At 36.5% G+C, this 72,089-nt stretch overlaps 1 long non-coding RNA gene across 3 annotated transcripts; it reads left to right on the top strand.

Moving 5' to 3' along the window:
• Positions 1–28,655: 28,655 nt before the first annotated feature.
• On the top strand, positions 28,656–61,791 carry LOC118574232. 3 transcript variants are annotated; one of them, XR_004943707.1, is made up of 4 exons: positions 28,656–29,103; positions 57,243–57,437; positions 60,134–60,188; positions 61,000–61,791. It is a non-coding gene; the product is annotated as an uncharacterized LOC118574232 (long non-coding RNA). The 3 variants fall into 3 exon arrangements; XR_004943705.1 differs by lacking the exon at positions 61,000–61,791 and having other exon boundaries at positions 60,134–60,639; XR_004943706.1 differs by lacking the exons at positions 28,656–29,103; positions 61,000–61,791 and adding an exon at positions 44,742–44,774 and having other exon boundaries at positions 60,134–60,639.
• Positions 61,792–72,089: the final 10,298 nt, after the last annotated feature.

Below are 72,089 nucleotides of genomic sequence, written 5' to 3'. Positions count from 1 at the left end.
TCCACTGTTGACTTTGGATTATAAAAGACACTTTGGATTTTCTTTAAAGAGATTGAATTTTTGAAGTATTTGAATTTGTAAGACTGTAGGACTTTTAAGTTTGAAAATATTTTACATTGTGAGCCATCATGTGGATGCTGGCAATTGAACCCGTGTCCTTTGCCAGCATAAGTCTTATTTCTTTTGGGGAAGTATGTTTCACTATTGTATGGGTTGGACTCAGACACCTGGACCTCAACTTCCTACATAGCTGGCACTACAAGTTTTATCCATGTCTTTTCTCACTGAAGATTACTGCACTGATGATTCAATTTGACCATCCTCTGAATTTGACCTTTGTGCCGTATGTGCACTAAATCAGGGATTGGGGACCTAGGTATGTTTTTGTATTGTAATTTGCCTTCAAAATCATGAACATGGGACCCCTTTGGCCAACAACTCAATTAGATATAACCCAACACCAATACTGGAAGCTTCATTTGGTGATAAAGGATGTCCAGTTGGGGCTCTGTCTCTCCCAGTTTTTGGAGATTTCATTTCGATAGCCTTCACATTTGTATATATTTCATATTTGTATATATTTAGGGAGCTTCAATACTACCCACCAAATGGCCCTTAAGTTTAGTTCTATCTCCCTGTATTCCCTCCCGTGTCTTCTTCTCCTTTCCCCTCCCTGCTAGATTCTCCTATTCCACTCCCCCACATCCATCTTTAACCATGTGTTTCCTAACAATCTATCATCACTTACTCTATACCAAACCTCTGTGGTTCTACAGATTGTAGTTTGATTATCAGTGACTTAATAGCTAGTATCCACATATAATCAAATACACACCATATTTGTTTTTCTGGGTCTGGGATATCCCTATCAGGATGATTTTTTTTCTAGTTCTATCCATTGGCCTGCAAACTTCATGATGTCATTTTTAACAGCTGAATAGTAGTCCATTGTGCAAGTTTACCACATTTTCTTTATCCATTCTTTGGTTGAGGGGCATCTAGGTTGTTTCCAGGTTCTGGCTATTATGAATAGTGTTAGAATTCCTAGCCATTCTCTCCATGACTGAGCATGTGCTGGTAAGATGCTTAGTCATCCCAGGGCCTTACAGTCCTACATAATCCGTGTACTATGTGGTCATATAACTTGCTCACAGCTTGATCACATAATCTATGCACATGTGTGGCATAGCTACATAAACCCATATGCGCATGTGTGGGAATCGGGGGTTGGGGAGGGATCTATAAAAGCAGATTCCACATATCCCTACTCCTTCCTGCACAATCTTTCTATAGGCCTAAGCACATTGCTTCTGTTCCCTTCCCTTAATAAGCTCTTTTTTATTCTTTTTTTTTTTTTTTGAGATAGGGTTACTCTGTATAGTTTTGGTCCCTGTCCTGGAACTCACTCTGTAGCCCAGGCTGGCCTCGAACTCACAGAGATCCACCTGGCTCTGCCTCCCTAGTGCTTGGCTTAAAGACATGTGCCACCATATCTGCCCAGCCTTAATTAACTCTTATAGTGGGTTTTGTTTTACCTTATGGCTTTTCTCGCATGGTAAACAGTGCCGCTTAATGAATAACACTGTACCACTTAATAAATAACAAATAGAGCAGCCGTGAACATGGTTGAGCAAGTGTCTCTGTGGATGAAGCATCCTTTAGGTATATGCCAACAAGTGGTATAGCCGGACCTTGAGGTAAATCAATTTCCATTTTCCTGAGGAACCACCACACTAATTTCTATAGTGGTTGTACAAGTTTGCACATCCTCACCAACATTAGCTGTCACTTGTGTCATTGATCTTAAACATTCTGACTGGTGTAAGATGGAATGTAAGAGTAGTTTTGATTTGCATTTCCCTGAAGTCTAAGTGCCTGAGACTTGCTTTGGTGGGGGTGGGGGGGCGTGTTCAGAGCCCAAAGAGGATGTGTGGAGTTGGCAGGGGGTAGAGAAGGAGGAGATGGACATGGTCTGAGGGTGAATTGGGATGGCTGGCAGCAGTGTTTAATTGAAAAGAGACATATAGGGTTAAATGAGAGACAAGGCCATGTGACCTGGGGTGAGGCTTGAGATCAGGGGTTGAGAAAGCTAGCCTTGACCTTGACAACAGGCACCAGTCATATGTTAATGAAAGGGCCATAAGTTCCTCTTGCTAGAGATAAGAAGAATGGCTGCTTTATCAAGGAGGAACTTCCCTGAAGCCTCTAAAGGAATGGAGACCCATATCCAAATGGCTGACCTTGGGAAAAGGACTTCTTCTGGGGAGCAGACACCATACTACAATTTCTTAGTCTTACTATATGGGCCTCTTCCTCTAATAACACTCCCCAAAGGGAAGGTCCTGATTGTTAGCATTCAGGCATCTGTACTGGCCTGTCCTTAGGGTCCTGACAGGATGCTGTCCTGAGCTGCAGCCACTAAGAGTACCTCCTGTGTGCATTCACTACTGTTCCCTTATAAAAGCTGGGCCTTGCTTATAAGGGTTTTGTCCTTAATTACATCCTGGGATGCGGGCCAGCCTAAAAAGTGGGCAGGCCCTCTGTGCCCCCCCTTCTCTCTTTCCACCCTCTGCGTGGTCTCTCTGTCTCTCTTCGTCTGTCTGTCTGTCTGTCTGTCTCTCCCTCCCTCTCTCCCCCTCTCTCCCAATAAAGCTCTAGAAAGGTAACTATAGCTCGTGACTTTCCTCTAGCATGCTCCTCCACTGGGATGGCAACTGTGGGTGGTGGCCAGCCACCAGCAGCACCAATTTAACCAACATTTGGTGCTGTGACTCCACAGGCCTGTTCACGTCTGTCTCTTTCTTTCCTATTTTAATAGAAACTCTTGTTAGTGGATCTTGTTGTGTTCATGATATTTCCTCACAGGGTAAGAGCACTGCCAAATAACTAACATTCTGGTGCCGTCAGGAAAATGGATGCTTCTGGGCACTCTGCGCCTGGAAACCCAGGAACCGGAGACTCTGCTCCATACACGACAGACCACTGTCCATTCACCTGGCCTCACAAATTCACATGCAACACCACTACTGATTGGTGAGTCCCCAACCTTTCAGCCAGCGTAAACAGTTTCCTGAATCCATGAGAATGACCATTGAGCATCCAGTGCCCCACTGAGTATTCTTAAAACCGGGGGAACCCCCGGCCACGGTCTTTATTGGCTATGGTCGGCCCCTATCATGGGCCTAAATTTCCAGCCATCTCCCACATCTGCAGCTTGAGATATTCCTCGAAGTTGGACCATCACTGTTGGGTGTGTCCGAGCTGTGTGAAGGTGACATTTTTTTCTGGCTTGACAAAGCGGTAGACGCTGTTCCAGATTCCCGGGGAATCCTTGCTTCACACAGCGGGGGCCCCTGTTTTTCAGCTGAGTTGTTTAGCAGCCTGTGCCCGGGTTCTGTCCTTGGACTTGGGGATGCCTGGGGCCTTGGCTCTGGATCTCGTTTGTTTTTTTATTATTTTTATTTTTCTGCCTTTCTGCTGCAGACATGGGACATAAGGCTTCCAACCCGATCAGTCCTTCCTCTCCCTTAGGCTGTCTTCTTGAGGCTTTAAAACCTCTTACCTTAATGCCTTACTTAAAGATTCCTAAGCTTATCCCTCTCTGTACTAAGAAATGGCCCAGGTATGCTTTAGAAAATAATAAAAAATGGCCGCCGAGTGGCTCCTTAGATCGGATATTTTACAGGAGTTATCTAATTTCTGCCAGCAAACAGGCAAATGGAAAGAGAGTTGCCCTATGTTATTGGTTTCCTCTTTCTCAGTGCTAAGCCTTCTCTTCGGGATTCCTTCTCTCCTGCTCATGTGCTCCTAGCAATGCCTAAACTGGAAGATTCTCTGACTCCAGAATCTCTGACTCTAGATCCTGCTAACGAAAATTCACCTATCTGACCTCTGGCTCCCACCCCTACTCCTAGGGTGACTGTTCCTTCAGCTCCTCTTCCGGATTCTTCTTCCTCAGCAGCGGCCATTTCCAAAGGCCCTGCTCTGGCTCCAACTTTCACTCCACCTACTACACGCTCTCAAACTGCTAAAGCACCTGATTCCAGCCATCCAAACCCGTTCACTGTTCTCCCTTTGCGAGAGGTGGCTGGTGTGGATGGACTAATTAAGATCCATGTTCCATTTTCTCTCGCAGAACTTTCTCAGATAGAAGCTAAGCTGGGTTCTTATACCTCTAATTCTGCTTCATTTATTAAGCAGTTTCAATATATAACTCAATCCTATAGTCTCACCTTTCATGACATATTCATGATACTTTCTAATAATTTACTTCCTGAGGAGCACAGGTGAGTATGGGAACAGGCTAGAACTCATGCAGACGAAGTTCACCAGACTAAACCCTCACATCCTCCGGGAGCCGAGGCAGTTCCTGACCAAGAACCACACTGGGACTACAATACTCAGTGTGGATCTCTAGCCAGAGATAGGTTTATTACCTGTCTTCTGACAGGCCTCTGTAAGGCTGCCCTAAAACCAGTAAACTATGAAAAACTAAAAATGGTAATTCAGGATAAGGACAAAAATCCATATCACTTCTTAGAGAGGCTCACCAATGCTCTACTTCAGTTCACTAGCTTAGACCCAGAGAGCCCTGAGGGCAGGCAGCTCCTAATGACCCACTTTGTCTCACAGAGCTTCCCCGACATTAGGGATAAACTTAAATGTTTAGAGAAGGCTCTCTGACTTCACAGGCAGATGTGCTGGTGATAGCATTTAAGGTGTACCATGGGAGAGATGAAAAAGCCCCCCAAAACCCACTACCAGATGCTGGCAAACACTGCCCACCGGCTCCCCAAAGCCGTCTGGTCCCTGTTTCAAGTGCGGGAAGGAAGGCCATTGGGCCCAGGCTTGCACCACCGCCCCACGAAGGGCACCGACAAGGCCTTGTCCAAAATGTTGCCAAAAGGGTCACTGGTCAGCTGACTGTCCTAATGTCCCAAGCGACACAGGAATGCCAGACGAAGACCACCCTCCTGCTGACTTTGTAGGCTTGGCCTACAGTGACGACTGATGCTGCCCGGTTTCCGCCCCAGCCACTCCCATCTCACACAGGGAACCAAGGGTAATAATAAAAGTAAATGGGTGCCCCATCTCTTCCTTTTAGACACCAGAGCTACCTACTCTGTCCTGAGAGAGTTTTGGGGGCCTACTTCTCCTTCTCATCTCCCTGTTGTCAGGGTTGGGGGACAGCCTTATCTATCTCACCTGACACCACCATTTAACCGTATTTTCAGAGGCATCCCTCTCACACACACATTCTTAGTGGTGCCAAGCTGCCCTGTACCTTTAATGGGAAGGGATCTTCTAGCTAAGGTAGGAGCGTCCATTTCTTTTGCTCCACACATTTGCCTCATCCCAGACACACCAGCAGCTCCTCTTCTCCTAACCACTCGCTCTACCGACTCAAGGCTATAGGAATTGTCCACTGCCGGTCTCATCAGACCGATAATTCTATAAGCTCTAGGGGAAACAACCGAGCTGACCAGGCAGCCAGGACAGCAGCTCTCCAGGGCCAAGTCTTGCCTCACCCACCACAGGGAATCCACACAGTACACCCTACAACCTCACAGGGAACTCCTGACACTAGGCAAATTCTGTCCTACCTACACCAGCTCTTTCATCCTAATAATCTTGCACTGTCTCAATTTGTAAAGGCTCACCTGCAGCCCACCTCTGAGGACTTACAGTTCTTAAGAACTATTACTGCCTCTTGTGAGATCTGCCAAAAAACAGTTCCCAATACCAAGTACAGGAGTCAGCCTTTTCCCACCCACCAGGCTAGAGGTTCCCTTCCAGGGACTGACTGGCAGCTTGATTTTACCCATATGCCCACCATCAGGAAAGTTAAATATCTCCTCGTGATGGTGGATTCATTTTCAAATTGGGTGGAGGCATATCCGGCTTCTAATAAGCAGGCTCAGACAGTCACAGACCTCCTTCTCCGAGAAATTATTCCTCGGTTTGGGGTTCCTGCTTCTCTTCAGTCTGACAATGGCCCGGAGTTCACCTCTCAGATTTCTCAGACACTAGCTAAGGCTCTTAACATCCCTTGGCATTTTCATATCCCATACCATCCTCAATCCTCAGGAAAGGTGGAACGTACCAACCGGTCTTTAAAAACCATTCTTACTAAGATGTCACAGGAGCTTCACCTCGACTGGGTAAGATTATTGCCTCTAGCTCTTCTCAGGCTCAGGGCACTTCCTAAAAAGCCTCTTTCAACTTCTCCATTTCAACTAATGTATGGAAGGCCAGTTCTAACACCAGGTCTTTTATCCAACCCTCCAGCTGTTCCAGATAGCCTGTTAACTCCTCTCTTATGTTACCTAAGGTCTAGCCTATGGAGCTATGCAGACTGGTCATTACCCCAGCCGTGTGACAATCATTGTCCACCTCCAATCCACATTGGGGATCAGGTTCTTCTCTTTCCTCCAGGCCAGTGCCCTTCACCCCTTTCCCCTAAGTGGCAGGGACCCTTCAAGGTAATTTTTGTGACTCCAACAGCCGCTAAACTCGAGGGCTTTCCTCACTGGGTCCACCTGTCTCATCTAAAACCTTTTATCTCACCTCCATCCCAGAAAAATCTCTCCTCATATACAGTAAAACAAACAGGACCCTGTTCTCTCGAGCTCCAGAGGACACCAGGATCCACTGCCTTGTCACCAATTCCAGAGGAATAAGGTATCACCCCTTCCTTTCCCAACTAGGGCCACACAGAGCCGGAGGCAAAAGGGACCCTCAAAATATCCAGGCGGTAAGGATATAACAATCTATCACTGTTCAATACTCAACAACTTATCATCTGTGTATCCCAAGTGCTAAACTAACAAAACAAACAGGTGCCTTAAATAAACCACCTCGAATAAGGCTTGTCTCAGGTAAAAATTAAGCAGAGTACTAAAACACCATAATAATCATTAATTTTATCACAGCCACCTTTTTTAACATGTCTCCTCTGGACAGGCCAGATCTACCTCAGATAAATGTCAACTCCCAAAATAAAATAATAGTGATTCTTTTCTCTAAGCTTTTTTAAGTCACCAGTATCTTGTCAGACAGAAGGTTCCCAGCCACACCATGAAGGATGGACACAGCTGCAGGACTTCATCTCAGGACTTCAGGAGCCAGCCTCCCCATTTCCCCCAAGAGTCAACTGATGCCCACCTGAAGCAGTCTTTGAGAGAAACGGCACCCCATACCCACTCATCCACATTTTTTTTTATAGAAAAACAAGTCAGGGATGATATGAATTCACAACATGCCCCCATGGTTGGGCATGCCCGGCGGACCTAGACACTTTCGCCTAGTCATTTCCAGTTCAAAATAGCCATTTCCGGGTCAAAACATCTCACGTGACTAGGACCCTGTGGCTGTATGTGGTTGCATAAAGCACACAGCCATGTGATCTACGCACATGCGTGGAGTAGCAATATAAGTTTCTGTACGCATGCATGGCCCACCCTTTATAAGCTGGTGCCATTTTGCACTTTCCCTCTTGACCAGGCGTGTTTCCCACAGGCCCACTCACGTCTGTCTCTCTTTCCTATCTTAATAAAAACTCTTGTTAGTGGATTTGTCATGTTTCAGGATGTTTCCTTGCAGGATAAGAGCGCCAAATAACTAACAATAAGTGATTTTAAGTTTATGATCATTCTCTCTAGAGTGCTTATTAAATTTTCTCGAACATCATCATGAAATTTTTGAATGTTTCAATTTATTTTTGAATGATATAGTAGAATTTCATTCTCATTTGATATTTCATATTCAACCTTAGTAGATGCAAATAAGGTTAAAAATACATTCATTTATTATCTTTGACACAAGCAATAATGTCTGGAAAGCTGATAAATCTCATATTAATTTTGGAAACATTGTATACATTCTTGTTTTTAAAAACTAAGCAGAAATATGGCATTAAAGAACAAGTCATCATTAGCACACAGAAGAAACTTCTCCAGAATTTGCTAATAGATGGTGATAATTAATAGAAAGCATAGTATCTTTCTCAAGGGGTTGTGATCTTGGAACTTTTAGCTATTCATAGATGTTCTACAGGGGTTGAGAAAACTTCACCAAAGAACTATTTCCACTCATAAGTGCTGGATCAATTAAAGTAATAGTAAATTTTATAGGTTCACTGCTAAATTTAAGATGATTGTGTTGTGGCAGTATAATAATAAAATCAAGTTTAATGTTTCTAACCACTCATGCACTCCTATAAATCATTTCAGAGAAAGTATTTGCATTGACATCTTCATGTGGGTTACTTAGTTCTCTTCTTGAAAGTGTCATATGTTAAGGTTTGTTGAGAGAAGTATAGTAAGAAAAATGAGAAGCGTTTTTGCATCATCCAACACACTGCATGTCATTTGAAGATTAGAACATTTTCTGCAGTATTTCTCTAGAAGTGAACTTAGTCCATCAGATTATTAAGATTTCATAGATTATTTTTTGTAATATGCTTGTTTTAATTGAAACAATATTATTTTAAAGCTATCAACATTTTATGTGCCCTAGCTTATTTCCTTTGTAATTTGTTAGTGGGAATTGACATAATATTATATTTTAATGCTCTGATTTTTAAAAATGTGTGTGTATGTGTTTATGCATGTAAGTAAATGTTCCACGTATGTTGTGGAATAGAGTTCAACATTAAGTGTCTTTGCTCAAAAGCCATCTACCTTGGGTGTTTTTAATATGCTATTAACATGTGTGTGTTTATAATATGCCTGTATGAGTACAGGTGCATGACTGCCATGACTTAGGTACAGATGTTAAAAGACAGCTTTGGAATTCAGTCCTCTCCTATCATGTGTTTTGGGTATAAAACTCAGATCATCAGGTTCGTGAAGAAAGTATTGTTTTACCAACTCTACTTTAAAAAATATCTATCTATCTATCTATCTATCTATCTATCTATCTATCTATCTATTTTTGAGACATGGTCTTTCATTAGGAACTGAGGCTTGTCAATTTATTGTGAGACTTGAAGTAAACTCAAGAGGTCAACCCATTTCCACTTCCTCAGCCCTGGGAATACATTTGTGTACTGCAAAGCCTGCATTCTTATTAAGGGCTCAACACAGGTTCTTATGTTTAAGACAACCAATATGAAGTTAGCTTATAACTAAATTTAAAATTATAAAGCACCTTTAAAATACATCAGGTATAATCAGCATTATAATATCCTTTGTCCTATAAATTAAATGCTTTTGTTTCTTTGGTGTAGTCCCGCTTTATTCAAGTGTAATAACTTTTAAGATATAGAGCACAAGACACCTCTGATATTAACATAGACTGAATATACTTACCTATTTAAAATTAATAACAACTTAAATCACAGATGAAATCTCTACATTGTTGTTTTCTCCAACACACTTTGTTAACGATACAAATGTTTCTATTTTGTACATGTGTATCAATTTAGAAGTCTTGGAGTTTATTGTTATTTTTAATTCTTTTACTTAAACTTTTATATTAAGGTTAAGATTGATTTAATTACCATTAATTCAATTTGTTTAAGCATGTACTTTACCAGTAAGATTTGTATTCTCATGTGCTTTTGTGCTGATTTGAAGTTTATTTAGCTGGACTCCAAGGTCATAAAGGCTGTTGGCTGGGCTCCCTGATAGAGTGGGGCTGTTATTTAGACTTTTAGTTAGCTTTCACTGTTGGCTAGGCTCCCTGCTTAGGCGTGGCCCCTTCCACAGAGTTCAGCATCCTTAGCGGATGCTAACTTGCTTCCTCAGTCAGACAGTACAAATTAGAGGAACTCCATGTTTGCGTGAAGTTATTGGTGGCAATTCTGGCGACTAGTGCATGTGGGTCCAGAGTCACCTTGTAGTTCTGTGTACTAATCAGTGTGATACCCCTTCTAATGTTCCTTGCCTTCCCCAGTAGTATAGCTGTACCAATAACCAGCATGTCCTGTTTCCAAAGTGGAACATAATGAAAGTGAGCCCAGAACCTCTTGTTCCGATATGGAACATAATAAATACTAGGTGTCTTGTCCAATGCCTTGAATTGTTGTCATTGAACACTCACCTTGGTCTGTGTTTTTTGCTCAAAGAGCAACTAATTTCAATGCGGTCTTTTCCTACATGGTGCTTTACTGACAAAGGTAAGAGGGAGTAGAAACAAGTGCCATTTCTACTCTTAGAATTTATCATTCCTGTGAGGTTCTATGTCCTCATTCTATGTTCTGGAATACAAATAAAGACATTCTGCTCTATAAATAGTTAAATTTGTGTTTAATTCAAGGGACCACAACTGTGGGCCCTCTATTCCAGTCTTAGTGTATTTTCTCTGAACACAATTTGTTTTTGTTGTTGTTGTTGATGTTGTTGTTGTTTTTTTCCAGAGCTGAGGACTGAACCCAGGGCCTTGTGCTTGCTAGGCAAGAGCTCTACCACTGAGCTAAATCCCCAAGCCCTTGTTTTGTTTTTTAAATTTTATTTATTTATTATGTACATAGTGTTCTGCCTGCACATACACCTGCATGGCAGAAGAGGGCACCAAATCCCATTACAGATAGTTTGAGCCACCATGTGGTTGCTGGGAATTGAACTCAGGATCTCTGGAAGAGTAGCCAGTGCTCTTAACCTCTGAGCTGCCTCTCTAGCCCCATAATTTGATTCTGAATCTTTACATATGCAACAATTACTGTTTCCTGCATCTATCCTTCATGTGTTAATTCACCCATTTAATTTACTTGTACAAAACTCCATACATCTGCTCCATGTTATTTTATTATTTTCTTAATACAATTCCCCAAAGAAATGTTATTACTTATTTCAGTATTAATTCAAAATAATTTTTTTTTGTCCCCATAGTTCCATTGAGTTTCCTAAGTCATTTTGTGATTATGACATCTGATTTTGAGAATGGAAAGCATGTAATTCTGTTGGGATATGTGGAATGTCTGTGTAATTCCCTAAGAGAATATTAAATAGAAATGTTTTGAATCATGTAGATTTCAGAAAATATTCATGAACTTAATTATCTCTTAATAATAAGGTTGAGTATTAAAAATAGAATCTCTATAGAGTTTTATTATGAGCTGGAATGATGATTGCATTATTCAAGCAATTCTAATGAGGTGACCTAGAATGATTCAAAGGCCAAACTTCGAATCATTATTAGGTTATCTCACAACCATAAAGTATAACTGAGTTCTTACAAAATTTCTTTTTTAGCATATATTAATTTTTAACAAATGAAATAATGGGTTTCAGTTATGACATTTTCATACAAATATGCCATACACTTTGAAAACATGTTTTTCTAAGTCTATTTTACTTCATGTAAAATTGTCATCTCTGTTTTCATCCATTTTCTTGTAAATGATGTAATTTCACTGTTCTAAAGAATATGGTATCTATAAGCAATGAAGTTTTATTCATCCAAAATTGTGCTGTTATTCTAATGATAATTATTTATAGTGAGATACAGTGTTTGTGTACAGATATAACATGGCATAAGAACATGCCATTTGATCAAAATTAGTGCAAAGATCAATCAAGTCTATTTTCCGTAGTTAGTGTGTGTATCGGCATTTTACTAGTATTCTTTCCTCTGACTGATATGTAACACTTTAAAAGTTTAGCTAGTGCTATAAACCTGCAGGACTAATGAATAATAATCTCACCCCAATGTTGTTTCTAATTTCTTTTATGAAACATGCTTCTTGTTCCACATTTTTACTTGAGACTACCCTTTTAAGAGGAGAAACTGAAACATTACACTCCATAACATACCGTACTGCCATATATAAACAATAATAGATCCAGCTTTCACAGGAATGGCTTTTTCTGAAGCATAGCAAATTGTTCATAGCTTTTACTCATGTCAGAATTTATCTCTTAATTTACTGTTTTGAGTTTATACTCAGTAGTCACATTTGAGTGTGGGTGCAAATGGACTATTTGCTGTTTGGGAAATGACAACTATACACATGCCAAGTCACCATAATACTTGTAAGTAAGTTATAAAATAACATCCATTACATTGCATCAAGTAATTATGGAATAGGAGAGTGGTAATTTCTGTTTATAATGGAGGGGAGAGGTAAGGGAAAACATACAGCCTTAGTCTTTAAAAAGCCTTAAGATAGCATAAAAACCATGTTGCAGGACTTCTTTCTCTACTATAGACATTATAATTTCATCTGGCTACTGGATTCCAACAGTTTATCATACAGACATCCCCAAGTTCCAAATATTTCTTAATCATACACTCTCTTCCACTGGTGGTCATAAATCATGGCTGGTGAGACAATTTAAGGTAGGACAGGATTATGCAAATTTGGGCAGATATTCTTTATATCTTGTATACATTAAAATGTCTGTTGATATTACACTGGAAATGGACCACACATGTTTCTTTCTTTTGTATTCATAACCCTCCTCATTTCACACAGGCCTAGGTCATCTCTGACTACAGTTGTTATAATGTCTTTTATTCTGCCATCTTTAACATTTAAAAGTTTTCTCATCATTCAATCCTCCAGTTCAAACTAATTTGTTTATTGATTTTGTATTCTTAATTTGGTAAGGTATTACAAAAATTTGTACATGTTGTAGTTTGCCTTGCATTCTACTTGGCAGATACATTTGTTTGACTTATGCTAAAGGTACAGTTAATGAAATCAACTGAATTTCACTTATTACATATGAAAGTTTAGAAACATATGGGGTAGTAATTTATACATGTTTCTTGTTTACCATTTGTATCAATAAAATTTTAAACGACTTTTGTGCCAGTGATATGGCCAAATGGGTGAAGTCAGCGGCTTCCTTGAGTTCTAGCTGCATGACCCAGAGTGAAAGAAACCAACTCTTTAAAATTTCCTCTGACCTCCACATGCATGGTATGATAGTTTAGCTCATATTCATATGTACACATGAGCACCTAGGCACATATGAACACACATACACATACACACACACACACACACACACACCTCAACCAAATAATTTCAAGTTTTTTAAAATTATGTATATCCGTGTGTGTCTGTGCATGTGAGTGCAGCTATTCATAGTAGCTAGAAGAGATGTCATATCCCTTGGAGCTGGAGTTATAGGAGATTATGAACCTCCTTTCATGCGATCTAGGAACCAAACTCTAGTCCTCTGCAGGAACCATACACACTCTTAACTTCTGAGCCATCTCCTCACCCCTATAAGACAATTTTTAAAGAATGTTTACAATGGACTTACAATAGATAAGAGTTGTCATACTAACAAGTGGAGAATCTATGACAAAGCATTGGTAAATTATTGCAGGGTTTGAAGGAATACAATGGAGTGTTTTAACCTGTTTCTTAGGAAGATGGATACGATCATAGTAGACATGCTATAAAGTAGTGAATATTAAAATAACTAGGTAAATTGGAAAGCCTTATCTAGGAATACAGTATAGTGTTTTCATTTCAGAATGAAATAATCTAGAAGTGACTTCCATGAAAAAAATGCACACCACCTTCTACATGCACTTCAACTTAGTGCTAAAATATAAAATATATGTTAGCTAGGAAGACAACTCGGGCTATAAAGTGTTTTTCATACAAACATGAGGATCTGAGTTCATTCCTAAATACCTACATGAAAAAATAAGGGACCAGAACTAGTGTGCTCCTAAAACCAGTCCCAGAGCTGTGGAGGCAGAAAGGAAGAAGACTTGGCTCTTGATGGCCTGACAATCTAGCCATTTTAGTGAGCCCCATGTTTAGTGAGCGACAATGTCAAAAAATACAGTGGAGAAAAATGGTAAATAATACCCAAAATTGACCTCTGGTCTACACACCCACACTCAAACAGGCTTACACACTCCAGAAACACATGTAATACACAAAGAAGCACACACACACACACACACACAACTGTTTGAAAGCATTTTGAAGATGTTTACTCTCTGGTGATAAACTGCAACTTCTGCCAATAATTAGTACTGAAATGACAAAATCACAGTGTTGATACCTATATAAAATATATAACTAATTTCTCATAAAATTTTAATATAAAAATTGTCTGCCATCTAATAAAACCATTGGATAGAATTGATTTCTAATAGACTCAGGTTGCACAAGCAAAAAATACCTCCTATGCTTTAGAAATTATAGAAGGCTAGTTTTGAAACTTTTAAGAGTATCTTTAGTCAGTAAAATAGATTAAATATACAAACCAAGACTTTATACATGATTCATACATTCAACAAATATATTCATAATTAGTCCTTTCTAAAGTCAGAACTGAAGATGAAATAAAATCTGAAATTCTTTGAAAGTTTTGATAATTAGATTTCTTATGTACATGTGTTTAGGTACAATATACATTTACCATAATTTTTACTGTTAATGGTGGTTTATATAAATTCATAATTAAAATAGATATTGTAGTTGACTTCCTGTTACACCTAATTAGATGACCATTGCTTTATATTAGCTATATATTGAACAATCCTATTTGTTATTTTACTTTCCTGTTATTTACAGGCTGAATGATGTCTTTTCATTTCATTGAGTTCTTTGTATATTTTAAATCCTAGTCCTTTATTAGCTATGTGGCTTGCAAACATTTTTATTTTATTTTATATCTGTGGGTGTTTTGCATACATGCATATCTGTGCAGTGCCCTCAGAGTCCAGAAGATACCACCAGATCCCCTGGTATTAGAGTTACAGACAGCTGTGAGCTGCCATGTGGGTTCTGGAAACCAAACCCAAGTCCCCTGGAAGAGCAGCCAGTGCTCTTAAACTCTGAAAAACTTCTCCACCTAACTCCCCAGTTTATTGTTGTTTTTTTTCCATTGGACTGATTTTGTAACTTTGTCAAAATTCAGTTGGAGCTGGAGGGTACAAGACAGGCCTACAGAACAATCTACTCTAAAGGCTGTAATGGGATGATTATTTGAGTTCACAAGTTTGAGATTTGCCTAGACACATAGTGAGACCCCATTTCAAAATATTTCTCAGTTGTTCATCAATGTATAAGTCAGTTTTTAAGTTCTCTTATTTTCAACATCAATTGATGCCAATCTCAATTAATATCACAAAGTCTTGGTTACTGTTAGCATATACAGACAGTCTCATTGTTAAATGTCAGGTACTGTATTTTCTCCTACTTTACACTTACTTTTCTTCTTTGTCCTTTTATTTTTTAAAGTTTAAATTTTATTTGAATTATCAAAATCTATACAATGGTTTTGTTTTTTCTGTTGCTTTTTACATTTTTTTGTTTGTAAAATTGTCTATATTTTTGAGAGTTTTATACTTGTATACAGTGAAACACAGTCATATATAGCCTGTATTTGTCCCCTGCAACTGCTCCCATTTATCCCCAATGTAGGAATCTCCAAACTTCATGTCTTTTTCTATTTGTCTTTCCAAACTTCATATCTTAAAGCAATAGCCGTAAAATCCAGTTAATGTCTCCCACATGTGCCTGGGTATTGAGTCACCCACTGGAATTTGTGAATCCTATCATCAGTTGTCACATCCTTACAAAAGAATATGTCTCCTTTATCCATAAACTTTCAACTACCAATAGCTCCTAAGTTCAGGATGGGGCCTGGAGATCATTAACACCATCTAGGACAGAATTCTTACTCTTCTGCAGGTTCCACTGTGTAGATGTAACCATCTTGTTAGATAAGAAACACAGAGCCAATTGCAGAGTTAAAAACCACGAGGTCAGAGCAATAGCTGAGAGCTGAAAACCTTACCCTTCACTGCTGCTCTGTCTTTCCTCTCCACAAGAGACCTACTTCTGTGTGTTTTTTCTTTTTTTTTTTTTTATAGCCTTTCTGTTCTGCTTTCTCATTGGTTGTAAATCCAGCCATAGGACCTCCTCATCACTGCCTGTCTGTACAGACCTCCAGGTCTTCTATGGTTGGTATTGAGATTAAAGGCGTGTGTCTCCATGCTGGCTCTATCCTTGAACACACAGAGATCCGCCTAGCTCTGCCTCCCAAATGCTGGGATTAAAGGCGTGTACCACCACTGCCCAGCTTCTGCTATGGCTTGCTCTGATCCCAAGGCAACTTTATTAACATACAAATAAAATCACATTTCAAGATAAATAAGATATCACTATACCACTGGCTGTCATGAGTTCATGTGTCTGTCAGATACACCATGCCTGAAAGACAGTGTTTCCCAGCATTCATTCTCATCCTTCAGTTCTTTCATTCTTTTAACCTTCTCTTTTATGATCTTCCCCGAGCCTTGGTGGGGTGAGGTTAATATTAATGCCCTATTTATGACCACGAACCCATTCTCTTATTTTTAGCACTTTTACAGTTATACACACTCTCCACCAACTGCTGTGCACTGAAAAAAGGAAGCTTTCCCAGCTAAAACTGAGATCAGCCTAGGTCTATAGGTTTAAGCATAAATATTTTGGTGGCAATTTGACAACATAACCATTAAGTAAAATAACAATAGCAAGTACCTTAGGGTTTATGACCACCCTAAACATGGGCTTTTATCCAGGATTGCAGTACTGGGTCTGAAATCCTCTACTGTGAAACAGGCCTTAATTCCAATCAGAGAGTAGCTAGTTACTCAATAACAGCTTTGCTAATATTCCATCAGTGTGCATACTGTGCCTGGCAGGTCATTATTGCATCATGCTTAGTTCAGTCCTGGGTAAGACCATTGATGACATTTCTCCCCTAGCAGCTTATATTATAATTTCTGGTACCATGGCAGCTATTCAGTAGGGAAGAAGTTTCCCTGTTGGTATGGGATTTATTTCCCCATGTCCTGCAACCAAAATATGTGGTATCTTAGGCAAGAGGGTCTTACCAAAAGTTCTGGGAGATAACCAAGGACATTTACATTAGCCCACCCTGTTTTGGAGAGTTTGGGGGCCTCCCTCATCAGTAATTCATAGGGAACAATCTGATAATTTGCACTGAGATTTCCCTTTAATAACTATTGTATTTGAGGATGGTATCGAACCCAAATGTAGGGTAATTCTCTTCCAGTTCTGTTTATTTTAAAGTAGTATTTCAAAATTAGCACACTGACTTAAGGTTTCCACAAAGCTTTTTCATATATCCTTAAGTTCGGCTCATGGGCCTTCTAGCTCTTCCTTTCTCCCATCCCCCTATAGCATTCTCACTCAAACTTTTAAATCTCCCAATATTCCTTACTATGTTCCATTTTTTCCTGTATTATATATTTTTACTTTTCAATATTGTTTTTGCCTTTGGCTTATACCTTTCCTCATAAATATTGTGGTATCCCATTTACATCTACAAAAATCTTTAGTAGTGTTGATAGTAGTTTCATTAAGATACTCTATCATTCTTGTAAGTGTATATTTTTACATATGTGCATATTGACTATATACATTCTAACATTCTAAATCTAATCTGTATATGTCTCAAAATATATATCCAATACATATGCATACATACTTTTCATATCCATATATACACATACGTATTTGCATTGGTTTGTCTTGCTTAATGCCTGCAATAAGACAATATTTTAGTGCACTACATTGTGTTTCTCTCTTAGATTCCAAGCTCTCCTTCTTGTGGCGATATTTTATTTGTGCACCCCAATAAAGCTTATGTGGGGATCAGAGTACAGAGCCAGCTACTATATTAAACAGAGGTTAGGCAGTGGTAGGACATGCCATTAATCCTAGCATTCAGGGATGGGAGGTAGACATTCATCTGGGTCTCTGTGAGTTCAAGGCCATACTGGAAATAGAGCAAGGCATGATGGCACAGGCCTTTAATCCCAGCATTGGTTAACCATAGAGGTCTGGAAGTCTGTACAGACAGACCGGAAGTGATAGAGCTGGGTAGAAAGAGGAAGTGATGTAGCTGGGTAGAGAGAGGAAGTAAGATGGCAGGGCACAGAAAAGTATATAGGTGTGAGTATGCAGGAAGTAATTCTCTCTTGGGCTGAGGATTTCCTAGTGGTAAGAACTTGTGGCTTGGCTTGTTCTATTCCTGTGATCTCTCAGTCTTCACCCCAATATTTGGTTCTGTTTATTTTTTTAATTAATAAGACCATTTAGCAATTTGTCTTATACCTTCTCTACCAATAAACACTGGCAGACAATTCTTTCCACAATATTCTTTTTGGCTATCCTACAACTTCTCCCAAATGCATCCACCCAAACGTGTGTCCTTTATTTTTTTTTCAAACATCAAGATCAGTTTATCATGTCTACATGTTCTTGGATGTGTGTCCTCCTACTGGAAAATGGTTATCCTACTAGGGGCCTTAGTCTTAAAGATAACTGATTCTTCCTCTCCCAGCAGCTGTCAATTGCCTATATAGTTCCTTATCTAGCCATTGGACTTTATGCCCACCTCTTCTCTACATGCTGGGATCTGTTCTGACTTGAGATTTTTCAGGTATTATGTATGCTATCACAAACTGCTATGAGTTTGTATGTACAACTTCTCTTCTGTACCCTGAAAACACTATTTCCTTATATTTATCAAATGTTTCTCACTCTTTATATAAATCTTTATGCTTCATCTTCTCTGATGATTCATGAACCTTGAAGGGGAGGAATGCTATGTAGAGTTCACATGTACTCTGCACTTCCTTTTTCTCTGCATTGACAAGTTATATGTCTCTGTTTTAATCTCCATGCTCTGCAAGCAGAAGCTTCTCTGTTGAGGGAGAGGAGATGTACTAATCTGAGTGTAGTGATTAAGTCATTAAGAGTTTGCTTGATACTATGACCATTTGGCAGTTCAATAGATGCAATACCGGGTGTGTTTTTCATGTTGTGGAATTGAGCTTAAATCCAATCAGAAAGTGGTTGTTTACTTCTGTGGTGTTTGTTCCACTATTGCACCAGTAAACAGGTCTTTTTTAAAACTGTAGGTACTGCTTTATTTGAACTATACATGTATACATATATGTAAAATGATTCAATATATGTGTAATTTATATACATATATGTAGACAAATCTTAAAAGGTCTTATTAATAAAAAAAAAAAAACCTTGATGACAGGTACTGAGGTGAATGCCAAGAGATCAGAGAAACAGAACAAGACACATCAACCTCACCTTGCCAATTCCTCAGCTGATCTTGTTTCCTCAGACTGAAAGCCTCTGAATCCTCATCCAAATGGATCTCAGCTGAACTACTGCTAAAAGCCAAAAGCTTAAAAAGCCTCTAGTTCCTGGTCCTCATTCCTTATATACCTTTCTGTTTCCTGCCATCAATTTCTGGGATTAAAGGCATATGTCTTTCCCAAGCAAGACATGAGATCTCAAGTGCTGAGATTAAAGGTGTGTGCCACCATGCCTGACTATATCCAGTATGGCCTTGAACTCACAGAGATCCAGATGGATTTCTGCCTCAGATAGCGAGGATTAAAGGCATGTACTACCACTGCCTAACCTCTATGTATAATATAGTGTCTGTTCTGCTCTCTGAGCCCCAGATAAGTTTATTGGGGTGCACAATATATCAACCACATTCCCTTTTTTGTTTAAAATAAAAAATTATAACTAGTGTAAGAAAAAAGTATATACAATATATACAGTCAAGAATTACATTAACAATATCTAGTCCATTAACATTTGACAAATTCAAACAAAAATGTCCTTATTTTGGAGAGTTCAACACAAAATTTGTATACAATATAAAAAATTCAATCCAAGGTAAAATATTTAAAACAAGTAGTTTCTTTTTAAAAGTAGATTCAATAATCTACCTTTTATCTTATTATTTCTATATCTTCCCTTTTCCTTTCCAGAGTAGATTCAATTACCTACCTCTCATCTATATCCTCTGTTTTTTTTAAAAAAGAATCCTGACTCTAATCTCCTTTGTTTACCTTTTCCCTGACTATTAATAATTAACAACTTGTAACCAACCATCATAAACAATGACAATATCCATAACTCATTAAACAACCAAAAAACATTGAAAGACCAAAAACCACCCACCCCACCTCTTGGGAATGTGGGCATCATGTTCTTAAAATTACTTCCTACAGGTCTACACATGCACTCACAAGGGATAAATGCTAAATGGTTAGCTCTCTGAACGTGTTTTATTTACCTTTCACTGAAAGAGCTGCAATTTCATTTAAATATAACACTATTAACCTCAATTCTAATAGTTCCAGTGCACCTGCCCATGTGTGGTGGTTTGAATGCAATTACCACCCATAGGCTCCTAGCGTGTGGCACTATTAGGAGGTGTGGCCTTCCTGGAGTAGGTGTCACATTCTTAGAGGAAGAATGTCTCCATTCACTTCCTATTGCCTGTGGATTAAAATGTAGTACTCTCAGCTACCTCTCCAGTACAATGTCTGCCTAAACCTTGCCTTGATTCCTGCCATGGCAATAATGGGCTAAACCACTGAAACTGTAATCCAGCCCCAATTAAATAAATGTTTTCCTTCATAAGAGTTGCCATGGGTCATGGTGTCTCTTCACAGCAATAGAAACCCAAACTCAGACACCATCCTATTACATATTATTTTATTTAGGACTGAGAATTAAGGACTATAAAATGTTTCGTCACAGCAGTTGTCAGACATAAATATGCATGCAAATACATTTTCTAATAGTAAAAATACTCTAAAATAATAGCTATATAATGGAATTTTTCTACATTGCTTATTTATAGATATCTATAAACACTTTATAGTTTAATTTGCCTTTCTTCAAAACATTTTATACACTAGAAAACTGTGTATTTCTTTACTTTCTTTTATATAAACAACCTGAAGCAAGGGACAATTTTTTTTTCATAATTTTTCTCATAGGTGCAGTTGGTAAGGAAGCTTTGAACACTATACTTCAATTATTTCCTTTAAGTAACTCTATTTCATTGTATGTTATTATTTATTTCTGAAATATTGAAATATGCAATTGTCTTAAAAATCTAGGAAGTTCTTTTAAATGTAATTTTACTCAGAATATCTCAAACATACACTATGAATCTTCTATGGAGCTCTTCATTTCTGCATGACTAAATGAGCACGAATCATATTTGAATGAAATAAAATTGTAAATTTAGCTCTTGGGTTATTATTAACAGCTGTATAAATACATTCACTCTGCCTTGATATTAATTGTGATTTCCAATTACCTGGAATGCATACAGTAAGAATTGTAAGAACTGATAGTTGTGTGCATTTTCATGTATGTTCACAATTCATATTTACAAGACTACTCATAATGCTGGTTATATAACGCTCATGTGAATGTCTTTCAATTTGATAGGTAATTAGTATAAAGAATGACTCATGAAATATGCCTGCCTGTTATTCTTTATATGAAACAATGTGCTATATAAGCAAATACTAAATAGAATTTTTGTGACCATGAGCTCAGTGTTCTCTTCTAAATAATGTTGGAATTACAGTATATAAATTATATAATATAAATAAGTCAACTTTTAGCTTTGTTCTATTGTGCCTAATTTGTGTGGTTTGAGTAAGTCAGCATGAATCTACTTTTTCCTATATTTTATTTTCATTTAATCGCTATGTTGAACATCACAAGTTTTCATTGAATGGGAGGAAAATCATGAAGTTGGGTGGGTGTAACATGAGTTGGGTGGGTGGGTAAGGATATGGGTAAGAATTGGGAAGAGTTGATAGAGGGGAAAAACGTAAACAAAATATATTGTGTGAAAAAGATTAAATTTAAGAAAAATATTTCCTAACCTCTGACTCTCAGTAACACTTTTTTGTATCCCTCCTCTCCATTTGGACAGCCATCTCTGTATAATTTGGCACATAAATTTATTTACTTTAATTGGCAAATAATTCTATACATGTTAAGTTATAAAAGGTGATATTTTGATATATGTTTACATTGTAAAAAGAACAATTCAGGCTAATTTGATTATCATCATTTGCAATCAGTCATTAACTATAGTCATTAGATTGTGAGTAGAACAATGGAATTCACTTCTCACATCTGACTGAAACTTCATACTCCTTGACTAGTTTTTTCACTTTCTCGGTTGAAACCCTTTCCCATCACTGATAACCATCTTTTTATTTGTAATTGTGTGAGTTCAATTCCTTTTTGATTCGGTATATAGATTAGCTAGTACTGTGTTTCTCTGTCCCTTGCTTTTTCCCCTAAACATAATGTTCTCTAGAATCATTTTGTCAGAAGTGACATAATTTGTGCTTTCAAAGTTCAAAGAGATTTGTGTAGTTAGGTGAGAATTTTAATTCGTCCACCCACAGATGAACACCTAAGTTATTTCCGTATTTCATGACTGTGAAAAATGTTTCAACGAATATGGTAGTATTGATGTCTGTTCAATGCACAGATATTAATTCTTTTGTGTATATTCCCAATCATAAGAGTGTTGATTTATATGACAGACTTACTTTCAATTTTTCAGAAGCTTTTATACTGTTGTCTACAATGACTCTACTGATTCATCATCCTATCAAATGTACAAAATTTCCGTTACTTGAACATTCCCTAGACACTTGTTTTATTTAATATGTTTTAAGTTAAAATATAACCATACCCATAACATTTTCCCCCTTTTCCTTCATCCTTTAATATATCCTCTCTCTCCAGTCTCTCCCATGCCCCCGTCACTCTCTCAAATTGATAACCTCTTTTTCTTTGATTATTTCCACTTTGTAATGAATAACTAGTTAGACAGCTTGTCCCTGGATGAGGCTAATTCTCCCACTCTCAGCAGTTATTAGTTGTCTGTAATTCTTTGTCTATGGGGTGGGACTCCATCTGTATCAGCCTGTCTATTGATATTGATTAGGCAGCCATTTCTAAAACGCACAGTCTCATAGCCAACTTCTTGGTCCTCTAGCACTTAAAATCTTTGTGTCTCCTTCTCTGTAATTTTTCCTGAATCTTAGGTGCAGGATCTTTTTAACAGTAGCCAACAGATGCAAAGTGATATTTTATTGTACATTGTAGCAGGAATCTTAACAGGTCTTATTAATAAAATCAAACCTGAGGCCAGTTATTGGGGTCAATGCTGGAAGATTAGAGAAGCAGAACAAGCCACAGCTTCCTCACCTCGCCAGTTTCTCAGCTGGTCTTGTTTCCTCAGACTGAAAGCTTCTAAGTCCTCATCCAGAATGAATCTCAGCTGAACTGTGCTGCTCCGAAGCCTAAAAGCTTAACCAGCTATATCCTTCTAGTTTCTGGTCTTCACGCCTTATATAACTTTCTACTTTCTACCATCACTTCCTGGGATTAAAGGCTCACTTTCTGGGATTAAAGGCGTGTGTCACCATGCCTGGCTGTTTCCAATGTGGCCTTGAACTCACAGAGACCCATAGGGATTTCTGCCTCTGGAATACTAGGATTAAAGGCGTGTGCCACCACTGCCTAACTAACCTCTGTGTTTGATATTATGGCTGTTCTGTCTCTGACCCCAGATAAGTTTATTAGCATGCACAATATTTTGGGGAACACAATACCACTACAGTATATTTAATGTAAATTTCTTATTTTTGAAGATGTTGAAAGTTTTCACATACATCTGCTGGCAACTTTTTGTTCAAAATTCCCAAATCTTACATTGGAAAAAAAATAATCTCAGATCTTTATTTCCAAACTTGATCAACACTGAACTAGAGGTAGAAATATTCAAAGTACAGTTGAAGTTATTCATGCCAATATTTCCCTAAGATACTAAAATATTGATTTCAAATAAAAAGTAGCTATACTTTCATTCTACTTTCTATTTTTGTAGTTTTTTCATCAATTTCTGCTATAGAGGGTAAAAGAATGTTTTCACCTTCTTGAATAAATTTTGAATAAATGTCTTAATAAGCAACAAATTACACTGGTAAATAGATAACTATGATAAACCAAACTGGTAGATTTATAAAATTGAGAGAGAAGGTTTAGTATAGTCTGTACTTTTTTACCTTCTTAAATTTATACTTACTTAAAATAACTATGAATTTATATGTGTGTACACTTATTAATACGCTACATGTCCCTGCTAGGTTTTGTGAGCTTATCAATGTATTTTTGTTGTGGTGGAAAATGAATATGATTTTGTAGAGAATTTTCTATTTTAAGTTTTTTAAATGTTTATCTATAAGATATAATTTGTTTCATTCTATGTCATGTATGTATAGCTTTTTGCATTTTTAACAAATACATGTATACAATCGACATTGCAAGATATGTATTTATGACTGGGTGGTGGTGGCGCACGCCTTTAATCCCAGCACTTGGGAGGCAGAGGCAGGCGGATCTCTGTGAGTTCGAGGACAGCCTGGTCTACCAAGCGAGAACCAGGGAAGGCACAAAGCTACACAGAGAAACCCTGTCTCGAAAAACCGAAAAGAAAGATATGTATTTATGAAATATTATACTGAATCTGTACCTAAAAACTTGGGATTGGATTTTTTCTGTTACACTGAAACATCTAAATTTACTTGCAAGTTCCATCTGGCTTTTCCTATTTTCCAGAAGTGTTAGAAATTAAATTAAATTTAACCACACTCCTTTAAAAATTTATAGATTAACTTACATAAAACTTTAGATATATTAATCCAAATTAATGTATACAATAATCTGGTATCACATTTCCTGGTTTTCAATAGTGTCTCCCTCTAGTTCAAAGACATCTCGGTCTTTAAAAAAATAATAAATTATGCAAAGGCAAAAAAGAAGAAATTAAATTTAACTATACTCCTTTAAAGATTTAGACATTAAGTTATATGAAACTTAGACATATTAGTCCAAATTACTGTTATACAATTCAAGCCCAATATTTTTCCTACTTTGAAAGCAAGGTACTCAAAAGTGGAAAATAGTTTCAGAAGAAAATACTGTAAAACACACATGGGTACCACCACACACACTTAGAGGTATTTAATTTTCAAGTCTACTTTTTCATGTAAAATAAGGAAATAGACTGCAAATTAAAAGGAAGACAGTCTACTTTTATTATTTATGGTTGTATACAATATATATTTAGTTTTTAAAATTAAATGACAGTAGTAACCAATTTTGCATTATTATATATTCTTTCTTCTGTAGAATATTGCTAATGCTTCTATAATATGTTCCTTCATTCTTCATGATGTTATATTGGAACTGAATTTAACTAAAAATATGAATTTTTATTTAAAGTATCAAAGCTATAGCACCTTTGGCAACTTGCTTCTAAGTAAGAATAATCTTATGCTTAATTTCACCATAGTGGTAAGAGCACATGAAAGAGGGGAGAAAAGTCACATGACACAGGAAGTCAGAGAATGGTTAGAGAATCAGTCTTGACATTTTGTGTTTTTCTATTTCATAAACTGTTGGATCCTATGACAACTATTTTAATTCTTTCTAATTATAGGTTCTTGAATCACTTTACACCCATAGTTCTCATTCCTTCAGATTTCTACCATTGCCCCCATGGCTACATAGCAGAACAAGCTTCCAGCACATGAAGTCTAATGGCAGAAACTATCTTCAAACCTCAGCATCGTTTGAGCGAAATTTATTGGAATTCAGTACTTATTCCTGTCATGCCGCGGACTGGGTCTCAGCTGGACCACCAGACCGAGGGAGAACAGGGTGAAGGTACTCAGGATAAGTGGGATTCGGTGAGTGACAGACAGACACAGACACGAGAGTATGCTGTGGAGCTGCTGCAATTTTACTCAGACCAAGCAGTGAATTTTATACAGTTATTTGAGGAAACATGGCAATCGGCAAGTAGGGTGACAGACATAGAATCAACACAATTTTCTCAGAATGACTAACAGATCTCATGAGTACAGCCTTTATTTCCCCTTTTGTGGTTTCTCATCCAGACTGAGAACATTACGGCCCTAGCTGTAGCTTTCCTTCTACATAATCATTAAACATTTGTTCTGTATCAAAATTAAACCTACCCCACCATAGTTCTAACCATGGTCTTATATGTGTGAAAATATTTAACCTTTGCCTGTGGGTGAGAAGGCACCAGGGGGGTCGGTACCTAGCTAATCTTTCCCTGAACAGTCATTCTGTTTTCATACCATTATGATTCATCCATCAGTTCCCATGTTTATCATAAGCTCCCATGAAAGGTAATGGTTCTAAATAGTTATTATGTCTAGGAATAAAGTTAGGGGGTTGCCACCATCACCCCTTGATGAGAAACTCTATTCTTGTAGGAATGGCTAGTTCCTGTAACTGCTTCCTCGCAGCTGCTGTCGGCTGCGCATGTGGATTGCCTATGAGTGCCTGTACCTTTACTTTCACACACTCTTTGCTAGAGTCTTCGTCCTTCTGAATCATAAGTTCTTTTTGTTCTAAATCATTATGAATTTCCCTAAACTTTTGGGACCCTCTTGAACTGTTTGCCTAAGAGCTTAAGTCATAGGTGGGGGTATTGAAGCCACTTTTGAGGAATCATTACTCTCTTTATGGGACACATCAGGAACATTAAGAGTTAACTTCTTGGAATTAATACACAAGGAAACAGCAATAACCACAGCTGCAAAGAGAAGAAGGCAGAGTGCCAGCCAGCCTCTGCAAGCAGATCTGCGTGGTTCCGTGTAGCCTGGCACCATGAGTCGGGCAGATTGATGAGGGGTCGCCGGGGGCATAGACCCAAGGGCCTCGAGCCCCCCTTTCCCACGTAACTACCTCATCCAAGGCATTTGTCACGCGGGCAAGACCGCCATGGGCGTGGCACTGTCACACATCATGTATGCATTTATTAAAACTCTTCAATCATTCTATCTGATATATACAATTTACTTTTTCTTTGTACAACAATGTATTCTATGTATAGTGAATCTAAAACGCATACCACAAGTCCTAGACATTTACTTAGAATCTTATGAGACAGGATTGCAGATATAGTTGTCTGCACACACTGGACATACAAAAAGTACTATTTGAGATTTTATTTGGTTATTGAGAGTTTCCGTGATGAGTACTCTTCACAAACTGTTGACGACATACGACTACAGATGTTAACACTAGGATTAAAGAATCTATGGGGTAAATAGTTTAAAATTTTGAAGATGAGAATAAATTGCCCATAACTCATAAAATGAGCTCTATATCTGATCAATATGTATTTAATGACTTTTGAGTATCAGACAAACTGGAATTAGCAAGAGTTCTCTAGAGAATATAGCTAATAGAGTACATGGTGGGAGAGAAGAGGCTGGAGTTTCCAGATCTGCAACAAGGAAGCTGGAGAAGCATGTGATCTGATGCTGTAGTTCAGGTTTGAATGACTTCAGGCATGAGTCCCAGGAAAAGGCAACATTCGTTTAAATCTGGACAAAGATTCATGCATTCAACTGGTTAAATATGTCACACTGAATTATTTGAATCTCTTTTACTCACTCTGTTAATGTAAATATTAAACTTACACTGACATCCTCACAGCAACAGCCAAATGAATGTCTAATCAAATATCTGGGCATTTTATAGTCCAGTCAATTTGCCGTAAAATAATTCATGCTTACTAAAGCAAGACTGAAAAGGGAAAGTTGCAATTAGATTTATACACCACTGGAGATTAACCCCAAACTTAGAAGAGTTAATTTCCTTCTCTAATTTCATCTTAAAGCCATTTTGCACTGGTGTTGGTAGATGCTTATAAATCATTTCAACTTCTCCATATTATAGTGACGTTACCAGGGTCACACAACTTATTAACTACAAAATTGAAACTCAAAATCTTAAAAATTCAATATTGATTTTAAAGATGTGCTAAAATAAGTTCCCTTTTGTTAATATGAGTGTAAACCACGAGATCTGGGTATACTTCAAAATAAATTGCACCATAATGTTAGTGTTATGCTATTGATACATGCTTGTTTGAATTAGAAATATTTGCCTTGTCTTAAAATAGTCATTCTGAATCAGATGTTAAAGTATTTTGGATACTACTAAAGAGTGTGGTGATTTTGAGTGGATTTAAAACAAGCCCTGCTGCATCCTTTTATAAAGACTTCTGAACAAAGAAAATAAGCCTTATCACTGCCTGTGAAAGTAAAGGGCATGATAAAGAGGTGTTTATATAGGCCAGAGGCCAGAACGATGTGTTCATTTTCAAGCTATGGACAATAGAAAACATTTCTTTCAAGCTAACTCAGAAAAGCACTGTTTCTCCATATGTTAGCGTAAGTTAGTTACTATTCCTATAGCCCTTAGTGGTGTGTGTGTGTGCGTGTGTGTAGGGGTGTGTGTGTGTAGTCATGGCTAATCAACATGATTTTACAATTTTCATAGCTTCTAATTTCAAGTAGAATGTTTATCCAGAGGCGTTCACATTTTTAGAAAAGCTTTGCATATAATAACTGCAGATCTGCATAAGGGGACTTGAGGATACGATACTTTTTGGCATCAAAGAAGCTGGGTTAGATATTTACGAGTTCAGGCGCCAGGGCTGTGAGTTTGCAAATCTAGCAGCTGGAGTGTGTTTGTGGTAGCTGCTTTCCTATGCTAAGCTGATTTACTTGTTTAAGGTCTGACCTCATCATCCTGTCAGTATGGGTTCCCACCTACACTGTTAGCGGCAGCTATCTGCTTCAGCTAGGCTGGAAGTATTCACAGTGTATCACCGGCAGAGGGGGAGGGGAGAGAAAGCAAGAAAGACTGCTCTCTCTCAGCACTTGTGCTTTTGTTAGTTCTACACAAGAGGCAGAGAAAAAAGAGATAACAAAGGCTCCATTTCCTTTCTGTTAGAGAAGGCTTTTGTCTTTCCTCCGGCAACAATGTCAATGTCCCGCAAGAAAGAGTTTGATGTGAAACAGATCCTGAGGCTTCGCTGGAGATGGCTTAGTCATCCTTCCCAAGGATCGCCTAACACTGGAAACTGCCTTCAGCTGGAAGGATATGAGCATAGGGGGACCCTGCCCGGTTTAGGGCAGGTTGAAGAACCGCTCACGGGACAGAAACGGACTGAAGAAAGGCAATAGTCCTGTCCACCACAATATACTGACGCCAGTGCCAGGACCAGCCCCTACCCATCAAAGAGTCCTCCAGAACTGGCACCAACAAAACGTGATAGTACTTCTTCAAGCAAATGAAGATACTCCTAAAGCGGTTCCAGTGGAGAATTTGCTCAGAGAAGCTTGTGAGAAGCGCTCACGAGATTTGGAGATGATGGGTGATGACAATATAGAAGATTCTAGAGCACGGTAGGAATTTTTTGGTTATGTAAGTGAAAGCTTTAGCCTAGATTAACTTATTCTACAAGACTCTCATTTCCTGCTAAATGGAAGTGTTACAGTATCTGTGAGTTTGTGAGCAGCCAATCAGGGTCTTCAAGAAACCCCTGCCTCTAGTCTATGAAAGAACACTGTAATCACGAACTTGTTTTGATAATTAGTGGAAAGTTATTTTTCTTATGGTAGGTTTACTTCTTTTACATTCTCAATCCATTCAGAATTCTCTTTTGGTTTTAAGAGACATTTCTTTAAATGACTAACTTCAGTAGATATCTTATGCAGCTTAGATGTTCCAACAGTGAGGATTGTTTAGATAAGTGCATTAAATCAGAACTCTTGCTGATTTTGTGAACAGAGCTAACTTTGACAAAAATAAATCCAAGATGGAACTGCTGAGCATATCATTTACGGATTAGGACATAGTAATAGTTTACAAGAATATGTAAAATTCTTTAGCATTTGAGAGCCAGTCATTTCAAGTGGCATTACTTTCACAGCCAGTTTGTAAACATAGAAATGTTCATTAGGCAAGTAATAAAAAGCTGCTCGCATTCGCAGGATTTTAAAACAGGAAATGCCAAGTTGTTCAAGACATTAAAATGAGCTAAGAAAATGAAATGTGTATTTTGGAGTAGATTTTTTATGACATGTGATTTTATCCTAACTTGCTTTCATCAGTAAGGTTTGAATGCAAGAAATGTTTATTCTATCCTCTAGTATTGTCAAGTAAGTGTAAGTAAACCTAGTGCATTGCCCATTTTTTTGTATTGACATTACCAGTTTTGTATTGTTAATTTGGTTAAGTCATAATTGAGTTTTGAATTGAAATTCAGTTTTGGAAGTGATGCAGAATAAAGAACCTGCTTTGATGTGTTGAAAAATTACATACCAATCTACAATCAACCTATACTAAATTCCTTGGACATCTGATTCTTGACAGTGTGTTCCTGTTAAGGAATGGGATATTTTCCTCATCATGTGGGTTTATTTAGTATATTTAGAAAATGCTGTATTATTTCCATGAATTCAAATCAGAATATCAAAAGAAAATGATGTATATCAACATTATGATAGAGAAAAATCACATATGGAAAATGACAGCTATATAGGAACTTGGTCTTAATGAAATGAAATGTAAAAAATTGTGAAATGAGCCAGGCAGTGGTGGCGCACGCCTTTAATCCCAGCACTCGGGAGGCAGAGCCAGGCGGATCTCTGTGAATTCGAGGCCAGCCTGGTCTACAGAGCGAGATCCAGGAAAGGCACCAAAACTACACAGAGAAACCCTGTCTTGAAAAACCAAAAAAAAAAATGTGAAATGATTTTAGGCACAATATAGATCTTTTAAGATATCAAAGTGTTTGTTTGAGAGCATATGTATTTTTTCTTTACCCAAAGGAAACAATATAACTATTAAGATTGAAAACTGAATTTAGCACAACGGGAGGACTTTCAGAGTAATATGCAATTAGTGTTTATCCATTCAGAGCACTTTTCTGTGAGCTGTTCTCATACATTTTAACTGACAGTTTGAAGGTTAATGGATATATTTAACTCTGCTAAATACAAACTTTAAAAGTACACTGTCATTTCCTAAGAAAATTCTTGGGTATCTGGGAATAAAATGAAAAGAATAGAGATGAGTCTAATAAACTAAATGCTAGAAGAAAATTTCAGGTAGTTGTCCAGTCTACAGCATCACTAGATGATTTTACTTATGATTTTGACATTCCTTATGTTCCCCAGAATTTTTCTGATAATTAAATTTTCATAGTAAAGTTAGTATTTCTTAAAATAAACACAGGAAGTACTTATATGTGTGCCAAGACTATCAAGGCAGAAGGGGAGGACTAAACTGAGGAGCTTATTAGTTAAAACATTATATCTTAGTATCTTCTTACCGCCTATTATAAATTGCTATGTTTTATTTCAAGAGAGTTCAAAGGAAAGCTTTTGGATTTTTTTGCTCTTTTAATTCTCTCTTCTGTAGCAAGATAGCAGAACTGGAGGAAAAGACTGTGCTAAATTGGAAGCAGCCTGCCATATCCTTGATACAATTATTTTGACTAAAATGAAATAAAATAAAAACAGCAATCAGTATGGAAAAATCATTAAACTACTATGGGTGAACTCTGATATTACAGCAAAGAATGCTTCTATGACATTCCACTTTCTGTAAATATTATAAAAATTGAATCTATAATGAACTGATTTATAAGTGTCCAGTATAACAAAATAAGTCAAATTAATTCCCCAAAGATATTAAAGTCACTGTGCTAGTTTTATTAATATGTTTATATAATAAATTTAAAAATTCAAAAATAAGCCAGGTGGTGGTGGCTCATGCCTGTAATCCCAGCACTCGGGAGGCAGAGGCAGGTGGATCTCTGTGAGTACGAGGCCAGCCTGGTCTACAGAGTTAGTCCAGGACAGGCTCCAAAGCTACAGAGAAACCCTGTCTCGAAAAACCAAAAAAAAAAAAAAAAAAAAAAATTCAAAAATAAACCTACAAGCTAAAGAATAGCTGTCACATGTTTAATCACTATGAGGATGCATATATCAATATTCGACCATCAGAGTTCTGAATTCTTTTGTCATTTGATTTTGATAGTTATCTGCCAACTCTGCATCTTTACTTTTGCGTAAATACCTAGTTCAAGTACTTCTTTGTTTCAATCATAAAGTTCCAATGATAAACATTTTAATACATTATGACTGTGCTAAGCTATAGCCATAGTTAATTACTCCTAAATAAATAATTGTGTTAATGTCTAGGTGGAAATCTAGTGTTAACATTAATCCACATTATACTAAACAACAGTTATTGAATAAAGTGAATGTGACATGTTTGTGGTATCAACACACACATTTATGGTACCACCACACACCTTAGTAGAAAGCTTCCAGTTAAAGAACTATTTAGTTTAAAGACATCAAAAGGGATGGGGATCATGTCACTGTCCTGTTGGATTTACAAGGTTTTGAAAAACTGACAACTGTACAGATAAATTAATCTGAATATATTTCTAGTTTAGAAGTGTGAGATGAGACTCAAAATTTTGTCTTCACTGAACACTTTCTATTTTACAAGTGAAATTTGCCTTGAAAACCTGTAATTGTAATTGTAAATATCAATATAGAATAGGAAATGTGAATTGTATTAACAGAATTTTTCAATAAGTAAATCCACAAATATTGAATATCCATTGTGTTCATGAATTCTTCTAGGTGTTAGGAATAAAATGGAAACAAAAAATAACTCATTTTCATAACATATACATATTATGAACTTATATTCATAGACAGAAAAAGAGGGGATAAACAGCCAAAATATAAACTTTAAACGGCTATAAGTGGTCTTAAAGAAAATTAAAGGAGAAAGAGTAGAAAAGGAGGTTTTTCTTCAGATAGTGACAGGTTTTCTGAAGCAATGAGAGTTGGGCAGAAATTCAAGTGCAACGAAAGAAGCCAACCTTCTGATTATCAAATATGAGGCAAGTGAGAGGTCACTGCCCCTGTTCCACAGAAGAGCCCTTAACTACTATACATCATTTTTCTGTGCAAATCAGTACTACATGTCCACAGAAACCAATTGAATCAAGTACAAAACATCCTCAGATTAAATGGTGAACTAAAAATTTCGCATTGCATTGTTCATTGTGGTGTTTTCATGATCACGTTCATGGCCCTTGGACACTGAGGTGACTTCTCAGTCATCCTGTAATGATGGTGGCATTGTGCTGTCTAGGGAACTGGATACCCTGCTCCCATATAGTATGCTTCAAGCACAGAGGTATATGCCCTTTGTAGGAAACATAAACATGACAGTGTACAAGTATTTTGTTTTTTACATAAAATATTCACGTAGAGACAAATTCAGTATGGGCTTTAATTCTCTGTCCAAACCCATCTGTTATATGGACTCTGCTTAGAAAATAATGAAGCACAAGGAGAAACCTGAATTGAAAATGATGAAACTTATTCTAATATTCTTTCTAATACAATAAAGAGGCAGGTGTACAGTATTGGTAGGCAGGCTCCAAGAAAGTAAAACAGGGATTTCAATGACCCTATGCCTGAAATGTACTAGGTACATTGACATACCAGTGCATCTTCTAGTAGAGTGCTCAACAGAAACAGTGAGAGAAGAGATGTTTGGGCAGGTAATATTAATACGATAAAAGTAATGCTAAAATGAGATGGACTTAAAAATATCATTGTTATCTTTATTTCTACGTATGAAACATGTTTTAAGAAACCAGTTTTAGATATCCAAGTGAGAGTTATATCAAAAGGTGTAAAATATGTCTTTTAATTCCTCATTAGTGTAAGGTTTCTTTAAAATGAATGTAAGTTGCATGATAGGATGATGTGTGTATTAAACATCACCAGTACAACACTGATGGCTACAGTTAGGATATACAGGAAGCCTGATAAGTATCTAGGAGAAAAAAATAAATTTATCTTTCATTTGTTAAAAAACTATTTTATGGTATAAATTATACATTGTAATATGCATTAGAAACAAATTTTCTTATTAAGTAAACGACAATTTGAAAACTGAAGGGTTTGCAAACACAAATGGAGAAACAAAAAGAAAAAAAATGTACTTTTTTAAAACTGACAATCAAAATAATGTTTACCATTTCTCATTTCACAATGAATATTATCACAGTTTATTTTGAATGCTAGGTTCAGTACCTAAAAATATAATGCGATTGAATTGATCAGTCCAACTTTCTCCTACAATAGACCCTCTGATTTCCATAACAAAACTTGTGCTCTTGCATTTGTGTTCTCATACAAGCAAAATACAAATATATCTGTTATCTGGAGTAATATGCATAGTGCATGATTTTTCAAACATACACAAATGCATTGATTTTTTTATTTAAAAGCATGACTCTTTTTCTCTCTCATTCTTTCAAAGAAAACAATTTCATTGCAAAGTTCATATTCACATGGATAATTGGTATTGCTCTGGGAATTGTTTTTCTGGATATATTTTGTTGCATATTATTATGCAAAAATGTTGTGATTTTTCTAAGGAAGAAGGCCTGCATTATTTAACTTTACACTGCATTATTCAATAAAAACTGATTTCAAATTGAACAATTAGTAATAAACTACTTTTTTTTGGTTTTTTGAGACAGGGTTTCTCTGTATAGCTTTGCACCTTTCCTGGATCTCGCTCTGTAGCCCAGGCTGGCCTGAAACTCACTAAGATCCTCCTGCCTCTGCCTCCCGAGTGCTGGGATTAAAGCCATGCACCACCATCACCCGGCTCTACATTTTTTTTTTTTATAGAAGAGTTGAGGCTAAATTTTCTTAAATCTGATTTGAAACAAACTATACAGAAGTATATGAGTTGCCAAAGTGTTTTGCTGAATATAAAACATTTTAACACATAATTTAAATTTGATGAAGTAATCCCAGACATTTTAGAGATGGAACCCTGTTTCCAATTTTTTAAGTTTTTACCCATAATGTCTTTTCTGCAAAAATTACTGTGGTTCTCATGTTAAAGAGATTTACACTCTTTTGACCAATAGCTTCTTTCTAACAATTAAATCCTGTGGTCCTTATGTTAAATAGAGTTTCTAAGTCAACACTAGTGGATCACAAAATTATAAAAAGGGAGTATTTGCTATTTCTTAATTTGTTTGTATTCTTCCACAACCATTAAAATGATAATGCTGTTGATTCGCCTTTTCTAATGACTATGTCATATTTTGTGACAACAGGATAATATTGTAAAGATGATATTCTAGTGGATGTAACTGAAGCTCTAATAATGACAAGGAGTAGTTTCATCCAGATAAAATTATTCATGGTTTTCATTTAATGTGTATCTATTTGAGGGGTATAGAACTCATAGGATTACAGTTTCCTATAGAGAAAGTCACATTTTAATCACTAAGTATACCATGGAGACTAGTGACATAAGAAAAATTACATCTAACTTTAAAATGCATTTTCATTGTTGTCTACCACTTCTCCATTGGAAGAAAATATTGATACATATGAAACAATAATCATTATATAAAATCTTTACCTTCCAATGATAAACTGTAGCATGAATCTTAAAGGTACTTGTTAATGAAACTCAAACCCGAGGCCAGTTATTGGGGTGATTTCTGGAAGATCAGAGACACAGAACAAGCCACAGTTTCCTCACCTCACCAGTCCCTCAGCTGGTCTTGTTTCCTCAGACTGGAAGCTTCTGTGTCCTCATCCCAAAGGCTCTCAGCTGAACTGTGCTGCTCCAAAGCCTAACTAACTACATGCTTTTTCCCCTTCAGTTCCTGGTCCTCGCGCCTTATATACCCTTTTCTTTCTGCCCCCACTCCCTGGATTAAAGGCGTGGGTCACCAAGCTTAGCTGTTTCTAAAGTGGCCTTGAACTCAGAGATCTGGCTAGCTCTGCCTCCCAAGTGCTGGGATTAAAGGTGTGTACCACCACCACCCAACTTCCGTTATGGCTTACTCTTCCCATTTTCTAGCCACCATTTCTGGCTCTGTTCTAGTGGCTGTCTGTTCTCTGACCCCAGATGTTTATTTCGGGGAACACACAATATTTCAGGGAACACAATACCCACCACAATAAATGGATCATATTACCATTGAGTATATTTTATTTGTGTTCATTTTATTCAATTCAGATATTTTCAATAAAGAGAATGCCAAATACTTAGGCATAGTGGGAGAGAGATAATATTTTCTAATTGTATATTTAAAAAACAACTACTTAAGGCATGTAAGTTAGAAGTTAGATAATTTAAATCAAATTGTTTCTAGTTATCTAACTGTAAGGCTGGAAAAGCAATTGTTGACATTTTAAACAAAAAATTATATATGTGTGTGTTCTGGAAACAGTATAAAATATGAGTTTTTTAAGTCAACAAATAGACACAAATACTTTAGACAACATTATTATTTACATTGGAAGAGAGAAATACCAATAATCATGTTTATGCAACTTCTAGAAATGAATCCTTAATCTTCTAGTAATTCTCATTTTATTAACCTGTCCCATATTGGTCATAGTGACTTACCATTTGTTTACTTTCAAATGTTGTTATAAGAAATGTACCTCACATTCGTTTATCTTCCTATTTCTATTGAATCCTCAACAGCCAAATTTTAGTAGTACTTACAAACAATCACATTCTATAGGAATATTTAATGAAAAACAATTAAAAATGCAGGATTCTAATAAGGTAACTGCCAATTTAGCATATTTAAAATGTCATAACTTTTTAAGTTCTATAATACTTGGGAATACAAGTATTTATATTTATATTTATCACCCCTGAATCTCAAAGAGTAACATGCCAGGATTTGAAAACACTGAGAAAGTTCATGGTATGTTATACTTCTAAATTGTACCATTGTTAATGAATAAACTTACTTTGTTCTTATAAGTAAAAAGTTTTAAAATCTTTTATAAAATAAATAATCTTAGACCTGACTTAGAGACTAAAAGCCATGTGCTTTTAATCCCACTCTGAATGAAGATGAAACCAATAATAGAAAAATGAGATACACCATAAGACAATAGATAGCTCTAGTTCCTATCATAAAATTTAACTACATTGCTTAATTACAAATTTCTAGGTTAATAATTAGCTATCTTAAATCTCAGGTACTTCTTGTTTCAAGTTTATTAGTCCATTAGTATACAATGTGAAGTTTTAACAAGAAGAAGCAAATAATGCTCAAAATAGCAGGCCTGGTATGTTAGAATTCATCTCCTTGAAACTGAGATATGATTTAGATGCTAAAACTTAGTTTGTTGGCTCATTTTTTTATTTTCACATCTAAATTTTATTAGCAAGAATAATAGTGTAGTGCAAGAAATATGATTAAGTAAAGGGAGTTGAATAGAACTAATATTCATTTTATTTGGTAAAAATCTGAAGTTTTTTAATTATATATTTATTTTTATAAAGTTGGAAGTCTGACTCTGGAGTAAAAGAAACAAAAAAGGCACCGATATTGTAAAGCTAACCTTTAAAGCTCAACAGGAATATAAAGAATAAAGCACCCTTAGTAAGTCTCAATGGCTATAAAGACTGCAGCAAAGTAGCCTGAGACAGAACATACTACAATCAGCTGCTCCCTGGAGAAATTCGGGGATTTATAGTAACAATTACTCACTCATAGTATTTCTAAAGGAAAATTCATGACAAATAGTCCACAGTATTACTTAAGCCGTGTGCCACTTTGATATTTAATAGGCTTTATTAAGTTCTACTATAGAATAGCAAATAGTTACAGATCATGCCCTTAAGAAGTTTACGATGTAGTCTGAATGGTAAAAATTGGGGAGAGGAGATACACTTCCCCCATAAAAAACATTAAATGCATTTACAACAGCAGTAACTTGTTTTAGTGTAGGACAGCAAAGATGGAAGGAAGTCTAATGACTCACAATACAAACATGGAAAGGCTCAATTCCAGAAGAGAAACAAATTCAACAATGTGAACTTTTTTATTTGGTTTCCATTTTCTAGCATCAAAAACAAGATAACCAATAATGTATTATTATCACTAGGGTTCCACTCAACTCTCTGATGAGCAGTTTGGAAGATTTCTAATACAATCCTATATATGCTGCAAATATTTATTCTGCCAATCATATTCTGTCACAGTACTCAAAGATTTTCCTCACCTTCCCCAGGTCCCATAACAAACTTTCATAGATAGTGTATATCTAAGGATAAGCAATACTGCTGCACCGAATTTTGATCATTTTATTTCCACTGAGCTGCCCCTGATAATCTTACTCTAAACTATCATGATGTTTCTGAGCTTAAAAGGCCTTTAAAGAACTATACAGATATACAAAGTAAAACACAACTATAAAATGACCACAGCTAATTCAAGGGAAAAAAATCAAACTGTAAACACAATTTCCTAATGGCTGGATGCTCACCATTTTCCTTTCTTGATTTCTTGTTTGGCTCCTTCATTCTGAAGAATTATGTGCCTGCAGTTAGCATTATAGTTGAAATTAGAAAGTATCAAGATTAAGTTGTGTAGATGTATCCAGCTTGTTAAATAAGAAACACAGAACCGATTGCAGAGTTAAAAACCACAAGGTCAGAGCAAGAGCGGAAAACCTTACCCTTCACTGCTTCTGCGGTTCTTCCTCTCCGCAAGAGACCTACTTCTCTGCATCCTGTCTATTTAAAAACTTTCTGTTCTCCTCTCTCATTGGTTGTAAACCCAGCCACATGACCTCCTCGTCACTGCCTGTTTGTACAGACCTCCAGGTCTTCTATGGTTGGTATTGAGATTAAAGGCGTGTGTCTGCCATGCTGGCTGTGTCCTTGAACACACAGAGATCCGCCTAGCTCTGCCTCCCAAGTGCTGGGATTAAAGGCGTGCCCCACTACTGCTCGGCTTCTGCTCTGGCTTGCTCTGACCTCAAGGCAACTTTATTGACATACAAATAAAATCACATTTCAATACAAATAAAATATCACTATAAAGTTGCACAGAGAATCCTGTGGAATTAAGTATTTGAAGTAACTGTGCCATTTTAAAATGGAAAATTGTCATATCAAATATTCACATTAAAATACTTCACAAACCTTTAGAGAATGGATGTGGTTAAAGTATCTTGCTCACTATTTAGAAAAAGATACCTGTTCTAGGAAGTCAATTTCTAAGTAGGTATTAGTCTCTATAAGTTGTATATAACAAAAGAGGAGCTTTGCAGATTCTGCGGAATTTAAAAGTCAGGAGAATAAGGTCAATTGTTTGTTTGGCTTCTGCATGTTAGTAATATAGAGAGCAAAGAACTAAATGAGTTGCTATTTGCGATGTTTTTGACTATTGGGTTTAGTTTGGTTGCTTTGAATTTGAGACAAGTTTTTATTTCAAACAATATATTCCGATTATGGTTTCCCCTCTCCTGACTACTTCTGGTTCCTCCCCATCTCCTCTCCCATCCTGATCCACACCCTTTCTGTCACTGACAAACATGTCTAAGGAATAGAAATAAAATAAAATAAGAGAGAGCAAACAAATCAAAACAAGAACAAAAACAAGAATAATAACCAAAGTAAAGCATATGTAATGCTTATAGACATAGAGACACACATGTACACACACACAGGAATTCAATTAAAAATGTGTACAGAATGCACATTTAAGACGTGTGTGTGTGTGTGTGTGTGTGTGTGTGTGTGTATGTGTGTGTGTGTAAGATATATATGCACAAAGGACTTATATGGTAAATATTTTTTCAAGCCCTGAATTGACATTATTAGACAAAGAACCTTCAAAAGTTGTATTGAATTCATTTTTTGTTTTTGCCGTCTAGTAAGCATGGGGCCTGTCCTTACAAGTGGTTTGTTTCCCAAGTGAGACTCCTTTGGATAAAACTAACTTTTTATTTGCAAATGGATATCAATTGGAGATAGTGTCTAGGTTAGGGATGGGGGCATGTTTCCATGTCTCTTCTCAGCTCTAGGTCCCTCTTGAGGCAGAACCATGCAGTCCTTGTGCACAAGCCACAGTTTCTGTGAATTCATATGTCCATCAACTCTGTTGTGCCTAGGTGGTCTTGATTCCTTGGCATCATCTATAACTCTTACACTTTTTGTGCCTTTTCTTTTGCAGAATTTCCTGAGCCCTCAGGTAGGGATTTGATGGAGATATCCCTTTTAAAGGGCTGAGTATTCCGAGATCTTTGAAAATTTTCTGACTGTGGGTCTCTGTATTTGTTTTCACCCACTGCAGTAGGAAGCTTCTTTGATGATAACTGAATAATGAACAAATTTAAGAGCATAGCAGAATGTTATTAGGCGTCATTTTATTGCTATGCTCCTTTATCAAAGCAATAATATTTGGCGTTTCCTAGGTTCCTGGCCTTTCTAGTCTCTGATTCATGACCACCCAAACAGTGTTATGTAAGGGTTCCATCTCATTGAGTGAGCCTTAACTCAAATAAGATATTAGTTGGCTACTTCCACAGTCTTTGTGCACTATTACACCAATGTATATTGCATGTGTGTTACTCTTGTAAATCAAAGGGTTTTTTAGCTGAATGGAGAAGTGACTCAGCTGTTAAGGGCTAGGCTCACAAGTTTTTAAAATGTTCCTTTTATGAAGAATTCTATTTTGTTACAATTTGCTAGAATGCTATAGTGAACTGTAAAGAGGTCCTCAATTCTACTACTAGATATTACTCATGATATGAATGAGTTTTACCATCACCCACTCTCCATTGTATTGTTCTCCTCCAGTTAAACCTTAGTGGTTTACTTCAAGAAAGCAAGGTAAGAAGATACTACAGACCCCATGATGCACCTCTTACTGTTTTCCAATTGCTTCTACTTCTGGACAATTATGCAAAAATCCTTTAATATTTCTCATATTACAGTCAAGACGGGAGGTCCTTTACATAATAAATGAAAGAAACTACGTTAGATGTAATATTTTATTTTCCTTTTAAGGAGTAGTTGTGGCTGAAATATCTTTCAGTATTTTTTCATACAATATATTTTAGTCATTTTCTATCCCTTTCCCAACTCCTCCCAGATCCTCCCCATTTCTCTATGCTCCCAATTTTATGTTCTTTCTCTATCAAGCACGAAAAAAAATCATAACAATCAAAGAGCCAGTAAGACAAAAAACAAAACAAAATACAATAAACATAAATTGAGTCTATTTTTGTGCAGGCCAACTACTCCTGGGCATTATCCCTGCCCTGGAATGTGGTTGATATACACAGTGACACTTTATTGTAGAATACTTATTTTCCCTTTTTCCAGCAGGTATCAAGTGCAAATGCCTTGATGATCAGTGGTGGGAATTTGTGTCAACTACCCAGTCTCAGTGCTAGGACTCTGTCTTGCTTGAAACTGTGTAAGTCCTGTGCTTGCTGCCACAGTCTCTGTCAGTTCATAAGTGCACTAGTCTGGCTGCTTCAGGAAGACACCGTTTCTTTGGATCCATTCACCATATAGCTAGTTTTTACAATCTTCCCACCTCCTCTTCTACATAGATCCTTATTTGATGAATACATCCCCTTTAGTGCTGTTTGCTCTCACTCACTGTTATCTGCACAATGTCTCAGTTAGTTACCATCTATTGCAAGAAGAAGCTTCTCTAAAGAGGCTTGAGTGACACAGTAATATACAGGTATAGCAATAAGTCATAAGGATTCATTTTATTACTAAGTTCCTATAGCAGGATAATAGTAGTAAGATTTCCCCTAAGACCATGACCCATCTAGTCTGTTCTTGGCCTCATTAGCAGTCCTTTATTTGGGTTCCATAACATGGAGTGTCTCTAATACAATAAAGCAATGGCTGTTTATTCCAATCAAATTTGTATCATTATTGCATTTTGCAGGCAGGTTGTTGATGTAGGTCACAGAGTTTGTAGCTAGGTGGTACTAACAATCACTTTTCTCCTCTGGTAGTGCAGAAAGTATCTTCCAGAACCATGAATTCTGGTCAGTAGGCATGACGTTTCTAGTTGGGCACAGCTAAATATTTCCATACTGGACGACATACATAAGTGTTAGTCATCAGTAACAGGTATGTACCATCAGGTTATGCATGGTAGTCAATAGCGTTGACAATAGCCTATAATGATTGGGTGATATATAGGTTCCCTTTGGCCAACAGCTGAACAATATGTAGTAACCTATTTTTGGCATGGTGGGCTTTACTTGGTAGCATGAGATATCTAATTGGAGCATTGTATCCCCTCTTATGTGTTGACCCAATTTAAAATGTGTGTGTGTGTGTGTGTGTGTGTGTGTGTGTGTGTGTGTGTGTGTGTTAGGAATCATCTAAAATAGTTTGCTTTCATATGGCTTTTCAAAAGACCTTTAGTATTGTGTCCTTTCCTTTTATTCTCTCTTTTATCCTACCTTCCCATCCTGCTCTCCATTTAACCACCTTATTCTCCTTTCTCTTTTATCTCTTTGTGGGCCTATATTCTATTTCCCTTTTTTTAAAGTGCTCCTCCACCCTGCTGGTCCCTTAATAGTTACCTAAACTCTGTGGTTAAAAAACATTCATGCCTAAAGCTTGAAAGCTAACAACTGCAAATAAGAGAAAAAAGTAATATGTGTTTCTTGGGTCTGGGCTACCTCACTCAGGATGGTAGAGTATAGTTCCATCTATTGACCTACAAATTTCATAATTTCATTTTCTTAACATATGGATAATATCTCTGTATATAAATGTACCATATTTTCATTAGCTGTTCAACAGTTGATGGACATCTAGGCTGTTTCCAATTTCTAGCTATTATAAATAGAGCAGCAATGACCATGGATGACCAAGTACGTCTGTAGTAAGGTATAGAGTCCTTTGAGTATATGCACAAGAGTGATGTAGCTGGACCTTGATATCCCTGGGAGGCCTGCTCTTTCTTTTTTCACTTTTTCTTTTCTTTCCTCTTCTTTTCTTACTTCTATCTTTTTCTTTCTTTCTCTCTTTCTGTTTTGAAGGGAAATAGAGGAGTTTATCTGGGGAAGGAGAGGTGTTGGGGAGGGACTGGGAGGAATGGAGGGAGAGGGAAACCTACAGATGGGATGTAATATATGAGAGAATGAAAGTTAAAAAGATAAAACAAAACAAATTAAAAATAACTTGAAAGGGTGTACCTAAAATAGATATAACTGCTTGTAATTTTCATGAGACTAACAAATATTAAAATAATCAAGAATACAAAAATTTTATTCTGTGTATTTTGTATAGATATTGATGAATAGGAATGCTCATATGTGGTAATGGTTGGACATTCTAATAATTTTGTGTTTGGATTATTTCGATGCTATTATCTCAGTAATTTGCTACTCCTGAGGATTCTCAGCATTACATATCATCTACTGCATTCCATAAAGAGAAATAAAGAGAGCATAATAGTTTCTCCTAAATTCAGTGTCCTTTTCACTCTTTTCTTTTCTTTTCATTTTTGTTTGTTTGTTTGTGTCTTTTTATGTACTCTGGCTGTGCCTGTAGTGGAAATTTTACTATTTAGTCGATCTTACTAGGTAGATCAGGCTGGCCTTGAACCCACAAAGATTTGTCTGCCTCTGCCTTCTGAGTGGGATTAAAGGCATACACCACCACACCCAGCTCAATCATTTCTAATAAATGGCATATATATATATATATATATATATATATATATATATATAAACATTTACACACACACACACACATACACACACACACACACATATATATATATCTCCAGTTTTTGCCCAGAGAATATTGTTGTTTTAATGTCTCTTCTCTATACTAAAATAAATATATCTCTTTTGTGAATACATCACAGTTTTCTAATTTCTCCATAATCTTGTGTATTTGATATACCTAATATACAAATTTACATTTTATCGCTGCTAACAATAATATAAAACCTGATTTGTTGACTTTTGCAGCTTTCTCCATTGCTATGACACTCTTATATACACAATTTTTCACATCAAAAATTCACATTGTGTCAATGTGTTAATCAGATTCTGGTAGTGGCTAGAATCTTCATATCTGCTGTTATAGATGAAATAAATTTTTTTACTAAGTAGTTTATTATTCGGTCCTCTCTTGGCCTATTTCTATCAATCAAGTGGCATTTCATTACCATTTACTACTTAATTTTGGTTTCCATGATGCAGTTAGATGGTATGAGGGGAAAGCCATTGCAAGGTAAAATTTGCAGACATTTGGAGAGGAAAGACTTGGTATATACATATTTGAAGTTCAATTGCTTTAATTTTTCCAGGAACAATGGAAATAATTCTCAAATTTTAAAGTATAGATACACTGAAATATAGATAATTCTAGTAAATTAACAGACTTTTATTGTAACTGAAAATTATCTCAGGATATTTTCTAATATGTGAAACCAGTTAATTGAGATTCCATAAGTGCAGCTTACCTAATAACAAGAAATGAACAATGGTGAAGTGATCTTTACCTAAAAAATACTGAAATCATATACAATTATATGAGTACATCTTTAGTTTTCACAATGATCTGTCATTAAAAATGTCAAAATGGAAATTTGTTATGTTTAGCTTCTTAAATCAATATCTCAGAAATTCAAGACAGCATTACCATAGTCAATCCTGAGCTGACTTATAAATATATAATGTTGCTAAGCAGATCCAAGCCAGTTTTCCTCCCATCTTTTGATTTCTCACTTTGCTACTGGCTCCAAATGTAGAGATGAATGAGTAATTGTTATGGATAACAGACAAAGTGTGACATTGTAGTTAGGTGTTTGATTATTATATCCTTCTGAGGTCTTTGATGTGGTTGAAGACTAGATAGTTATAATTTTCTCAGTTATGATAAAAGATAAGTTTAGTTATAAAACCTTTGACTCACAAATATAAGATAGATAGGATATCTTCTTTAATATTATAACTGTAATTCTTGCTTGATAATTGTTTTGTTATATGTAATTGTACTATGTAAAAGTTAAAACCTTCCTTAAAAAAAGAGGGGGGGAGTGCTATGGATATTGCTCTGTGTAAATAAGTGTATGGATATCGCTCTGTGGCCAGGCAGGACAAGAGAGAAGAGAATTCTGGGAGGTGGAAGGCCGAGGCGGAGAGATGCTGCCAGCCACCGCCATGACAATGAAGATGTAAAGGTACAGGTAAGCCATGAACCAAGTGACAAAGTATAGATTAATAGAAATGTTGATAACAAGAAACCTGCCACGGCCATACAGTTTCTAAACAATGTAAGTTTCTATGTATTTACTTGGTTGGTTCTGAGTGTCTATGGGCTTGGCCGATGAGAGAGATTTGTCCTGACTGTGGGCCAGGCAGGAAAACTCTAACTATAAGACTCAGCTGAGGAAATGCCTCCTTGAGTTCCAGCTGTAATGTCTTTTCTCAATTAGTGATCAATGGGGGATGGCGTAGAGCATTGTGGGTGTTGCCATTCCTGGGCTGATAGTCCTGGGTTCTATAAGAAGGTGGACTGAGCTCATGGTAAGCAAGCCAGTAAGTAGCTCCCCTCCATAACCTCTGCATCAGCTCCTACCTCCAGGATTCTGCCCTGTTTCAGTTCCTGTCCTGACTTCCTCCTGTGATGAAGAGCAAGGCTGAAGCCAAGTATACCCTTTACTTCCCAACTTGCTTTTTGGTCATAGTGTTTCATCACAGTAATAGAAATCCTAATACAAATCGGTACCAGCATAGTGGGATGTTGCTGTGACAGACCTGAGCATGTTCCAGAGGTGGTTGTAGTTGTACCTTATGCTTGTAGCTGGACTTGGTAATGTACAAGTGTCACCCAGGTGGTACTGGTTTTGAAGGCATGAAGGGGTCATGTAGAGCAGCTGAGGGTTGGCACTGTGAAGATCCAGGAAAGGCAATTGGTGAAGTAGTAGCCTCAGTAGCAGTTGAAGGCCCAGGACTGAAGGAAGAAGTTAAGGATTGGCAACATGAAGAGAGCCTATGAGAGGCTTTTGGTGAAAGTGCAGCCCAGTTGCAGCAAGGGACCCCAGCATTTTGGAGATGCCAGATGACCACCAAGAACAGCTGCAGCAGTGGAGTGGAGCCAGCCTGAGCCTAGGAGACAAGCTGTGTTTGCTACAGATGGCAGAGCTGGAGAAGTTATCCAAGTGCTTTGCAGGAGGAATCCAGAAGATTGTGAGTGGATCCCAGATATTGGCCAGTTGAAATTTTGTTTTGCTTTGATTTGATTATGACTGTGCCCTGATTTTTTTTCTTTTGAAGTAAGAAAGTATTTCACTGGAGGCCACAGTTGAGAGACTTGAATTTTAAAAGACTTTGGATTTTTTCAGAGCTAGCTGTTTTAAAGTAACTGAAATTTTAAATGTACTTGAATTTGTAATGATTGTCGGACTGTTATTTAAGATCTTAGGGACAAATAAAAAAGGAAGGGTGTAACTTAATAGCGATCTGTTTGTGTGTCAAGTTGACAAGAGGTCAGTTGTACTTGGTGGTTTTGTGTGTCAACTTGATACAAACTAGAGTCATCAAAGGAAGGAGCCTCAGCCGAGGAAATGCCTCCTTGAGTTCCAGATGTAAGACATTTTCTCAAATAGTGATCAATGAGGGAGGGTAGAGCCCATGGTGAGTAGTGTCATCCCTGAGCTGATGGTCCTGGGTTCTATAAGAAAACAGGCTGAGCAAGCCATGGGAAGCAGCCAATAAGCAGCTCCCCTCCATGGCCTATGCATCAACTCCTGCCTCAGGGATCTTGTCCTGTTTGAGTTCCTGTGTTGACTTCCTGTGATGATGGACAGCAATGCTGAAGTATAAGCCAAATAAACCCTTTCCTCCCCAAGTTACTTTTTGTCATGGTGTTTTGTCACAACAATAGAAGACACACAATAAAAAGTATTATATCAAAATCAACCAGATATGGCCTTATTTTTGTTATTTTTTTATTAAGAAAATTTTTATTCATTTTACATACCAGTCAAAGATCCTCCTCTTCCCTCTTCCCACCCTTCCAGGCTCCCCCCTCAACCTACCCCCCATTCCATCCTACAAGAAGGTAAGGCCTCTCATGAGGAGTCAGCAGAGCCTGGTATATTTAGTAGAGGCAGGTGCAAGGATCTCCCCCTGCATCAAGGCTGTGAGAGGTGTCCCATCGTAGGTAGCGGGCTCCAAAAAGCCTGCTCATGCACAAGGGATTTATTTATTTATTTATTTATTTATTTGTTTATTTATTTATTTATGGTTTTTCAAGACAAGGTTTCTCTGTGTAGCTTTGCACCTTTCCTGGAACTCACTCTGTAGACCAGGCTGGCCTTGAACCCACAGAGATCCTCCTGGCTCTGCCTCCCAAGTGCTGGGATTAATGGCGTGCGCCACCACTGCCCAGCTGGATTTATTTTTATAAAAGATTCTAACCTGGGTACTAGGCTTACTAGAAGAATTCTGGTTTTGGCTTAGGGATCTGGTGTGGTTTAAGCATTTTGCCAGCATTTTACCAATGTAATTGCTTCAATAGATAGAGCTGGTCAAGGTTTGAAAGCCAGTGAGTTATGGGAAATTCTAATTTTCTGTCTCTATTATATCATCAAAATACATTACTAATTGAATTTTACAATGTGGTAATTAAAACAAATACCTTTGTTGAATTTATAATTTATTTATTGCCTTCCTATTTCATTGTTGAGAAAGTTTTATATTAAAATCTTACTGACATATGATTCTTGCTGTGGGATGTTCAAGTATGTCAAATGTGTTGCTCTGATTGGTTAAAATAAAACACTGATTGGCCAGTAGCCAGGCAGGAAGTATAGGTGGGACAAGCAGAGAAGAGAATTCTGGGAAGTGGAAGGTGGAGGCAGAGAGATACTGCCAGCCACCACCATGACAAGCGAGATGTAAGGTACTGGTAAGCCACGAGCCACTTGGCAATTTATAGACTAACAGAAATGGGTTAATTTAAAGTATTAGAACTAGATAGCAAGAAGCCTGCCACGGCCATACAGTTTGTAAGCAAAATAAGTTTCTGTGTATTTACTTGGTTGGGTATGAGCGTCTATGGGCCTGGTGGATGAGAGAGATTTGTCCTGACTGTGGGCAGGCAGAAAAACTCTAACTACAGACTCTAGTCAAAGGAATTCTCTTTGAGTAAAATAATATTTATTATTTCAATGATTCAGCAAAAAATAGTCTCCCTCACAATTAACTTGTACACTTAAGGTTTTATAATATTTATGACAACATGCTTTCCTTTTATATATGTTTATGTCAAGTGCACAATAAACTTTAGTGTTCTACTGTAAAAACTAATTTTCTCTATATACCCAGTAACTGACTCTTTTATTTGAAATACTAATTTGTGTTTAGAGCTTTCTTTTAAAATATTCATTCTGATTATAATTGTTCTTTCATGCATATTAATATTTTCAGATAACAGACAACCTATATAGTAAAAAGTAGAGAATATATTATGAAAATGGAATTTTTACATAAAAATCAGAATGTATCTTTATTTGGGTACACAGATGTACATGAGTATTAGTCATCCTAAAGGTAGGAACTCTTTCTCTTGCTAAAGGAACTTCCAAGGCTAGATATTACAATCCACCCCTCCTTTATAATCATTTTCTTGGAACTTTGTTATTGATTTTGTGGACTGAAGGACTATAATTGTAGATCAAACACCAAATTTTTGTTGATGCCAGAGGAGATAAAGGTAAGCAGACAATTTGAGAATCAGTTCTCTATGTACTTTAGTTCCCAATAGCACTTAAAGTAATATGATTCATTGAGAAGTGTGTGTATGTGAGCTTTTTGAATGCGGCTGTGCTGTGCTGTGAAATTGAAGTTTTTAAAGCACATTGTGTTTACAAAGAGACAAAAATGTTCACCTTAATACAGTTATTTTAAGAAATAGAAGTACAAATAAAATTTCAAGTTATTGCCTAAATTTATTCCTTACTGCTCATAGTAAGAAGAGTTTATTCTTTTAACTAGTGTATCAACTTGTCCTTAAAGCCAAACACTAGACATTCTATTGTTTTTCTCAATGTTCTTTTATCTTTAATTTTAAAGATAGTGAACATACAGTTCTCAATCATGACATAAGAAATAACCAATATATATCACACAGAAACAAGAAAAACAAATAGCGTTCTCCCAGGCAAAAAGATATTCTTGAGCAAAAATAGAAAATTGTCTTATATAAAGAAAATAATCTACTTTAAAAAGAATGTGTATATTGCAGTTTAAGAGTAAATATAAGACTGCTATGAATGAATAAATTTTAAATGCTATATAACACTAAAGAAAATGTTTTTAAAGTATTTAAGCATAGCAAAAATTAGAGAAAACATTTGTTTTTCTATTTTCATGATCTTATTTTGTGTAGTGATTTATTTTCAATCAAATGAAGAAACCACTACATTTTTTCTCACTACTGGGACCACATCTTTCTTGAGTTCTTGAGCCTTGTGCTCCTGGTGTCCTCGGTCTCCCCTGACCCTTTTAGTCATTGGCAGACTGTGAAAACATAGATTTGATCTTTGCTATCTATATTTGATAAATAAATTTGAGTTGTTTTATGGTCTGGAAAACATTTGAGTTTTTATCAGTTGAGAGAAAAAATATTAATCCTGATGCTTAATTTGTCAATGAGTGACAATTTCCTGGATACCTTTTTTTAAGATTTGTAATCAGATTTATTTTTTACTAAGAAAATTTTTTTATTCATTTTACATACTAACTACAGATTTCCCTCCTCCCACCCCTCCAGCATTCTCCCCAACCCACCCACCCCCATTCCCTCCTACAAGAAGGTATGCCCTCCCATGAGGAGTCAGCAGAGCCTGGTACATTCAGTAGAGGCAGGTCCAAGCCCCTCCCCCTTCCTCAAGGCTGAGCAAGATGTCCCACCATAGCTAGTGGGCTCCAGAAAGCCTGCTCATGCACCAGGGATGGATTCTGATTCTACTTCCAGCCCCCACCCTAAGCAAATCAAACCATGCAGCTGTCTTGCTATGCAGAGGCCTAGTCCAGTCCCGTGAAGGCTCTACAGGTGTTGGTCTCAATTTCATGAGTTCCCATTAGTTTTGTTTTGTTGTCTCTATAGGTTTTCCCATTGTGAGCTGGTTGTGGTGGCTCATGCCAGTCAGATTTGCTGAAGGAGGAAGAGGCAGAAGGATCATGAGTTCAAGACCAGCCTGGGCTGGATAATTTTTATTTATCTTTGCACTTTCCTTATTTACTCTTCTTTTTTATATTTTTATTGATATATATATATATATATATGTATATATATATATATATAATTATATATCACAATTTTCCCTCCCTCCATTCCTACCAGCTGCCCCTACTTCTCCTCTTCCCCAGATGAACTCCCCCTCTATTTCCTTTTCATAAAAGAGGCAACCTCCAAGAGATGACAGCCAAACAGGACAAAACAAGATACAATTAAGACAAGGTAAAAGCCTTCACATCCAGGCTGATCAAGAGGAAAAGAGTTCCAAGATTAGGCAAAAGTTAGAGATAAACCCACTATTAGGAGTCCCACAAAAAGGCCAAGCTAACAGCCATAGCCTATATACAGAGGACCTGGAGCAGACCCATGCAGTCTCTGTGATTGCTGCTTCAGTCTCTGTGAGCCCATGTGAGCCCTGCTTAGTTGATTCAGTGGGCTTTGTGCTCCTGGTGTCCTCGGTCTCTCCTGACCCCTACAATCTTTCATTCCTCTCTTTCCTGGATTTCCCTGATCTCTGAAGTGAGGGACTCGTTAGAGATCTACAAGTTAGACTCTAGACTCTCCCTCTTCATGTTTGTGGGTCTCTGTGCTGACTGCCATCTGTTGCTGGTGGAAACCTCTTTGATGATGACTGTAAAAGAGTATAGCAGAATATCACTAATGATATTGATAATGAAAATCATTTCATTGATTTTTTTTGCCAGTTATATTTGGTTCTACCCTAGGTCTCTGGACTATCCAGTCTCATTTCTGGCTATCCAGGCAGTATAGGCCCTCAAGTTAAATCAAATATTGATGTGGGAGAAATGTTCTTCCCCAGGAATGAGGCCCCTAATTGGTTATGTGATTGAAAGTAATCAATCATGCAATCATACACATACAATTAACAATAAATGGACTGAGTAGGTTGTATTTATATATTTCAGAATATATATATATATATGACAATAACAATGAAGAAGAGGCAGTGATTTCAAGGGAGGGGTGAAGAGAAGAAAGGGGGAAATATTGTCAATCAAAAGTTTTAAAAGATCTGCCAACAATTGCCTTGAGTTTGAAGAAAATTTCATTTGAAAAAACATAGCATATATAGGGAATAAAATGCAATATTTTAGGAAATTTAAGCATTATATAAGAATATATAGGGATTGTTTAAACATTTAGTACTATTGATAGATAATATACTCCACATTGTAAAGTATAAAATGCATAAACACCTGATTATAATAATAAATTGTAGTTTAACCCTCAAATATCACAGAATTATATAGAAAATAGGATAGAAGTACAAGAAAATCAAATTCTTATAAAACATATACTCTTAGGTTGTCCTACCCAGGTGTGTGTGTATGTGTATGTGTGTGTGTGTGTGTGTGTGTGTGTGTGTGTGTGTGTGTGTGTGCGTGTGTGTGTTTTGTTGTTGTTGTTGTTGTTGATTCTCCATACTGATTTCCAGAGGAGCTGCAGCAATTTACCTTCCATTATCAGTGAATGATAGCTCCACCACCATTCTCCACATCTTTGCCAGCATTTGTTTTCAGTTGTTTGGTAGTCTTAGCCATTCTGACTGGAGTGGGATGAAATCTCAAAATTGTTTTATTTTAATTCGCCTAATAGCTAAGGATGATGAACCTGTTTTGGGGGCATTTCTTAGCCCTCACTATATCTTCTATTGAAAACTCTCTGTTTACACGAATCATTATATTTATTGACTTATGTATATTGAATCAACCATAGGATAAAGTCAACTTGACTGGATTTTTCATATGTGCTTGTATTTAGCTTGCTAGTATTCTACTGAGGATTTTTGTATCTGTGTTCATTGGTGATATTAGTTTATGCTGTGGTGTGTGTGTGTGTGTGTGTGGTCTTTTCAAGGTTTTGGTATTAGAGTAACACTGGTTTAATACAAGGATTTGGGGAGTTATCCTTGTATTTCTTTCTTTCTTTTTATAAAATGTTAAAGGATTGGTTGTACTGCTTCTTTAAAAGTCTCACACAATTCTGCTGTGAATCCATCTGTATCTGAACAGTTAATAGTTTGAAGACTTTTTATTACTGTTCATATCTCCTCATTTTTTATGGATCTATTTTGGCTACTGGTCTTTTCTTTATTTAACTTTATGTTTTTCTGTTGTATTGGGTGTGAACTATTACAGATATGTAAGTACAGCCACACAGTTTTGTCCATTTTTGTCTGCCTTATTTTTTGTCAAATTATATATTAAAATTCACTCATGTTGTAGTGTGTATTAAGATTTTAATCCCTTTAAAGTGAAGATGACTCATCACATGAATATATTACTTTGTTTACAAGTAAATGTGTACATGCATTGTTTATGTCATATATATATATATAATGATTCTATGAAAATTGCTGTAAATATTTATTTGAGCCTCTGTTTTTAATTTTTTAAGTTAATACCTAGAATTACAACTGCTTAATCTGCATACTCATTTGAGGAGTTAACGCAACAGGTCACATTTTACAGGATTACTCAAAATGTACAAGATTTCTCATTTCTCTAAATCCGTGAGAATACTTGTTCTTTTCTTTTTTTGAAGGGGGTTATTTTTGTTTCTGATAATAGCCACTATAAAAGGTATGTGGTGGTATCTTGTTATGATTTTGCATATCTTTAAATAAGATGAGAACTTCTGATTTTTATAATCACCTATCAAGTGAGTAAGATAATTTCTATTCCTAATTTGTTGATTTCATCAGGAATAGATACTAGATTGTTTCAATGTGTTGCTTTATTGATTGATACATTCTTTTACTTTTGATTACTTTAAAGGGCTTTAAATGTTGGCTAACTTTTGAATATTGAATCAACTTTCATGGGATAAATTCCACTTAGGCACTGCATGTATTCTTTTAATATGCTGATATTGGCTTTTTCGAATTGTGTTGATGATTATTTTGTGTTTGTATTTATGAAATAACTGTTTTTTATTTTTGTGTTATTTTTTTCTATATTTTTATTAATTTAATTTTTCTCATAACATAGAAAATATTAGTTTGGTGACATTTACATACATAATTAGCTTACGTTCCTACTCTCCCACCACATGCTCTTCTATCTCTCTTTCCCCTGCCTCCATTTATGTTGTATTACAAGTATTCTCCTTTTCACTTCATATCACATATATTGTTAACCACTTTGATCCTCCTTTGTAGCCTCATTTTATCTATTTCATGGAATAATTTCTAATATTCAAGGTTCTATCCATACTCAGTACTGCACACACACATACACACGTACACATACACACACATTTTAAAAGGTAGTATCCACATATTAGATAAAGCATTAAATATCATGAACTATTGCTCTTTCTGAGTCTGAATGGCCTCACTTAAATATAATATTTTCCAGTTCCATCTGTTACTGCATTATAGTATCTGGGCTGGCTTTTCCTGGCTTCTTGGCCTTGAATTTGAAATAATGGCTGATAAGGATTTCAAAACTAATGAGAAAACTATATAGGAAACAAATCAACAGTTTGTATCAGAAAGAAATACGTTGTCAAAATTGACAACAATCTACACAAATGAGGGAACTCATAGGCTACCATTTTTAGTAGTGGTTTTCTTTTGTGGAATTAAAGAGAAGGAAGGCTTTGGTTGCTAAGAGATGTATTGTGGATAGTTCTCTGTTTTGGATTATGTAACCTTTGACTAATGAATCTGTCTTTTCACATGATGTTTCAATTTTTAATCTTATGTGTGCCCCAAAGTCCATAGACATAATATGGCAATGAAGAGATTCTTAAAGTGTTCACTTGCAGGAAAGAGACTCTTAATATACATGTACCCCAGACTATTTCAGGCCATGTTATCCCTTACGTTTCTTTAATTCTTTCTTTCTATATTTCTTTCTTTCTCTCTTTTTTCTCCCTTCCTTCCTTCCTTCCTTCCTTCCTTCCTTCCTTCCTTTCTTTCTTTCTTTCTTTCTTTCTTTCTTTCTTTCTTTCTTTCTTCCCTTACATTTGTAACCACAAGTATTAGGGATGCATTATAAGAGAGATTGCCCAATTTTGATTGTCTTAAGTGGAGAAAAACTTGTTCCATTATTCAGAGGGTAGTGTGCCTGAACTTCTGTACAGGAGGGGTCCTAAGTTACCAATAGGTATCTGAGGATCTCAGGTTGTCAAGCGCATTATTAGAAGAGGTATGTATGTATAACATAAGCCAAGTGGAATTTCAGTTATTTCCAATGCTTATCTACCTCATATCGATTTTCTTGGAAACATCTTTCTCTATGGATGAGTAAAATTTCTTACATAAAATTACCAAAAGGTCCTCTCCTTCAAATGGTTCTAGTTGTGTCAAGTTAACTTAAAATTAACTAGCACAAGTAGATTGTCAATAGTTAAGGAACAAAGCTATGGATCTGGGTTTGTGCGATGTGTGGTAATATTGTGTTCCCAAAAATATTGTGCACCCTAATAAACTTATCTGGGTCAGAGAACAGAACAGCCACTAGATATAGAGGCCAGAAAATGGTAGCACTCATTACAATGCCTTTAATTGTAGCATTCCAGAGGCAGAAATCCCTCTGGATCTCTGTGAGTTTAAAGCCACATTGGAAACAGCCAGGCATGATGATTCATGCCTTACACCCAGGGAGTGATGGCAGAAAGCAGAAAAGGTATATAAGGTGTGAGGACCAGGAACTAGGCTGGTTAAGCTTTTAGGTTTTTAGCAGCAATTCAGCTGAGATTCATTCTGGATGAAGACTTAGGAGGCTTCCAGTCTGAGGACACAGGATCAGCTGAGGAATTGGCAAAGTGAGGAAGCTGTGGCATTTTCTCTTCTCTAATCTTTCAGCATTCACCCCAATACCTGGCCCTGGCTTTGTTTTCATTAATAAGATCTTCTAAGGTTTGTGCTACAAGATTGCTCATTGGATGTTTGCCATGTGAGCATGAAAACTTGAGTTTTATCCCCAGACAAGAAGGGGAGAACTAACTTCCATATGTGTACCTTTACAAACTCTTTTGACTATATGCCCAAAGTGTATGGTTACATGAAATGGCAATTTTATTTGTATTGTTTATATTTATATTATTTCTATAATATTTGGATCAATTTACATTTGGGCCAATACGTCTGTCATTCATTTATTTATTTATTTATTTATTTATTTATTTATTTATTTATATTTGTGTTTTAGTTTTACAGCCATGGGTTCCCCTGTCCTCCCCACTCCTGCCCCCACCCACACCTTCCCCCCAGCCCCTCCCCTCCATTCCCATCTCCTCCAGGGCCAAGACACCCCTGGGGATTCAGCTCAACCTGTTACATTCAGTACAGGCAGGTCCAGTCCCCTCCTTCCAGGCTGAGCAGAGTGTCCCTGTGTAAGCCCAAGGTTCCGAACAGCCAGCTCATGCACTAAGGACAGGTCCTGGTCCCACAGCCTGGATGCCTCCCAAACAGTTCAAGCTATTCAATTGTCTCACTTATCCAGAGGGCCTGATCCAGCTGGGGGCTCCACAGCCTTTGGTTCATAATTCATGTGCTTCCATTCGATTGGCTATTTGTCCCTGTGCTTTTTGCAATCTTGGTCTCAACAATTCACACTCTTCTGTCTTTTTTAACAATACCTACACTAACAAATATGAACTGATTTCTCTTTTTTATTTTAATTCTATTTATAGATAGTGACAATGCATTTTTTTCATTTATTTTTTCCCAACTTGGTGAACCAATGACTTTCATTGGGTTTTATGGGTGAAAAGTTACTTACAGGAGCCGAAATGGCTAAAAGATAGCCGTATCTCCAACGCCCACCCCAGAATGGCTGACAGCTCAGAAAGCTAGGAGCACACTGCCCAGCCTGCAGGCAGCTCAATGGTTCGGAGAGTGTCCATCCTAGGTGCCTTGGTGGATCTAAACCTCTGATAGGCAGCTCAACTGCTTTCTGTTTCTTCCAGGCAGTCATATCTGAGAGTCTTCTATCCAGCTTTGTTTGAGACTCTTCTTTACAACTTGGCTTTCTGAGTCCTCTTGGCAGCTTGGCTAGGCTGCAAGTTTTCTTTGCAGCTTAGCTCTCTTCTGTCTTTTGGCTATGGATATCTGCATCTACTTCCATTAGTTACTGGATGAAGGCTCTCTGATGATAATAGGATAGTCATCAATCTGATTACAGGAGAAAGCGAGTTCAGACAACCTCTCCATTATTGCTAGGAGTCTTAGCTGCGATGGTTCTGTGTATTCCTTTGAATTTCTCTGGTACAGGTTTTTCCCTAAGCCCAAAATGGCACCCTCTATCAAGATATATCTTTCAATACTTTCCCTCTCCATCCTGACTCAACCAAACCAATCCCTCGTTTCCATCTCCCCTTTCCCTCCCCTCAACCCCCTATCCCCAGTTTGCCCAGGAGATCTCATCTATTTCCCCTCCTAGGGAAACCCGTGTGTCACTCTTAGAGTATTCCTTGTTACCTAGCTACTCTGAGACTGTGGATTGTACCCTGGCTATATATACTTTGCTTTACATCTAATAGCTACTTATGAGTGAGTACATAGCATGTTTGTCTTTCTGAGTCTGGGTTACCTCTCTCAGGATGATTTTTCTCTAGTTCCACGCTTGCAAATTTCATGATGTCATTGTTTTTTGTTTTGTTTTGTTTTACCATGAGTAATACTCCCCTGTGTAAATGTACCACGTTTTTATGTGCATATTTGTCATTTGGATACTCTGGAGAAAATTTATTTAAGTCTTTTGTTCATTTTAATAGGAATATTTGTAAGTTTTCTGATGTTTTTTTGTTTGCTATTAACCTTAATAATTTCCTAACATGTTTTATCAAGTAACCATTTATTAAACATAATTTATAGTTATTTTATTGTGTTTAAAGTTTGACTTTTAACTTACCTTATTATTACTTAAGATGCACAAAAGCTTTTCAATTTATTATTGACAGACCTACACGTGTTTCCTTTCATTGTCTTACTTACTGTTCTGTTACTGTGATCAAACATTTTTTCCAGAAGCAATTTATAGAAGGGAGAATTTATCTGGGCTTATAGTTCCAGAGGCATAATGGTCCATCATGTCTGGGAGACATAGCAGCAGGCGGACATGTTAGCTGCAGTAGCAAACTAAGAACTTAGATGTTTAGTGGCAAGCACTTCATCAACTTCATCAGAAAAAGAAAGAGAGCACTGAGAAAGGAAAGAGGCTTTGAAACCTCAAAGCCAGGTACAGGGATGTACTAACTCAAGTAAGGCTATACTTAGTAGATTTCTCCAAACAGTATTGCCACCTGGTGACCTGTGTCCTTTTAGAGAAAACTGTGTTTAAGTATGTTCTCTTCCCTCCCTTATCACTCACACCCTTGCCTCCAAAACCTCCTGCCCCAATGTCTGTTCAAGTCTCTTTTTCCTCTTTCATTTCAGATGTGTCTTTTTGCCTTCATCCATAGTGTACATGAAAGAGTGCAGTAAGGCAACTCCTGAAATGGATACTTCATGGTTGAGGGAAAAATGTTTTATTGTGGATAAGCGAGAGAAAATTTCCAGAGCATTTGGAGGAGTTCAAAGAAGAGAGAAAGAGAAGTTGACTGGACATGACCAGGGCTATCTGTGAGAGAGGTGAGCATGTGGGGGCATGGATAGTAGAGATAACAAGAGAGAGAATAGTGAGAGTTGCAGTGGAAGGCAGACAGGGAGTATGAGGAGAGCTAGGATCTGAGGTGAGAAGTTCCAGGAGGCTAGCATGGGGGCTTTGAAATGTATAAGAAGTAGTTGTGAGTAGGAACTGGGGGATCCTGGAAGCCAGCATGGGCTTTGATATGCAACCATTGGTATATATCAATGGAGAGCCATGTATCCCTTCTGCCAGATGAGAAGGGAAATGATTCTTTTGGGGGACGGGAAACTCTTTATCAAGATCCTGAGGAATGCTGGCTTTTACCTAACATGGATACGTACTTCCATGGTCTAGCTTGAGCTCATTTCTGAATATATATACTTCCTGAGGCCTAACACTCAACATCTATTTTGTCCATGTCTTGGTCTCCTTTCCAGTTTATTTGCCTTTCCTCACATTTGCCCTCTCTCTCTCTCTCTCTCTCTCTCTCTCTCTCTCTCTCTCTCTCTCACACACACACACACACACACACACACACACACACACACACACACATACACACACACACACACATACACACACACATACACACACACACACACACACACATACACACACACACACACACACACACACACACACACACACACACACACATACACATTCTACAGGTTAGTATCTATCCATTAGAGAGAATATTAGATGTTGTATCTCTGAGTTTAGTTCACTGTGATAACAGATATACATACACTTGCACTTACATTGTAGCTCCTTTCACAACAGTGAGGAAATGGAGCAGCTTAGATGTCCTTTAGTGAATGAATGGGTAGGGGAAATGTGGTCCATACACATAGGGGACTTTTATTCAGCTATAAAGAAAAAAGTAACTATGAAATTTACAGGAAAATGGATGAATCAGAACAGTGTATTAAGAGAGATGACCTAAACATTTTGACCTCTTAGTGAGTTTTGTCTATTTATATATTGATTTTTGTATATAATTTGATGCTTATTTGGTTACCATGTAATACAATTTTCTGTTGTTGATTATCTTTTCACTTTAAAAAGGCTTGTGATAATGCAGAACAATTTAATTGGCTTTTGACTTTGTAAATTATGTTCTTGTCAGGAAATTATAAAAGCCAGGATATTATTATAAAAGAAACAGTGGTATTTCATAATCTCACCAACTATGCAAAATTATATCTTATTCTGGCAGGATATAGATGCATCTATGTGCCAGTTTTTTATTGTTAATACAAAAATTAAAAAGAAGATATATCAGATTATCCATTTTATTATTATTATTATTATTATTATTATTATTATTATTATTATTATGACATGAATTTACTATGTAGCCTTGGCTGTCCAGGAACTCACTATGTAGATTAGGCTGACCTAGAACTCACAGCACAGTCTCCTGAATGCTGGGATTCCAAGTGCACAGCATCATACTCAGACAGTATAAATTTGTTTTCTTACCTTTTCTTATGAGCATTCACCTTTCATTATGAAATCTTGATTTATAATGTTCAGTGAATTTGTAGGTTGGGAGACATAGCAAAATAACATTTATCAGACTAAGAAAAAAACAGAATGTCTATTTACATGGTCTTCAAGACAGGGATTCAGATGAGGAAGTCTATTTTAAATATTCAGAGCTTAAAATTCAAACTGATTTTGGGTAGTTACACATTATGCTGATGAGCCCTTAAGACGTTATAGTTCACAAACTAAAATGGAGTGATCCTTCTATCTCCAGTCAAGGTATGCTGAGGTATGTGTGTTCAACAAGAAAAAGATTTGCACCCCAGCAATGGCTCTGCAGATCACTGTGTGGTACCATCCTACCTTGGGAGCTGCCACAGCTTGCTGGAGTGCTCTAGGAATCATGTTTTATGTCTCCTTTATTTTGAAGCAGTATCTTTTAAATGAAGATATTTTTATGTATATGTAACAACAAGGGGGAAAAGGCCATAAATTTGAAAGAGAGCAAGCAGGGGGTTATGGGAAATTTTGATGGGAAGAAAAGGAAAGGGGAAATGATGTAATTGTATCATAATTTTTTTAAAAAAAATTGAAGGAAACAACAAAAAAACTAAGCTAAAAAGATATTGGAATCAACCTCTGGACTCTACATAAACACACACACATACACATACAGAAACACACACACATGTGTATATATATATATATATAAATGGACATCCATACACACATTTACACATACCCACATGAACACAGATGAACAACTCGTACATATACAAACACAAAAATGTTCAGAGGATTTTGATAATGTACAGAAAAACGTATTTTCTCTAGGCTCTGGCTTGGAGATTCAAACAAATAATTGCAACTTCAATTTAGTCTACTGTAATTTGTATATTTATTTTTAGAGCCATTATAATACTCTGTTTTATAAACCATACTTCACTTAGGCTTTATTAAGTATTCATGAAATTTTTAATATCTGTTGAAAAACACCTTTATGGAAAGCCATCATTAATTATTTTTATAAGGTTTTGATGAAACTGGACTTTATAGTTAAAGGTGAATAATTGGGTATAAAGGAACATGTCACACTTATTTTATCTTTTACCTTTTGGTTTCCTTCCTTTTGTGTTTAGGAAAAATGCTTCAAACGCCAATCATATAATATGTATGTATATTTTCTTCCACAATCTTTTTCTTTCAGAAAATGTCACTCTTGAATCTAATGAGAATTTGTTTCAATGAACAAGATGCTGCAGGTAATTGGTTTACTTCCAAGGCCTCACTAGCACCCCTGTGGGCATCTGCAAATGTAGCCAACTCTTTCTCAGCAGTTTTAAATGTCATTGTCATTGAATATTGTTTATCTAATCTTTAGCCTGTTTGTGAGCTTCCCTTTCTGAGTATACAATGTAGTGGTTCAATTGCAACTTCTGTTGCTACACAGACCATTGTGTAGACGCTTGGTGTTTTTCCAAACCTAGTGAATGAGCAAGATGTTCTGTATCTCAGTATCCTTTTCTGGAAGACTGGTATAATCACAATATATACTTCTTAGATTTTTTGAAGGATTAAATGATATGAAATAAGAAAATGAATTAAAGAAAGTACTAAAGATTAAAGATATGTTGTAGAATACTCAAAAATGCTGACAAACCCTGAATTTACAAAACCCTATCTCAAAATGTACAGCTTCACTTGAAATATTTAAAAATATATTTTAATAATTAAGGTGCTATTCTTTCATTACACTTTGCTTTTAGTTTTATATTTATTATTTTTCACATTTATTCTTAATTATTCACTTTAAATTTGATCGTTTAAAAATTGGTGTCATTGTCCATTGGCATGGAATATTTATTCCACATTTATTTTCAGATTTTAAGTATAAAAAGTATTTCAGCAAAGTTTAATTTTTTTCAGAAAATATCCTTATATTTTATGTTATAGTTATATTCTATCACTGTGTTTTCCTTATTAAATATATATATAAAATATTGTCTGTTTTAAATGTATTTTCTAAATATTTAAACCAAATGAAAATTATATTCTGTTTCTCTTACTTTCTAGATGTGTATGTACACTGGAGCAAATTACTCAATCACTTGTGCTTTATTTTATCACATATAAAAGATAGATTTATCAGATCCTATCCAATACAATTTGTATGAGGACAATTATGTAATTTTTTCAAATTATTATATTTATTTTCCAGCTGTTTCACTTGAATTTCTCTGCAACAATTACATTGCTTGCCAAAAATAAATGTTTTCCTCATTTCTCATGCTTATTCATTTTATTTCTGTTACATACTTCACACAAATGCTGTAATTTCCAAAATATTTAAAACTGAATTATAGCCATGTATGTTCACATATATACCTGCATCTTTTTTTTCTTGAAAGAGGATTCTAATGAAGCATGAACATAGCTGGGACAGTTGTATTTTGTTGTATAGAATAGTTATCTTCTACTACCAATTCACTCTGATGCTTTTTCCAGAAATTGATAGTTTATTTTAAAAAATATTACAGCATTTACATTACATAAATCCTTATCATAATAGATTCACTGATATTGTATAATATTCATATTTTAGAACAAATTGTGCTTTATCATGTATATAATTATTTTAATAACTAATAAATTTCATTAATCACATTTAGTGCTGTTGTATGAACTTACATGAGTCAATTTGGCTTTCAGATTTCATCAGATAGCTTTGTCAAGTTTGTTGTCAAGGATATCTTTTAAAATGTAATAGATATTTTTATTCTTTATGCTATGAAATGAATTAAATGGTATCATGAAATAAGTAATTTTTTTTGTAAATTTTGTTATAAGGTCTTTAGAATCTGGCATATTTTAGAGAAGAATAATTTTAAAGATATATTTTTTTCTGTTCCTTTTGCCTATTTTAAGACAATTTTGATTTTTTTAAAAAGAAATCTAAGCTTCCTCTAAAACTAAAAACTAAAACTTAAAATCCTGTTTGTTGTTTGATTTTCTTTTACATAACTCTATCGTTAGTTATAGCATCACTATCTTATTTAATATTGTAGATCAATAATCCCCATTATGGTGCGAATTCTTAAGCTACATTTCAATCTAAGGTTCAGGATGTTACATAGACAGCCTGTAAAAAATTCTGGTAAAGGTACTATTGGCCAGATGTCAGAGTCGGCTAGGAAAATATGCTTACCTCTCTCTTCGCTTCTACAAATGTACGTGTTCACAATTTTTCCTTGTGCATATTTTAACTTTGATGAGCTAGAAGAAAGCTTCATAACTAAGAATTAGAATCTCATTTTTTTTCCTGAATCTTGTGAGACATTCCAGTTGTCAAAGAGACTGATCAGAAAATAAAATTTTGCTGTGGATATTGCTCTGTGTAAATAAAGTTCTGATTGGCCAGTGGCCAGGCAGGAAGTATAGGCGGGACAAGAGAGTAGAGAATTCTGGGAAGTAGAAGGCTGGAGAGAGACACCGCCAGCTGCCGCCATGAGAAGCAACATGTAAAGACAGTGGTAAGCCACAAGCCATGTGGCAAAGTATAGATAAGCAGAAATGGGTTAATTTAAGATAGAAAAGGTAGATAACAAGCAGCCAGCCACGGCCATACAGTTTGTAAGCAATATAAGTTTCTATGTGCTTTCTTGGTTGGGTCTGAGCAACTGTGGGACTGGCGGATAAGAGAGATTTGTCCTGACTGGGCCAGGCAGGAAAACTCTAACTACAAATGGCGCCCAACGTATTGACAAGAGTTTCCACCTAAAACCTGACAAAAAAGATTCTAAGACAGAGCTAAAAACAGCTTCCTAATTGTCTCTCTCAAGTTAGCGGCAGCCTGCTGTTTTGAGCTTCTATGGCGGGTTCCTGGCGTGTTCGTCTAACCTGCAGTGTGGCAGGAATGAGGAATCTACAAGCGACACTTTACTCTGCTGCGTGGTGGATTTAGCCTTTGCTAGTTAAAAAAAAAAAAAAAAAGATTTCTGGGCTATGCGCTGCTTTGATAGAACTGCTTCTGATGGTTGATGGTACACATGGCTCTAGACCCAGAGCTGGCGGTAAACTGTACCACTGCCATGTTGGGAAGCTGAGGTAGGTGGAGTCAGCAGCCACAGTGGCATTTCAATCTTACAAAGATGGATATTACACAGAGAATCTGGTTTGTCTTGTCTTTGGGATTTTTAACTGCAGAAAAAGATCTGATCGTAAAAGCTGTTGAGTTAAACAAATATGTAAATTTTAAAGGTACCCTGACTTCAACATTTGGATATAAGGATATGTTGCTTTGGAAAAGAGTCTCTGCTTTTGTTTCCACAGAAAGCCAGAGGCTGTGGATTTGTTCCAGATTAAGGTACATCAGGTTTGATCAGCCAAGACCACCTGAAAGGTCTCCGATGACACCATGGCCCAGATGATCCAACATCCAGAATGCTTTCAAGGCAACTGGCTCAGAGGTTCACCCTAATGGACTACTCCATAATCCTAAAATTTTCTTTGTGTCCCCATAAGATACAGAGCCCCCCTCCAGCAGGAAGTAGTAAGAGAAACTGTGCCCAATTTCCCAAAATTATCAAGCTGGCTTTGGAGATGGAATTGGCTCACTCCTTCTCTAAACCCAGACATATTGCTAAAAGAAAAGGTTAAGAGATTCTTGTGTCCCAAATCAGAAGAGCCCTCTGGTGTGGGACAGAGAAAAAAAACAATATTTTTCTTTAAAGCAGGTTGGTTATAAATGAGATCTCTTTCTAAAGAAGAAAGGGGAATATGACATAGATATAATAGGATGAAATGGTAGATTAGGGAACTTCTAAAGAGCAACAACTTGTTTAAAATGTTTTACATTGGTTTAAATTTTAGTCTATTGACACAAACTTAGTTAATTTTGTTATATTGTTGTATATTTCTACTCTTGTTTAAGGTATTATGTTTATATAGCTCATTTAAAATTGTAATGGATAATTAAAAATAGATTAATAACTGGTCATCTATGATAATCATACTCATAGCCATATTAGTTAAGTCTTCTAGGTATACACAGAGATATTTCAGATAGACAGGTACTCTTCAAACACTTCAAAGGTCTACAGAATCTGGCATTTAAAATACTTTTAAAATTTAGACTTTCTGGACAGTGAGACATATCTGCTCCTGGCAGCACCAATTTACTTCAGAGAGGAAGATAAGCATTGAAGACACTTCATATGGAATTTATCTTCACCTTGGCAAAAATAGCCATTTGGGCAAGAAACTTGTCTTGCCTGGACTGCTTGATCAAGTGGACATGCAGGACCCATAGAAAAGTGACCACTGAACTTTGCTTGACAAAATGGTCCTTCAGGTTCCTGCTTCACAGAGGAATCTGCCAGACATTCTACAGGACACTGAGAAAAGTGATCGAGAGACTCTAGCCCTGTGGGCTGAAGACAAATGCCCCAACTTTACAAAGGAACATTAGGTGACTGTTCAGGCTGCCAGCTGTCTCTGTCTACCCTGCAAGACTCCCGAAAGTTGCTTGCATCCTTCTCCCGGTTCTCAGGTAATATTATATCCTTCTGAGGTCTTTGATGTGGTTGAAGACTAGATAGTTATAATTTCCTCAGTTATGATACAAGATAAGTTAGATATAAAACCTTAGACTCACCAATATAAGATAGGATATCTTCTTTAATAATGTAACTATAATTCTTGCTTGATAATTGTTTTGTTATATGTAATTTTACTATGTAAAAGTTAAAACCTTCCTTAAAAAAAAAAAAAAAGAAAAGGGGAAGTGCTGTGGATATCGCTCTGTACAAATAAAATGCTGTTTGGCCAGTGGCTAGGCAGGAAGTATAGGCGGGACAAGAGAGAAGAGGATTCGGGGAAGTAGAAGGCTGGAGAGAGACACCGCCAGCCGCCGCCATGAGAAGCAACGCGTAAAGACACTGGTAAGCCACAAGCCACGTGGCAAAGAATAGATTAACAGAAATGGGTTAATTTAAGATAGAAGAAGCAGATAACAAGAAGCCTGCCACGGCCATACAGTTTGTAAGCAATATAAGTTTCTATGTGCTTTCTTGGTTGGGTCTGAGCAACTGTGGGACTGGCGGGTAAGAGAGATTTGTCCTGACTGGGCCAGGCAGGAAAACTCTAACTACAAAATTTATTACCTGGGTTCCTTTTTGGAATTATATTTGAACTTAGCCAATTGTAACAGGATTTTATTTCTTAGGTTACATGCTTTTTTAAAAGAATATTGCTTTTGTAAAAGCCATATTTTTCTTGTATTTTTTCCCATTCATCTCAAAGTCCTTTACTCTTCAGGTGCATTTATCTAATCAATATGACTATGCTTCTATATGTCATAGATGTTCTGAATGAAGCCAAAATAACAAAAATTTAAACACTTGCTTACCTTAATTCCAAAATTGTCAGTTTCCCAAAAGTTTCACTTTAATAATTTTCCTTTCACTGAAATATAATAACAATCATTTTCTGACACTGTATTTATTTTCCTTGATATTTGGGCAATGCTACCAATTATCCACATTTTTTTTCACCTGTATAGAAGGGGAAATGATTATTTGGCTTACACTCCTCTGTCACAGTCTATCTTTGGTATATTTTCTTTTCTGTCTCTTTTGCCTATTTTAAGATAATTTTGAAATCAACTACTTTATTTTTTGTACTTAATGATAATTATGACAGCTGGTATTTTTAATTAATTTACAATCTGATAACATATAGGAGAGTTCTCTAAAAATATAAGATGCAGAATAAGAAAGATAACAAACAATTATATTAATTTTCTCAAATCTACTTTAAAATATCCATTCATCAATAAAAGGAAATTTTGGTCACAGTAGCTTATAGCAATATCAACCTCAGAAATAATTTTATAATCTATCAAAATGTTTTAGCACACTCTAGTGGCAAAATTTGTAATTTAGCCTAAAATAAAATCTTACCACTCAGAAAAACTAAGTAGGTTACACACATAATTTATCTTAGGTATCAGTACTGTAAAATAAAGTAAAACGTGCTCCAAATATTTCTAGTTCATAACATGCTACTATTTTCTGTTTATTACTATGTGCTTTAGCTAGCATGTGATAATCTCCTGAAACAAGACTCAGTAAAAATGGTTATAGTCAAAATTACGGTTCACTACAGAGAAGAGGTGCAGAAGAGTGAGCAAAGGGCAAAACAGCTAAGTATTTTCTCAGGGTGCATTATCTCACTGGCATTAATCCATTAATGTGTAACAGTGGAAACAATGATAGTCCAACCTGGGATGCCTCTCTATTTTTACTATATTCAGATTAGAAAACTTAGTTCAATCTAGAAATGAACCTGTAAAATTTCTTTATATTGGCATTCAGTTGCTTCAACTAATATTCATTAAAATCTGAAAAGTTTTTCAATAGCTCACTAATGTATTGAATTTCACGTTTTGGTTTACTCCAGGAACTTAAGTAGCTAAGTTACAATGTAATAACTTCTGACTCAGGGAAAAAGACAACAGTACTAAGAGATTTTGTTCAAATCATAAATATCAGTTTATTTCCACATCGTTACTATAAAACCAATCAATTCAAGCCATGTCATATTTTGTTTGTATATATTTATCTATATATTTTTTATGCATGTGTATATTTGTCTGTGTTTACATTTGAACAGCTTCTATTGCTTCTCATGGATATCATAATTTCTATTCCATATTTACTTCAAAAGAGCGCCATTGATTTTGGATTGCTTATTTTACTAACACTGTAATGGTTCCTCTTTTATAAACCACACAATTGATATATCTAATTATTGCCTCTCATTAATTAGCCTTTTTAGTGTCTGCAGTGGTTCCTAGTAATGTTTGAATGTACCCCGGTGGAAGCTTCAGTTGAAAAATTTTGTGTAACAATGGTATTTGTAAATTTTCACATTTATCTACAGTAGAGCCTGGCCATTTCATTCCTAGGTTTTATGCAAGGGAAATTACAGTCTATAATTTCAAGTAGAATTCAATAAATTTCATTAAAAGTCACATAATTTTATTATGAGCATATCTACAACCTTAAATTTTTGTCATTTCTTTATGGAAAGTACATTGAAAAATCAAATATTTTCATTACTCAATGTATATAAACATCAAAGTATCACATTGTATTTCACAAATAGGCAAAATTATATTGTGTAAAAAATTTAAAAATTAAGAAATACATGTATCATTTATTCAGGAAAACATATATGATTGTAAAACCCTTTTACAATGAAACACTTTGAACAACATTATAGGTCGTTTACCCTGTTTTTTTGCTGAAGTTCAAAGGCCATATTAATCACTGAACTTTATAATCTTTCTCTTCTCACTCTAAATCTACATACAGTATCTCACCATTTCTCAAAAGAACAAATTATTCAAAGTACTTTTACTTCCAATTTCATATTCAGTAGCAGAATAACATGCAGAACATATTGTGAAATTTTTATTAGCTGCTGTTTCTCCTGAAAAAAATATATGTAGTATTATATATTAATTGTGTATATAATATATGCATATGTATACAATTTTCTTGGTTTCATTGTCTAATTCTCTGACCCCATTTTAGAGCACTTCAGCAATGCCCTAAGATATCATAAATCACTTGAAAAATAAGTCGTAGTTGGTTGATTTCACTCACAGTTAGAAAATTACACACACTGGGGTTGGGAATTTAGCTCAGTGGTAGAGCGCTTGCCTAGCAAGTGCAAGGCCCTGGGTTCCGTCCTCAGCTCTGGGAAAAAAAAAAAAGAAGGGAGAAAATTACACACGCACACACAAACATTTGTATAAAAAATATATTTTGAATCAGTTTATCAAGTATTTGCTTTCCTATTTCCCAAGTGTGCATATATACATATATATATATATATATATATATATATATATGTGGGAAGATATGGTAATACTGCTAAGAAACAAAACTATTATAACACACTTTGTTTTATCAGTTATCTATTTATAATTATTTGCCAGTAGCATTTACTTGTACACATTGTAGGATATTTCTTTTTAAATGTTGTCTTAAAATAGTCAATTTCTGGACAGATGGAAACCACCATTTACAATATGAATTTAGGTACTTATTTCACATAAATAGAATAAATACAAATGCTTGTTTTTTTTTTTTTTTTTTTTTTTTTTTTTTTTTTTTTTTTTTTTTTTATACAGTATCAGTATTTTACCTGGAGAGCTGTGATTTGAAACAGGTTTCTATTTGAATTTTTTTCCTTTAGAATTTCCTTTAAATTAATAACATGGGATTTTTCTGTTTACTGCCTACTGCAACTAGGGCCAGCTCTCATTTGCAATACTGTGGCTCCCAATATTGGGTAGCTTCACAGTGGAGGATTTGTAATCTCAAAAAAGATATATGATTTTAATCTTCTCAGAATTTAAGGTACCTAGAGTCTGTTTTTATAGCAATACTCTTTCTCCTATGATTTCTCTATTTGATCCATTTGTCCTAGTGAAAACGACAGCTCCTTTCTGTTCCCTTCAGCAAAGATAAAAATGCTTTCCCAAGCTTAAAGTGCTTATCTTCTCCTCAAGATAAACTTTTCACTGATTATAGATTATTTCAAGCTCAGTTCTTTGTTTACGATAAATTACATGCTAAATCTAAATGTCAATAGTGAGCTCCTGTGACTTAGAACTAAATTCTCATTAATTTGTTTCCTGGAGCTGTGTTCCTAGGATCTTTTAAATGGAGGGCAAGATAATAATCTGTGGTGATTAGGGAGTAGCCTTTGAATACAAGAAAACCTAACAAGATTAAATAATAGAAAATTGAATATCATTTAGAAAACGGCTTTGACAGCCTCAGATCTTACTATTATGCTGAGAGGTGAAAGAAATAAGTAGAAAAAAATATACTGTAGCTATAGTTAGTGTGCTTTAGACTCATGACCAAACACCAAATAAACATTTAGTCTATTGAATTTCCTACAGGGTTTTCAAGAAGAATGTTGGGCAGTTCTGCATCACATAATCTCTAGTAGCTACATAAGGTCAGTAAAGCTGAAAGGAATGTAGATTCAATCCTGTTTCAAAGTTTCAAGCAAACCGTGATGACTGATTCTGAAAGTCTTTTTTATTTCTCCCTTAGTGTTTTACCTTTCTTATACTGCTCAGTTTTGATGATGAGATGTTTGAGGTAATGTAGCTAAACATAAATAAGAGTGTAGCTTTATTTTCTAAAATTTCCTTAATGTTCTTCTAGTTTTTGCATTCCAAATATATGATATGAAGGTCAATTTAGAAAAATTTAAAAATCCTCACCTACTATACACTCTTCTTTACGACGAGCATTGTTGTAGAGTTGGAAGTCCTTGGAAAGATTTGAGTGTACTGATGGAGTAGAAAAATAAAACCATAAATGAATTTTTAAAAGGCTTGTTTTTAGGTTTTGTTGAGCTCATAGCAAAAGAAAACAACAAATCCCACAAAATTAACAATGTGGAAAATAAATTAACTCTTAATTTCAATTTTTATTTAATGTAAATGCAAATCTAGTCAGTCTCCAGTGAAATAATCCCATTTAGCTAAAAGACTTCACTTTGTTACTTCAGCTCAAGTTGTTTAAAAAGGTAAATTCCTTTTGCTCTTTTCTTCTGAATGTGGTTAACTTACTTATTGCTATCTTTAAAAAATAATTCATTCACTCTGGTTTATGGGTATATATGTGTCTCAGTGAGTGAATGTAACTTCTGTGTGGGAGCCTGTGGAGGACAAAAGATAACTAACAAAAGTTAGTTCCTTTAAAACTGGAGTTCAGGTAGTTGTGAACTGCCCAGCATGGATACTAGGTACTGAACTTAGGTCTACTGGATGAAGAGCATCCACATAGAACCATCTCTCCAGCCCTATTGCTGTCAGTTTTTATCACTGCCTTTCCTTTGTTTAAGAAACTATCTCTTATCCAAAGAGGGATGCATGGATTGCCCTGGGAAGGGGAAATAGATGAGATCTCAATGAATAAACTGGGGATGTGTAGTGGGCAATGGAGGGTAGGGGATGAGGGATGAGAACATAAGGGAATGAGATGGTCAAGCTGGAACAGGGATGGAGTGGGAGAGCAATGAAAGAGATACCATGATAGAGGGAGACATCATGGGGATATGGAGAAACTGGGTGCTAAGGAATTTCCCAGGAATCCCCAAGGATGGCCCAGCTTAGACTACTAGCAATAATGGAGAGGGTGCCTAACCTGGCTTACCTCAGTAATCAGATGGGTGAATAGCCTGTCATCATAGAGCCTTTCTCCAGTAACTTATGAAAGTAGAGGCAGAGATCCACAGCCAAACACCAAGCCTAGCACCAGGAGTCCAGTTGAAGAGCGAGAAGAAGAATTCTATGAGTATGGGGCATCAAGATCATGATAGGGAAAACTACAGAGACAACCGAACCAAACTAGTGGGAACTCATGAAATTTAGACCAACACTTGTGAAGCCTGCATGGGACTGGACTAGGCCCTCTGTGTAAGTGAGACAGTTGTGTAGCTTGAGCTACTTAAGGGGCCCCCTGGCAATAGGATCAGGATCCATGTGTGGTACATGAGCTGGCTTTTTGGAGCCCATTAACTATGGTGGGACACCTTGCACAGCCTTGAGGGGAGAGGCTTGGACCTGCCTCTACTGAATGTACCAAGCTCTGCTGACTCCCCATGGGAGGCCTTATCTTCTTATCAGAGGGAATGGGAAGTGGGTTGCAAATTCAAAGAATCTTGGAACTAGGCTGTGAGGAAAGTGTAGTTAGAGTTTTCCTGCCTGGCCCAGTCAGGACAAATCTCTCTCACCCGCCAGTCCCACAGTCTCTCAGACCCAACCAAGAAAGCACACAGAAACTTACATTGTTTAGAAACTGTATGGCTGTGGCAGGCTTCTTGTTATCTGCTTCTTCTATCTTAAATTAACCCATTTCTGTTAGTCTATTCTTTGCCACGTGGCTTGTGGCTTACCAGTGTCTTTACACGTTGCTTCTCATGGCAGCGGCTGGCAGTGTCTCTTTCCACCCAGCCTTCCACCTCCCAGAATTCTCTTCTCTCTGTCCCGCCTATACTTCCTGCCTGGCCACTGGCCAATCAGAACTTTATTTACACAGAGCGATATCCACAGCACTTCCCCTTTTCTTTTTTTTAAAGGAAGGTTTTAACTTTTACATAGTACAATTACATATAACAAAACAATCATCAAACAAGAATTACAGTTACAATATTAAAGAAGATATCCTATCTTATATTTGTGAGTCTAAGGTTTTTATATCTAACTTGTCTTTTATCATAACTGAGGAAATTATAACTATCTAGTCTTCAACCACATCAAAGACCTCAGAAGGATATAATATTACCTGAGAACCGGGAGAAGGATGCAAGCAACTTTCGGGAGTCTTGCAGGGTAGATAGAGACAGCTGGCAGCCTGGACAGTCACCTAATGTTCCTTTGTAAAGTTAGAGCATTTGTCTTCAGCCCACAGGGCTAGAGTCTCTTGGTCACTTCTCTCAGTGTCCTGTAGAATGTCTGGCAGTTTCCTCTGTGAAGCAGGAACCTGAAGGACCATTTTGTCAAGCAAATTTCAGTGGTCTCCTTTTTATGGGTCCTGTACGTCCAGTCGATCGAGCAGTCCAGGCAAGACCAGTTTCTTGCCCAAATGGCTATTTTTGCCAAGGTGAAGATAAACTCCATATGAAATGTCTTCAATGCCCATCCTCCTCTCTGAAGTAAATTGGTGCTGCCAGGAGCAGACATGTCTCACTGTACAGAAAGTCTAAATTTTAAAAATATTTTAAATGCCATATTCTGTAGACCTTTGAAGTGTTTGAAGATTAACTGTCTATCTGAAATATCTCTGTATATACCTAGAAGACTTAACTAACATGGCTATGAGTATGATTATCATAGATGACCAGTTATTAATCTATTTTTAATTATCCATTACAATTTTAAATGAGCTGTACAAACATAATATCTTAAACAAGAGTAGAAATATACACACAGTATAACAAAATTAACTTTAAGTTTGTATCAATAGACTTAAATCTATACCAATGTAAAACATTTTAAACAAGTTGTTGTTCTTTAGAAGTAAGTTCCTTAATCTACCCTTTCATCCTATTATATCTATATCATATCCCCT

This window comes from Onychomys torridus, chromosome X, assembly GCF_903995425.1.
Source record: "Onychomys torridus chromosome X, mOncTor1.1, whole genome shotgun sequence".
NCBI lineage: Eukaryota > Metazoa > Chordata > Mammalia > Rodentia > Cricetidae > Onychomys > Onychomys torridus.
The sequence above is the reverse complement of the archived record's forward strand: the minus strand, read 5'-3'. Positions and strand labels throughout refer to the sequence as shown.